Consider the following 72,089-nt stretch of genomic DNA (forward strand, 5'->3'; position numbering starts at 1 on the left):
GGCATTAATACTCGGATGAAAATTATTGTAGTAAGAGAATTCGGCTAAAGGCAAATACTTTTCTCAAGTAAATTTGAAATCGATAAAGCAAACTCATATTATGGTTTCCAAGGTTTGAATCGTATGTCTGCTTGGTCTGTCAGTTTGTGGATGACACGCAGTACTTATGTCTAAACGTGGTCCCGAGACTTTTTGTAAGGCACTCCGAAATCTAGAAGTGAAACGAGGATCTCGATCCGAAACGAGGTACATTTCTTTAAGGTATATTTGAACAAGCTTGTTAGGACCTGAAAACGTTTGTTGGAACAAGTTTCTGTTTCTCAAGAATTTCGCGCCGCGGAAGATTTATCGGTTTTCGAAAACGTTCGTTAGAGCAAGTTCCTTATCGGTTTCTGAAAACATTCGTTAGGACTATTCACCCTCGTGGCGAATACTAGTATAATGTGAAGAGTCTCTCTCTCCATTGAAATTAGATAAAAGATTTCCTTATACGGAAGTACGAGTGTGATGCGAGAGAAATTTTCGCCTCGATGTGAGCATATCAAGCATATTGTAGCTCGTCGATAAAACTGTGCGAAAACGAGATAGCATACACGTATGACATATGTTTGAAGTTCAAAGAATTGTTCGTTTATTCAGAAACATAGATATGGTTCGACAATAATCGAAGATGTGTCCCTGGTATGATTGTTATCAGTATTCTCGGAGTTTTCGGATGTACAACAAGAAAAATGAAGTCATGTACATGGCACATGGTGGTGATTAGGTTGATCGAGTCCAATCACCATCACGAGTCATTAGAACTTTGGTATGACTTACCGTAATATAACCACGTTGATCGAGTGTCGTTATATTACGCTAACTCATACCTCCATTCCCACATCACTCCATAGATTCAAGTTCGTGTAATCGTGAAAATTTAAAATGAACAAAGTGTAACGACGTCTCTAACGTGACTAATATTGAATCGAAAGAATTTGTGCAACTTTAAAGAAGCGTTCCCCGAGGGAAGTGTATAAATGATTGTTCACGTCAATGCGGTTCAAGTCAAACAATAATGCATTTATGTACTAAAAGAGAAATGCATCATGATAACGAATAGTACGCAACCGTAGTGATAAGTAGTGACGACGATACTCACCTAGAATAGTGATGGTAGTAACACGAAATAGTAGATAGTAAGAAAACACCGGTGGGAAACCGATAATAAGTTGAAACGGTGGCGAATAACAATCCGGGAGACAGAGTTCCCGAACAAGTGTGACTAATGAAGTCGTCGTCATCCATACGCGTATGAATCATGAATTTACGTGTGTTACCAGAAAGTGGTAGAATACGAGTTCGTATGATGAGAGTTTGGTACCATTAAGAAGTTTGCCTAAGAATGATTTAAGTATAATGCACATGTAGCCAAGTAAGTGCTATCTATAGCAAATGTATGTCATAATGCAATGGTTAACTATCTGGTTGTAGTCTAGATTCACTAATGCGTCCTAACAACTCTGTCAGACACACTAATGTATATCCTAGTTCCCTACAACCAACGCTCTGATACCATCTGTAGCGACCCGACAAAATCGTCATTGGCGGCGCCGCTAACTTAGGTCCCGTTACGTGGTCATAGTCCCTATATGAGACGTGTTTGACCAAAATTATGTCGCATTCATTTGAAACGTACAAGACTTACAAAGTTTAGTTTACCAAACGGTTCGACAAAAAGTTTAAGTTTACAAAAGTATAAACTATAAATGAAATAACTTGCGACATAATTAGTTGAAAATCACAGTTGCTATAAATAGCGTAAGTATGTAAACAATATGTTTGAATCCAAAGGTGCTATCACTAGCGTATGCATGTATGCTTGACTCCAAGCAAGTAATCAAAGTGTACGTGGAAGCATGTATCAAATAGCCATGTATGAACCTGAGAAACATATAGAAAACTGTCAACGAAAAACGTTGGTGAAATCATAGGTGTTTGTAAACGTTCTTTTTGAACCACAAAATTTTGTATTTCCATAACGTTGATTATCTAAATCGTTTGCATTCCAAAAATTTGTTCGCGAGCACCCAATTATCAAGACTTAACATATCCTTCCATAGAACCCCATCACAATAGTGTTAGCATACACTGTTTCTCAAAAATATATTTCATCCGTAGAAGGTAGCGAACCGTCCGAAATGAGGGTTTGTCAAACCCGTATGGCCACACAATATAAGTTCTCGCTTACACCCTGCAAGTGTAACTAATGATAATTGAATTGAGGATTTTTGATCTAACTCTTTGTAGAATGTTTGTTTTCCTTGTACTTGTGTTCAAAGTATAAAAGTAAGTAGTACAAAATGTAACAAAGTATATGTTTCTCAGCCCACAATTTAAAAGTATAAAAAGTTGTTGAAAATGTGGGACTATGATCTCACCTCGAGTGCACCAGTATAAAGGTACTTCACAAAGTAAACGTGTGCATGAAAGTTGCTTAGCCTTGACCTAAACAAGTAAGTTGTATCAATTAACCTGTTATGACACATGGTTGGGTGAAATGTGTTCAATTAGTCATATGGCTCGTTACGACTCGATTATATAGCATGTGAATCACGTTGTCAAGTTTCATGCAAGAATCAAGTATAAAATAAGATTAGAACGATTGCACAAGTGTTTTGTTATGTTTAACTAAAAGTCAAACTTGGTCAAAGTCAACGAAAAGTCAACGGGGTCGGGTCGGGTCCCGAACTATTTTCCTGAGCTTAGAAGTCATGTATAAGCATGTTGGCCAAGTTTCATATTGATCGGGGGTGCGTAGCATACTTAGAATTAAGCGAAATTTGACATTTTTGGGCAGTCTGCCTCAGATGCGCCGCATCTGAGGCAGATGTGCCGCATCTGCATCTGTAACAGCCAGTTCTGGGCAGTTTAACACTTAGACGATTTCAACTTCAAACGATCATAACTTTTGACTCGTTAACATTCAAAACACGTATCTTATATCGTTGGAAAGGTAATTTAAAGAGAAATACAACTAAACACATTTCATCAATCAATTCCATCATTAACAACAAAGGAAACCTCAATAAATGATCATTAAACGTTCAAAATCAACGTTTCAAGTTCATAAAACGCATTTCTTGACTCGGGAATCCAATTCACACATATGATATGCCGTTTTGAAGGTATTGAAACATACATTACAAATAATCACTAACTAATAACATTTCATGGTATTTCAAACCATCAAAAGTTCATTTTAGAGTTCATCAAACTCTAATCAAAATCATGAATTCAACCATTTTGTAAATGAAGCTTTTCTACATCAACCTACACATCAAAATGAAGCTAATGATGCTAGTAACACATTTAATACATGAACTTTAACATTTAAACAACATTTAATCACTCACAATTCAAGATTAAGAAAACCCATTTCAAATGTTCAAACTAGTTACTCAAAACAACAAATCGAGCAAGTAAATCATATATTCATGCTAGACACGAGTCATAGACACTAACTAACACCATTTCAAGTATATAAAACAAATTTAGAGAAATCTAGTGTTTTAGAAATGTTACCCAAATGTGATGAAATTGGTACCAAAATGTAGAGGATGAAGAGAGGATCACGAATATGTAATTTGTTTTGATGTTTGCTTCTTGATTCGGATTTGGATGATGAATTAAGGATTTGGGTTTAAAGAGTGTTCTTGAGCTAGAGAGGAAAAAGATGAGGGAGGTGATGAAAATGAATGAATGGTGGAAAGTGGGTTGACTAGTTGACCTAGTCAACTAGTTTGCCCACTTGGCAACTTCGGTCCCTCGAGTTTAAAGCGGGTGCGGGAATTAACCAAATTAGTATTTTAAAAACGCTCGAGTAAACTAGTGATGTTATAATTAAATAACAGAAATATTAAGAACGTTAGTCAACGAAAAATACTATTTTAAATAACGAAAGGTATTATTTAAAAAAGAAAGACGGTGTTAAAAATAAATTTAAAGGGAAAATGCGGGATGTTACATATAAAGACCTTTGTAACTTGATTGAGTACATTTCTTTGGGTTTTGTATTGGTTGCTTCTGATACCTTAAATCCTTCAGGTATCTTCATATATATATCACTATCAAGTGATCCATATAGATAAGCAGTCACAACATCCATGAGATGAATTTCTAAATTTTTAGAATCTGTCAGGCTGATTAAGTATCTAGAAGTAATTGCATCCATAACAGAGAATAAGTTTCCTCATAATCAATTCCTGATCTTTGAGAAAAACCTTGAGCTACAAGTCTAGCTTTATACCTTGTAACTTCATTTTTCTCATTTCTTTTTCGCACAAAAACCCATCTATATCCTACAGGTTTCACATCTTTAGGTGTGATAATGATAGATCCGAAAACTTTTCTTTTATTGAGCGATTCATATTCAGTACGTATTGCTCCTTTTCAATGATCCCAATCATGTCTATTTTGACATTCCATGACAGATTTTGATTCTGGATCATCATCATCATTCATGATGTCATATGCAACATTATATGAAAATATCTCATCAAGATTTTTCATTTCATTTCGGTTCCATATGATTTTTGAATGTGCATAATTGATTGAAAATTCCATATTGACATCATCAATCTCCTCTGCAGAAGGAGTATTGATTTGTGGTTCTTCTTGAACACTTTCTTTTACCTCATTATTAGCTGATTTTTTTTCGAGGTTTTTTATCTTTGGAACCAATTGGTCTCCCACGTTTCTGACGTGGCAAAGACTCAAGAGTGACATTATTGCTAGCTTTTGGAATTTCAATTCGAGCTGGAGCATTTGCTGCTGGTATATATGATTTAGTCACTCTTTTTGTATCTGTAAATGCATCAGGCAATTTATTCGCAAGTTCTTGCATATGCATTATTTTTTGAACTTTGGTCTCGCATTCTTTTGTGCGAGGATCAAGATACATTAATTGAGGTTCACACCATAAAACATCATTTTCTTTATTTTTTATTTCTCCCCCTAATCTAGGGAACAATGTTTAATTAAAGTGACAATCAGCAAAACGTGTTGTAAAAACATCACCCGTCATGGGTTCAATATATCCTATGATTGAAGATGTTTCGTATCCAACATATATTCTCATCCTTCTTTGAGGACCCATTTTAGTGCGTTGTGGTGGTGCGATAGGAACATAAACCGCATAACCAAATGTTCTAAGGTGGGAAATATTTGGTTGATAGCTAAAAGAAAGTTGCAAGAGAGAATATGTATGACTTGCACTTAGTTTAATACGAATCAATGATGCAGTATGCAAAATTGCATGACCCCATATAGATACTGGGAGTTTTGTTCTCATTATCAATGGTCTAGCTATTAACTGCAATAGTTTAATTAGTGATTCGGCTAAACCATTTTGTGTATGCACATGGGCAACATGATGTTTAACAACAATCCCAATAGACATGCAAAAATCATCAAATGCTTGAGATGTAAACTCACCAGCATTATCCAGTCTCACCCTTTTAATAGTATAATAAAAAAAATGTGCTCTCAATTTAATAATTTAAGCAAGAAATTTTGCAAATGCCACATTTCGACTTGATAATAGACAAACATGAGACTATCTACTAGATGCATCTATTAGGACCATGAAATATCTAAATGGTCTACATGGTGGATGAATTGGTCCATATATATCACCTTGAATTCTTTCAAGAAAAATTGGTGATTCTTTTTCAACCTTAAGAGGTGATGATCTTATTATCAATTTTTCAAGTGAACATGATGTACATGGGATAAGTGCATCATGAGGGATCTTTTGATCTGTCAATGAATGTCCATGTGTATTTTGAATTATTCTTTTCATCATTGTTGATCCTGGGTGGCCTAATCTTTCATGCAACAGATTGATCATTACAGGATCACATGCCTTTTCATTAACTACCATGTATGCTTCTGGTACATTTATATATGTATAATGTAAACCAGAACTAAGTCTTGGTAGTTTTTCAATCACATGCTTCTTGTCAGTGATACTTAAATATTTATCATTTTCTGTAGTCACTGACTGATAATCATATCCATTTGTCAGAGAAGCTTAACAAATTTCTCTTTGACATGGGAGAAAATAAGGTATTTTTTATCAAAAAATTTGTACCATTTGGTAACATGAATTTTGCCTTTCCTATTCCTTTTATTAAATCCACAGGACCCGATATAGTATGTACCATTTCTTCTGTTGCTTTAAAATTAGTGAAATATTTTTTAGATTTGAGTATAGTGTGTGTGGTTGATGATGCTAAAAACGAACATATATCTAATAGCATTATCCCTCAAGGAAGACAAGCTTTTAGTTGCAATTGTTCTATCTACAAGTAATATTCGTTTAAATAATAAAAGGTGAAGATAAAAGACAGATTCAACGAATTGAAGATGCAAACGACCAAAAAGCTCAAAAGTACAAAGTACAATCAAAGTGGTTCAAATTATTGATGAGAAACGTCTTAAAATTACAAGAGTACAAGATGCGAAATGCAAAGTACAAGATATTAAATTATACGCAAGGACGTTCGAAAAACCGGAACCGGGGCCAGAGTCAACTCTCAACGCTCGACGCAACGGACTAAAAATTATGAGTCAACTATGCACAAGAATATAATATAATATTTAAATAATTATATAAATTATTTATATATTATATTATATATTATAAACGTCAGCAAACAAGAAAACAAAGGAGTGTGAGCTGATACCTACCTCCATGCGATCGCATGGCCTGTAGGCTTATTTTCCATGCGATCGCATGGCCCGGAAATCCAGGCCACATGCTATAAATTCGTGTGTTTTGGCTCAGTTTTTATCATATATCCATCCATCTCTCTATCTATCATACGTAAATATATGTATATATTAATTATAATTTTAATTTTAATTTTAATTCTAATAATAAGGGTATGTTAGCGAATGTTGTAAGGGTATAAGTCGAAATTCTGTCCGTGTAAAGCTACGCTATTTTTAATCACTGTAAGTTATGGTTAATGTTATTTTTATTTTAATGTCTCGTAGCTAAGTTATTATTATGCTTATTTAATGCCGAAGTAATCGTGATGTTGGGCTAAATATTAAAATTGGGTAATTGGGCTTTGTACCATAATTGGGGTTTGGATAAAAGAACGACACTTGTAGAAAGTAGACTATGGGCTATTAATGGGCTTTATATTAACTAAACGAAATCTCGTTAATTTAATATAGACTTATAATTTGACTTATTTATATATAACTACATACGCTTGATTGGGTACGGTGGGCGGGATATCTATAAATACCAATAATTGTTCATTTTACCGGACACGGAACTGGATTAATAGTTAATAGACTTGTTGAAACAGGGGTGGATTACATTCAAGGATAATTGGTGTAATTGTTAACAAAGTAGTAAAACCTTGGTTTACACGCAGTCGATAACCTGGTGTATTCATTAAACAAAATATTAAGACCTTGTTACAATTCGAATCCCCAATTAGTTGGAATATTTGACTTCGGAAATAAGAATAATTTGACGAAGACTTCCGCATTTTATGATTATGACTGATGGACTATTATGGACAAATCCGTATGGACATATCGAATAATCCAGGACAAAGGACAATTAATCCATGGGAATAAACTAAAAACAACACGTCAAACATCATGATTACGGAAGTTTAAATAAGCATAATTCCTTTATTTCATATTTAATTTCCTTTATTTAATATTTAATTGCACTTTTAATTATCGCACTTTTATTTATTGTCATTATATTTAATTGCACTTTTAATTATCGTACTCTTTAATTGTCGTACTTTTTATTTATTGCATTTTTATTTATCGCAATTTCATTATCGCTATTTACTTTACGCTTTAAATTAAGTTATATTTATTTTTAATATTTTACATTAGGTTTTAACTGCGACTAAAGTTTTAAAATCGACAAACCGGTCATTAAACGGTAAAAACCCCCTTTTATAATAACAATACTACTTATATATATTTTTTTATTTTTACAATTATAAGTAAAAAAATATAGCGTTAAACTTGGCTAAGTCTCCCTGTGGAACGAATCGGACTTACTAAAAACTACACTACTATACGATTAGGTACACTGCATATAAGTGTTGTAGCAAGGTTTAAGTATATCCACTCTATAAATAAATAAATCACTTATGTAAAATTGTATCGTATTTAATAGTATTTCCTTGTAAAAATTAATAACTATTTTATACACCACCTCGCACACATCAAGTATTTTTGGCGCCGCTGCCGGGGACATTGCTTAAACGCCGGAAGCGAAACGCTATATATATAAAAAAAAAATTTATTAATTTTTAGTTTACTTTTATAAAAATACCCTTTTGTAAAAATACTTTTTAAATATTCAAAAATATAAAAAGAAAAAAAAATAATATATATATTTAAGAGTTTGTTAAATATATAAGTTTTATAAAGTTTCTTTATTTTTATTTTAGTTTGTAAAAATATAAGTTTTATATAAATATTTTTTATTTAAACAGAAAAACAGGAAAAAAAATATAAAAACACTCTTGGCCTGTTACTGTAGCAGTCCATACCCTGGCCGGAAACCCTAGCTCATGTGACCGCATGAGCCCGAAGGCAAAAATTCATGCGATCGCATGAAGTACTCTGACACGCCACAGTTTGACTTTCCACAGCATTAATTACGAAGTATTTATTATTATTATTATTCTAAACCCTAATTAGGGTTAGTTAATTAAATAATTAATTTAGTTTTTGTTTTAGTTTTTAGTTTTAATTTGTATTTTAAGTATTAATTAGATTTAATAAATTATAAAATTAATAGTTTTATTAATAAATAATAAAAAAATAATATTTTTATAAAAATTGTACTTCTTACAACTTTAAGTATATTTTTATATTTTGTATCTTTTTATTCATTTTAGCGTAATATTTGTATTTTTCGCTCGTAATTAGATCTAAATCATAGTTTTTACCATAGTTATTTTTATTTCTAGATTTTTAGGCTTTGCCGTAAAATTCCTTAAGTGCTTTTTCTTTAGACTAAGATTTAGGTGCTTTAGAAATTTGCGACGCCGTTTTATATATTTTAGTACCTTTTTAAGTTATTGCCATTTGGGATATAGTTTTTCTTTTAAGCTTTAATATTTTTAAACGTAACTTTTAATTCTTAGTTTTTAGTTCCTTTTTAAGTTTCGACGCACTACTTTCTTTTTATTTTTCGACCTTTTATTTTTCGACGCGCAATCTTTTTCTTTCTTATTTCTCGACGCTCTAGTTTATAGGACATAGAATTTTTTTTTTCTATTTCTTCTCTAAAATTTCAAAACGAAAAATTATTTTAAGTGGTTAAATTGATAGACATCCATTTTCTGGTTCGTAGTAATAGTTGGATTTGTACGTGGACCGGGTTATTGGAGCCAAACTGTACTCAATTATATTGAGACCAAATGAATCCTGCCTCTCTGCTGCATCTTTTGGCTATTCGAAACGTGGGCAAAATCAGAAAAGTCTATTAAATTGATAACTTAAATAATTTTTATCTTTTATAACTAATAGGATATTCAGTGAATGCACCGAGCAAAACGTTCACCATCTTTTGTACGTTCACTACCTGTAACTCGATCAAGACATCTATGAAATATTGTCGCCGTTGATTTTTCTTTAGAATCGTCATCCAGTCGACAAAGTACTCCAATTCAAATTTCTGATAATCCATTTTTTGAGCCCGACCTCACAATTGAGAATCCGGAGAATATTCAAGGACAATTCATAGATCCTGAACCATTAATCTTTCCTCCGGAACCACCAATCATTCAAACGGAGATTGTCGAGGAACCTACCATTAAATCAGAATCCTCTAGTGATTCAGATTCAACAAATTCAATCATGGAAAATCTGGAACCTCTAAGTATGGAAGACAGAATGAGAGCTAAACGCACTGGCCAAGGTCACGCAATTACTCAACCTGACATTAATGCGCCAGATTATGAAATCAAAGGACAAATCCTACACATGGTAACTAATCAATGCCAATTTAGTGGTGCGCCGAAGAAAGATCCAAACGAACATCTTCGTATCTTTAATAGGATCTGTACACTATTTAAAATCCGAGAAGTGGAGGATAAACAGATACATCTCATGTTATTTCCCTGGACTTTGAAGAGAGAAGCCAAAGATTGGTTAGAATCGTTACCTGAAGGGGCGATTGATACATGGGACGTTTTAGTTGAAAATTTTCTTAAACAATTCTTTCCGGCATCTAAAGCCGTGAGACTTCAAGGAGAAATTGTTACGTTCACACAAAAGCCAAATGAAACTCTATATGAGGCGTGGACAAGATTTGGAAAGTTATTAAGAGGATGTCCACAACATGGTTTAGACACCTGTCAAATAGTACAAATATTCTACCAAGGATGCTACATCACAACAAGAAAAGACATCGATATAGCAGCTGGTGGTTCCATTATGAAGAAAACCGCAACTGACGCTTACAAAATTATTGATAACACTGGTTCCCACTCACATGAGTGGCACCAAGAAAAAGATATCGTTAGATCATCTAAAGCAGCTAGAGCCGATTCTAGCCATGACTTAGATTCCATTTCCGCAAAAATAGATGCTGTCGAGAGACGATTGGAAAAGATGACTAAAGATATCCACTCAATAAGAATTAGTTGTGAGCAGTGTGGAGGACCACATTTAACAAAAGATTGTCTCAGTATTGAACTAACAATAGAACAAAGAGAGAGTGTTTCATACATAAACCAAAGGCCTGGAAATAATTATCAGAATAATTATCAACCGCCAAGACCAATCTACAATCAAAATCAGAACTATAACCGAAATGTTCCATACAACAACCAACAAGGTCCTAGCAATCAACAAGTATCCAACAATACGTACAATCAGCAAAGACCTATTTTTCCAATTAAACTACAACAAACCGATGATAAAAAGCCAAATTTATAAGATATGATGTCAAAGCTAGTTGAATCTCAAACGCAGTTTTTCACATCTCAGAAACAAACCAATGAACAAAATGCTCAAGCATTTAGAAATCAACAAGCTTCGATTCAAAATTTAGAACAAGAAGTAAGCAACCTAGCAAGGTTGATAGGTGAAAGAAAACCGAGAAGTCTACCTAGTGATACAAATGCTAACCCCCGGAATGAAACAGCTAAAGCCATTACCACAAGAAGTTGTATTACACTTAAATCACCTGAAATACCTGTAATTTCTGATGAAGCTATTCCTACTCCACAAGAACCACAATCTGAGCAAGATAAGGGAAAAGAACCGGTAGTTGAAAAGGTTAATGAAGATAACACGGTTAAGGCTAAACCTTATGTTAAACCATACCAACCACCACTTCCTTACCTAAGTAAAATGAGAAAAGAGAGACTTGAAGCCAAGCAATCCAAATTCTTGGATATGTTTAATCAAATAAATGTAAATCTTCCTTTCATTGATGTGATTTCAGGAATGCCTAGATATGCTAAATTCTTGAAAGATTTAATCACAAATAGAAAGAAAATGGAAGAACTCTTGGCTGTTACTATGAATGCTAATTGTTCTGCAGTGTTGTTGAATAAGATACCAGAAAAATTATCAGATCCAGGAAGTTTCACAATTCCCTGTTTTCTGGGTAGTCTTAGTTCAATACAAGCATTGGCAGACTTAGGTGCTAGTATAAATTTAATGCCGTATTCACTATACGCTAAACTAGACCTTGGAGAATTGAAACCAACACGAATAAGTATACAACTAGCCGATCGATCAGTAAAATATCCTAGAGGGATAATGGAGAACATGCTAGTTAAAGTTGGTACTTTAGTATTTCCAGTAGATTTTGTTATTCTGGACATGGAAGAAGATTCTCGAGTTCATCTCATATTAGGAAGACCATTCTTAAACACGGCCAAAGCAATAATAGACGTGTTTGGTAAGAAACTGACCCTAAGTATAGAGGACGAGAGTGTTACCTTTTCAGTTGATAGAGCAATGCAACAACCGCAATCTGCAGATGATACATGTTATTATATTCAAACTATAGATTCACATGCAGAATTGTTAGACGAATTTCCAGAATTACAAGGAACGAGAGAATGTTCTTTAGGAGAAGGAACTGAACCAATTGATGAAACTGAATTGTTAGCTACACTTATGGCTAATGGATATGAACCAACAACAGAAGAAATTCAATGAAAAGACCCGTCCTAATCCATCCGAACGAAGTCCATATCGATTATAAACGATTCACAACAGTTGATTACATCGCGAGGTACTTGACCTCTATATGATACATTTTACAAACATTGCATTCATTTTTGAAAAGACAATCTTTCATTACATCTAAAGTTGACGACATGCATACCATTTCATAATATATCTTACTATAATTGACTTAATAATAATCTTGATGAACTCAACGACTCGAATGCAACATCTTTTGAAATATGTCATGAATGACTCCAAGTAATATCTCTAAAATGAGCAAATGCACAGCGAAAGATTTCTTTCGTACCTGAGAATAAACATGCTTTAAAGTGTCAACCAAAAGGTTGGTGAGTTCATTAGTTTAACATAAATAATCATTTTCATCATTTTAATAGACCACAAGATTTTCATTTCTCATAAATATACGTCCCATGCATAGAGACAAAAATAATCATTCGTATGGATTGAACACCTGGTAACCGACATTAACTAGATGCATATAAGAATATCCCCTATCATTCCGGGATCCTCCTTCGGACATGATATAAATTTCGAAGTACTAAAGCATCCGGTACTTTGGATGGGGTTCGTTAGGCCCAATAGATCTATCTTTAGGATTCGCGTCAATTAGGGTGTCTGTTCCCTAATTCTTAGATTACCAGACTAAAAGGGGGCATATTCGGTTTAATAATTCAACCATAGAATGTAGTTTCGATCACTTGTGTCTATTTCGTAAAGCATTTATAAAAATTGCGCATGTATTCTCAGCCCAAAAATATAAAGGGTAAAAAGGCAAATGAAACTCACGCATATAAATATTATAAAATAGTTAATAAAGCATTTGCATGTATTCTCAACCCAAAAACGTAAAGAGTAAAAAGGGCAAATGAAACTCACCTAATGTATTTTGTAGTAAAAATACATATGACGACAATGAACAAGTATAGGGTTGGCCTTGGATTCACGAACCTATATCATTTGTATATTTATTAATATTCATAGTTGTAATTGAACACACACACACACACACACACACACACACACACATATATATATATATATATATATATATATATATATATATATATATATATATATATATATATATATATATATATATATATATATATATATATATATATATATATATATATATGTTTTAAATGTTCATTATGTATATATATATATATATATATATATATATATATATATATATATATATATATATAAATATTAAATTTTGTTATGTTATATGTGTTAAATATATATATTTATGTATGTATTTAATTTGTTTATCAAAACAGTAGTTCTAATTATGCAAGGTTAATATTAGTAAAAATAATGATAATAACATTAGTAATATACTTATGTTAACAATAACTCTATTAATAATAATAATAATGATATTAATAATAATACTTGTAAAAATATTAATTTTACTGTTAACGATAGTTATGATATTGATTTTTAATAATTACATAATAATAATACACGTGATAATATAAATAATAATACATATATTAATATTACAATTCTATTATTTATAAAAAGATATTAATACTAATATTTACGAAAAATAATAATAATTTGTATTATTTTCATAATGATAATAATCGTAATCATAATTTTGATACTAATACTAAAATGGTAAAAATTATATTTTTAGTAATACTTATAATAATATTATGATAATATTAATAATATTACTACATAATAATAATACCGGGAATGATTGTAATATTAGTAATAAATATACTTAGTAATGATAATAATATAACTTATAATGATAATCATGATATTACTAATAATGAATAGCATAATAATAATAATAATAATAATAATAATAATAATAATAATAATAATAATAATAATAATAATAATAATAACAATAATAATAATACTAATAATAATGATCATAATAGTTATAACTTTGTTACAATACTAATTATAATACTTATGATAATTATAATTCTAGTTGTATTAACAATAACTAATAATAACACTAATAATATTAACAGCAACAATAATAATAATAATGAAAATGATAATAATAATAATAATTCTATATTTATAATACTCTCAAAATTATACTTATAATCATGATACTCATTAATATTCAAATAATAATAACAATAATTATAATAACAATAATAATAATAATAATAATAATAATAATAATAATAATAATAATAATAATAATAATAATAATAATAATAATAATAATAATAATAAATGATAAATAATAATAAGTGTTATACCCTTAGAAGCTTTGTCTAAAAAAATGCCCTAGACCGGGCTCGAACCCCCCGACCTCCCGCTTACACTCATCGCCCCATAACCATTTACCTGTAACCGTTTTTCTGAAATAAACCCCCCTCCAATCATATATAACTCGTTATCATCTCTGTCCCTAATCATCTTCTTCTTTATCTAAACTCGATCCTTAATCAAATTACTCATAATACAAAGGTTTATATTCTTCAAAATAATCAGAAATATCATTATTAAGAAATTGTATCATTTGAAAAACAAAAAAAAATAAAAATTAAAACTGAAAATGCCTGCTACTGTGGCTCGTCGCTGTTTACTAAAAAAAAAAATTTGATTTTTGCTTTTGATCGCGTTTTAGATATTTGTTATAACACAAACTTGGTTTCAATTACTTCGTAAAAGCTTTATAAAACCTTAATTGGAACAGAAACATTAAATTAACATCGAATTTTATGAAGAACATAAAGTTTGACTTTGAAAAAAATAAACTTTGACTCTTGAATTGAAGCTTGATAGGAAGATTTGGAATACAAAATTTTACAGAAAGATTGTTTTGAAGCTTCCTAACGAAACTGCATTTATAAATCTTGAGGTTAAATTTGAATTTGAATTATGGTTAAAAAGTTGAAGCGTACAAAGATGTTCTTCCTGTCTTTGAATTTCTGAGTTTTAATCCCCTTATAAATCACGTATATGGCAGTACATATATAATATTGCAATCGCGTACATGAAATAGTAATATGATGTGATCAGAAATTGTTTGCTTGTGATATGGAGTTGTCACACTTCAATCAGAGAAGAAAGAAAGTAGAAAAAAAATAAAAAGCAGATAATAATGAATCACAGATTTGTACGATTTGTTTCCTACTGAATTATTTCTATATGATTCTAATTTATAAATATTATATGTTATTAATAAAAAAATACTGATAATTAAATAACAAACTTACTAATAATAATATTTACAACAATAACATCAATAATAATAATATCAATAAAAATAATACTACTAATAGGAATATTGATAATAATTCAATTGATTGTTTTTAGTAATAATAATAATAATATTAATAACACTAATAATAATACTACTATTTATATTAATGATTAATGATAATAATAATTATAAAGATAATAATGATAATATATCAAATTATATGTATCAATTATATATTAAGAATAATAACGCTAGTAATAATGCTTATAAAAATATTAATATTATTAATGACGATAGTAATATCAATAATAATATAATAAGTTTTTCATATCATATTATATATATATTACTGCCACATATTTAATTATGTTTTAAGTTTTCCTTCATAATATCCTATCACATAATAGTTTATTGATCTATTTTAGTTTATAATATAATTATTTACATGTATAGTTTCTTATATATAAATATTTCTATTTACGATTAAAGGTTCGTGAATCGTCGGAAATAGTCAAAGGGGGTAATTGATTACATGAATATAATTCCAAAGTTTTTGAGACCCAATATTACAGACTTGGCTTATCGTGTCGAAATCATATAAGGATTAAGTTTAAATTTGGTTGGAAATTTCCGGGTCGTCACATTCAAATGCTAAAAGAAGAAGACATATATCGATATAAATCATCGATAGAAGAACCACCGACATTAGAGTTAAAGCCACTTCCAAACCATTTGGAATATGCTTATTTACATGGTGAATCTGAATTACCTGTAATAATATCGTCTTCTCTTACTGAAAATGAAAAATCTCAACTCATTACTGTGCTAAAAGCTCATAAACCAGCTATTGCATGGAAAATTCATGATATTAAAGGAATAAGTTCTTCGTATTGCACACATAAAATCCTTATGGAAGAAAGTCATAAAACGTATGTGCAATGCCAACGAAGACTAAATCCTAATATGCAAGATGTTGTTAAGAAAGAAATTATTAAACTGTTAGATGCAGGTTTAATTTATCCAATTTCTGATAGTCCATGGGTAAGCCCAGTTCAATCGTGCCAAAGAAAGGTGGCATGAGTGTTATCACAAATGAGAAAAATGAGCTTATTCCTACTAGGACTGTAACAGGATGGCGTGTTTGTATTGATTATAGAAAATTAAATGACGCCACCAGAAAAGATCACTTTCCCTTACCTTTCATTGATCAAATGTTGGAAAGATTAGCCGGAAATAGTTACTATTGTTTTCTTGATGGTTTCTCCGGATACTTTCAAATTCCAATAGCACCCTAAGATCAAGAGAAAACCACGTTCACGTGCCCTTATGGTACTTTTGCTTATAAACGCATGCCATTTGGACTTTGCAACGCCCCTGCAACCTTTCAAAGGTGCATGATGGCAATTTTTCACGACATGATAGAAGAATGCATGGAAGTTTTCATGGATGACTTTTCAGTCTTCGGTGATACATTTGAATCATGTCTAGTTAATCTTGAACGAATGCTTATTAGATGCGAACAATCAAATCTAGTACTTAATTGAGAGAAATGCCATTTCATGGTTAAAGAAAGCATCGTTCTTGGTCATAAAATCTCAAAGGAAGGAATTGAAGTGGATAGAGCTAAAGTAGATGTAATTGCTAAACTTCCACATCCCACCAATGTTAGAGGAGTTAGGAGTTTTCTAGGGTATGCCGGTTTTTACCGACGTTTCATAAAAGATTTTTCTAAAATTGCCACTCCTATGAATAAACTCCTAGAAAAGGATGCTCCATTCATCTTTTCAGATGAATGCATCAAATCTTTTAATATTCTTAAAGAAAAACTCACTAATGCGCCGATCATGATAACTCCAAATTGGAATCTACCATTTGAACTTATGTGCGATGCAAGTGATTTTTCAATGGGAGACGTTTTAGGACAAAGGATTGAAAAACGATTTCAACCTATTTATTATGCTAGTAAGACGTTACAAGGAGCATAAAAAAAGTACACAACTACTGAAAAAGAACTCCTTGCTATTGTCTTTGCTTTTGACATATTTCGATCATATCTCGTTCTAGCTAAAACGGTGGTCTATACCGACCATTCTGCTCTTAGATACCTATTTTCGAAACAAGATGCTAAACCAAGATTAATCTGTTGGATCTTACTCTTATAAGAGTTCGATATTGAAATCCAAGATAAAAAGGGAGCATAAAATCTCGCCGCTGATCATCTTTCTCGTCTTGAAAATCCAGAATTAGAAGTTCTAAATGAATCGGCCATACAAGACAACTTTCCTGATGAATATCTATTGAAGATAGATTATAATGAAATTCCATGGTTTGCAGACTATGCAAACTACTTAGTATGTGGATTCCTTGAAAAAGGATTATCATACCAAAAATGAAAGAAATTCTTTAGTGATATAAAACATTATTTCTGGGAAGATCCACATTTGTTTAAAAGTTGTCCCGATGGAATAATACACCGATGTGTATTCGGAGATGAAGCCAGTCAAATATTAAACCATTGTCACACAAGACCAACAGGAGGGCATTATGGGCCTCAACTAACAGCAAGAAAAGTTTACGATGCTGAATTCTATTGGCCTACAATTTTCAAAGACGCACACCTTCTTTGCAAATCCTGTGATGCTTGTTAAAGGGCCGGAAAAATAAGTCAACGTGATGAAATGCCAAAAAATGTCATTCAAGTATGTGAAGTATTTGACATTTGGGGTATTGACTTTATGGGTCCATTTCCAAAATCTCATAATAATCTATAAATTCTCGTTGCCATTGATTATGTATCTAAATGGGCGGAAGCACAAGCTCTCCCAACTAACGATGCACGAGTTGTAGTCAACTTTTTAAAACGTCTTTTTGCAAGGTTCGGAACACCGAAAGCTTTAATAAGTGATCGGGGTACTCATTTTTGTAATAATCAACTTGAGAAAGTTCTCAAAAGATATGGAGTAACTCATAAAATCTCCACTGCTTATCATCCACAAACAAGTGGACAAGTTGAAAATACCAACCGAGCATTAAAACGTATTCTAGAGAAAACCGTAGGATCAAATTCGAAGGAATGGTTCATGAAAATGGAGGATGCACTCTAGGCTTTTAGAACAGCCTACAAAACTCCAATTGGAACCACACCTTTTAAACTCGTTTACGGAAAAGCATGTCATCTTCCAGTAGAAATTGAACACAAAGCATTTTGGGCTTTGAAGACATGTAATCTTGATTTACATGAAGCCGGACGTCTACGATTAAGTCAACTAAACGAATTAGAAGAATTAAGACATGAAGCATACGAAAATTCGTTAATCTATAAAGAAAGAACGAAGAAATGGCATGATAAAAGAATCAGAAGTTCAAAAGAATTTAAAGAAGGAGATAGAGTTCTTCTTTTCAATTCACGATTCAAGCTATTTCCTGGAAAATTGAAATCAAGATGGTCTGGACCATTTATAGTCAAACGAGTTTTCCCGTACGGAACAGTAGAATTAATAAATTTAAATGGGATTGAATTTAAAGTTAATGGCCACAGAGTTAAACATTACATACATGATCCGATGGAAGTTGACAACGAAGTTAATCACAATTTCAACACCACGGCTAACTAAGTGTGGGGAGAATCAAGTCTTTTAAGGATAATATGTATTTCTGTTAAAGTTAGATATTCTGTTTTCGTGTAGTTCTCGATAATGGAATCCGAGTGGTCTTTCCCTAGCAGACCCTAAAGAACTAGTCTTCTCCCGCCATTCTGAATTTTTATTTTTTTTAGGTTTTACAAGATGAAGACTTCCTGTGAACTAAACCATGGTCTAATGCTACACGATTTGATCACTAAACTTAATAATGACACCCTTCCAAGTGAATTGGTATCATTAATCAGAGGTAAATTGGACGGAGTAAGAAAAGAATCCAGGAACGAAAATAATAAGTTACAGTTTGGTAAAGGAAAATCAAAATCCGCAGCGAAAAGAAGAGCTCGACACCTTGAAAGATGTCACAAATGCGGAAAATGGTCACACGAAGGAAAATGATCGACAAATCAGACATATTCCAATACCAAGTTCGTTACTTTGTGCATAGAAGTACCGTTCATATGTTTCAAAGAAAAAACATTGAATGCTCGAGGTTACGCCTATGTAGCTATGGAAAACCAATTAGTCCGACTATCTTATGAGTGGGCTAAAGCAGGTCACTGAGAATTCTATTTCACAGGTAAGTATGTACAGTTTTTATTTATTTTTTTTTTATTTTGCTTTTAACCTTTTGATAATAAACGCTAAATTGTTCGCTATAAAGTATTAAATTGATACTCAATAAAATTAGGTTTTGCGACCGAAATTATTAATATCATACAAAAATTTATTACATCACTGCGAAATTTACCGTTTATTCATAAGGTATAAATATCTTTAATCAATCAATCCAAAATATTTTAAAAATTCTTCAGGAGTAAAACTAGGTAATATAGCTAAAATTACTTTACCGAAAAGAGGGGCGTATATTTTTGATAATATTTGATTGATTAAAGTGGGATAAAAGACCAAAAAGATTTTTAATTTTATTTTTACTTTATTTTTAAAATTAATATTAAAATTATTATTATAAAATTTTTAAAATCAATATATATTTAAGTTTGTAAATATTTGAAAAAGTTAATATTTTTAATATAAGTTTGTATGTATAAAAACAAAAATTTAATATAAGTTTAGTGTGAATTTTTAATCTTAATAATATGAATTTTTTTAATTTTATGCATTTTAAATTTAAGTTTGGTGTGAATTTAAAAACAAAAATTTACTTTATTTCGCTAAGTTAAAAATATGATTTTTAAAATTCGTCGTAAGTTGAAGACTAGGTCATTGAATCGAAATTGCTTTACCCAAGGGAGGGACGAGAACTTTTATTATCATTATTTTTAATCTTACCGAATTAAGGTTTACCAAAAACATTAAAAAACCCAAAAATCTTTACTTTTAAAAACCGCGCTTTGAATTGACAAATTTTAAAATTTTGTCGAGGGACGGACTAGGACATCGTTCCGAAACGCCCTCATTCTAAAAAGAAATAAATTTTTAAAATTTAATTCAATTATATGTTTTATTAAGTATAAGGTTTTCATAAAAAAAAAAAGCTAAAAGTACTGTACCCGGGACCCCATGCGATCGCATGAGATTTGACCTTTCAGTCCATGCGATCGCATGGAGCTGAAATTCTGGCAAGAACAAAAGCTCGAGCAGTTCTGATCTTCACCACAACACACACACAATACACGAAAACTCTCCCAAAACCCTCTCAAATTTCATCATTTTTTTCACCAAAATTCACCAAATTTCTTGCTACAATCCGCTCTAAACATGAAATTGTTCATAAGTTTATCAAGAAAGGTAACAATTACATCCTTAAACCTCTTTAAATTTGATTTTTAGTGTTCTTGAGCTATATTTTTCCTAATTTAATTTTGTTAGTTTCTAGTGTAATTAGAGTTAAATTGTTAGTATTTTATGCATGTATAACCTAGATTGATACTATTTAACATGATTTGAAGCCAAAAACTTCAAAAATTTTAGGAATCTAGGGTTTGTGTTCTTGAGCAATTTGGAGCTTTTTAATATAAACAGTTTATGGCCGATTTTTTTCATTAATTATTGCTAAATTAAGTAGTGTAACATGTTTAGGTAGCTAAATGATCCAAACTTTGATCCTAAATATGATTTTTGAAGATTAAAGTGGACTTTTTAGGTATAAAATTCATGAACTTGATTAATTTGATATAATTGCCATTCGAGACTTGTTTAATTGTTAGTAATGGATGTTTTAACATGTTATTTGAGTTAAATGCTTATGAACTTTGTATACATTTTCATATATGCTTATTTGAAAAAGTGTAAGATTGTAAAAATTGTGAAAATATGTATAAGTTTAATTTTGATTGAACATGTTAATTTAATTGTTTCAAGTTGTCATTTCACTAACACTAATGCATATTTAGATGCACAAATTTTATATTTAATGTGTTTTGCAGAGATTTACAGATACTGATGGTGCAACATCATCATCCAGGCAACCTGCTCCAGAACCTGAACCTGAAATAAAATATGAATCTAAACAAGAACCACAACAATAGGTTGATCAACACGTACCTTATTATGATCCGCTACGATTTGTTGATGCCTTCACAGTATTTCCGATGCATCCACCAGTAGAATACCCAACGATTCCTGAACACACGTTGCATCCTAATCTGAGATTCGATGGAAGCTAGAGAGATTACCCGACATATCAAAGTAATAAATTCAAATTAGTAACGAAAGATGTAGAGGTGCCTAGGGTAATTGATTGGAATCCTTTGGAAACGGTACATCTAGCTGACCGTGTTAGACTGCTACTGATTGGGAACCTTTGGAAACGGTAATTGATTGGAATCCTTTGGAAATGGCAGTTCTTCTTTTACCAATTGGGAACGTCTATTCACCATTCGTAGACCTGTATATAAGGAATGGTGTGTCGAGCTTATGAGTACTATAGCATTAAATGCAGATGTAGATAGGTTAGATGATAGAAGTTTTCTTAGATTTATACTTGGCCGTAGGATGTACAGTATGTCCATGCTGGACATGGCCAGGGCTTTGCAGATATATACGCCCGCTGAATTACTACTACCCGATTGTATTAATTTAATTTATCGTGGTGAAAGGGTAGATAGGAATTTTGATGCGAACGCCGTCTGGAGGCGTATGTCAGATTATAATGTTTTTGGGCGGGCAGGAACACATGCCTACTTACATATTAACAGAGCTGAGCTTCGTATAATTCATAGATTTTTGGCTAACTCGATTACACAGAGAGGTCACAACAAGGAAAAATTGACCTTACATGATTTATTTGACCTAAAGTGTATTCGAGACCCAAGAGGCTTTGTTAATATCCCTTACTGTGTTGGTTTTTATTTATCTAAAATGGTGGAAGGAATACAGGAAGGGGGGATAATTGGAGGAGGTATTTTTGTTACTCTCATTGGAGAGTATTTAGGTGTAGATAGGGACCAAGGGGGTCTACTTTTGGTATGTAGAGAACAGGTTGAGCCTTTAGGTTTGAGGGTTTATGCGGGTGCTAAGGTATTAAAGAGTAGACGCAATCAGGCAGTACCCTATGAAGGTAGTCATCCTCAGGTAGAGAGAGGTTCAGATGAGGAAATGGAGGAAGCGGATGACATTAGGGATGTCATTCGGGAGGCTATGACTGATGTCTACCAGCATATAGATGAGGTAGATATGACAAACGCGGAGAGATTTCATCGGATGGCGTAGTGGCAAGCCCGGAATGATTACGAGCATTCCAGGCAACGACAGCATGATAGATGGGACTATCATCAGCGTCAGATTATGAGCCGGCAGTCACCTCAGGATCACTACGTTCCAACCTGACCCGCTTACTATCCTCCACACCAGCCCGAGATGAGACCACCATATACTCTCTACGACCCTAACCAGGCCTACCAGTACACCTATCACCAACCATGGAACCCGGACGATGACATGAACTGGAACCCCTATCCAGATTGATTTAGTTCCGTTGGTGATTTTTATGATTTTTTATCTTTTTATTATTTTTATTTATGTTTAAACATATGATATTGTGATACATTAATGTAGTATTTAATATTTTTATTATTTGGTACTAATATTTCATATTTGATTTGAAAGTGGGATTTTAAGTCCCATTTCAAATTACCATGCATGTTTATATTTGTATGTATGTATATTGTCAATTGTACACAACAGGGTAAAACAGCGCATTTTCAAAGACTGGCATTAAGTTCAGCAAAAGCTACTGATTTTGACGAAAAAATGAAAAACAAATGTGATGTAACAACAAGACAGAATGAACAAATGATGTGCACCATTTATCATTCAACAAACAAACGCCAATATGTTTGAAAACTTTGGTAAAATTTAATCATTTTTCTACGCTAATCTCCCTCAATAATTTAAATTGTTACTGATTTCTTGCAAATGAGGGCATTGCAAGATCTTAAGTGTGGGAAGGGGTTAAATTCTTTCAGATTTTTAATATTTTTGACTTATACACTTGGTTACCATTAAAAATACTAGTAACGCAGTAGTTGTATTAGAATCTAGTGCTCTCTGATAATAAAGAACAGCCCTAGTCTTATATACTGACTACCCAATTCTAGTAAAATTTTCAAAATTTTCAATTAAAGGAATTCAAAATCATGTTTATACATATTTATGAACGATAAAACTAGGTGTTAATACCGAAATTATTGTTACCTCAGAAAGGACATAAATTGAGAAACAAACCAAAATGTTAGAATTCATTTAAAATAGAATAGAGGACAATAAAAAGGAAAATAAAAGCCAAGTGTGGGAAAAATTACCTAGTTTTTTAAAACATATATCACATATTTTGTACAAAGATACTTTTGTTTTGGACAAAATTAACCATTTTACCCGATTTATTGTAATACTTTTGAAAGAAAGATGGATCTACACGATGAATCAATTCCATCATTAAAAGGAAGTAAAGTCTTCCGAAAAAGAAACGCGCTTCTTGATTTAGGTCATGAAGTTGTCGTCACCAGCTGTAGGTTGACGAAAAATCTAGAAAAGTCATCACTAAAATTAGCAGGAAATCCACGGACCTCAGCATCAAACAGGGTCGCCAAGTGGTCAGACTTATCCTAACCATGAGAGGATCTGTCTCGTAAAATGGGGAGGGCGCCGTGCAAATTAGCTTGATAAGACTAATGAATCAGACCCCCAGAAAGGATAATCTCCTTAAAGATTAAAAATCAGCTTTTAAGCCTGATATTACTCAATCCTTGGGATTGACTTTAAAGATTGAGAATTACAAACTCATGGAATTCGATGATATCTAAACTCGAGCTTGAACGAGAAAATATTTTGATCAAAATTACAAACCGATTTATTTTCTGAAAACCCATTTTCAATGCGTTCATTACCATTGAATGTAAAATCCTAGGAATTCACCTGGAATTCATTAGGTCACCTGAACCAAATCGGGTGTCAACCGTAAGAACGGTGATTGCATAGCATGGTCGAAGACAGGACCTTGTGCCAGACTAAAAAATTATAGGGTGAGCTTTACTATTGCTCCTACAAAGGATAGAAATTGCATCCGACACGTTATAGACCATAATTAAAAGCATGTCAGGGGACATTGCCTTAACAGTTGCTTGTTTAACGCTTTCCTTTACAACCGGACGGTAGTTTACTGAAAGGTAATATACGGAGCAAGTATACTGGACGTGTTGCTTTCCTAATACAAGGTTAGCAAGTGGGTGACACAAAACCGCAAGTTTTAAGCTAAAATTTTTAAATCTGAAACCCACCAAACCCACAAAAACATTTTGCAACACCGGTGAAGGGTTATTCCGGAAAACTTATCTAGGGTAAAAGCTAGATTTAATTTTCAAAAGATCAAATGTTTTCATAAAGATCCAATTTCCTTAATGGATCTAAATTTTCATAGTCATGTGGGACTGTAAACCACATCGTTACTACCATTGTTCATACCGCCGTATAGAAATCACTGATGTACAAAGTGTGAAGAATAAAGAAGTGATTCTAGTATTTTTATTTCAAGACTATATTGCTTGAGGACAAGCAACGCTCAAGTGTGGGAATATTTGATAATGCTAAAAATGAACATATATTTAATAGCATTATCCCTCAAGAAAGACAAGCTTTTAGTTGCAATTGTTCTATTTACAAGTAATATTCGTTTAAATAATAAAAGGTGAAGACAAAAGACAGATTCGACGAATTGAAGACACAAATGACCAAAAAGCTCAAAAGTACAAAGTACAATCAAAGTGGTTCAAATTATGGATGAGAAACGTCTCAAAATTACAAGAGTACAAGATGAAATGCAAAGTACAAGATATTAAATTATACGCAAGGACGTTCGAAAAACTGAAACCGGGACCAGAGTCAACTCTCAACGCTCGACGCAACGGAATAAAAATTATGAGTCAACTATGCACAAGAATATAATATAATATTTAAATAATTATATAAATTATTTATATATTATATTATATATTATAAACGTCGGCAAACAAGAAAACAAAGGAGTGTGACCTGATACCTACCTCCATGCGATTGCATGGTCTGTAGGCTTATTTTCCATACGATCGCATGGCCCTGAAATCCAGGCCACATGCTATAAATTCGCGTGTTTTGGCTCAGTTTTTATCATATATCCATCCATCTCTCTATCTATCATACGTATATATATTAATTTTAATTTTAATTTTAATTTTAATTCTAATAATAAGGGTATGTTAGTGAATGTTGTAAGGGTATAAGTATTAATTCTGTCCGTGTAACGCTACGCTATTTTTAATCACTGTAAGTTATGGTTAATGTTATTTTTAATTTAATGTCTCGTAGCTAAGTTATTATTATGCTTATTTAATGCCGAAGTAATCGTGATGTTGGGCTAAATATTAAAATTGGGTAATTGGGCTTTGTACCATAATTGGGGTTTGAATAAAAGAACGACGCTTGTAGAAATTAGACTATGGGCTATTAATGGGCTTTATATTAACTAAACGACACCTCGTTAATTTAATATATAGACTTATAATTTGACGTATTTATATATAATCACATACGCTTGACTGGGTACAATGGGCGGGATATCTATAAATACCAATAATTGTTCATTTTACCGGACACGGAACTGGATTAATAGTTAATAGACTTGTTGAAACAGGGGTTGATTACATTCAAGGATAATTGGTGTAATTGTTAACAAAGTAGTAAAACCTTGGTTTACACGCAGTCGATAACCTGGTGTATTCATTAAACAAAATATTAAGACCTTGTTATAATTCGAATCCCCAATTAGTTGGAATATTTGACTTCAGGAATAAGAATAATTTGACGAAGACTTCCGCATTTTATGATTATGACTGATGGACTATTATGGACAAATCCGCATGGACATATCGAATAATCCAGGATAAAGGACAATTAACCCATGGGAATAAACTAAAAACAACACTTCAAACATCATGATTATGGAAGTTTAAATAAGCATAATTCCTTTATTTCATATTTAATTTCCTTTATTTAATATTTAATTGCACTTTTAATTATCGCACTTTTATTTATTGTCATTATATTTAATTGCACTTTTAATTATTGTACTCTTTAATTGTCGTACTTTTTATTTATCGCAATTTTATTTATCGCAATTTCATTATCGTTATTTACTTTATGCTTTAAATTAAGTTATATTTATTTTTAATATTTTACATTAGGTTTTAACTGCGACTAAAGTTTTAAAATCGACAAACCGGTCATTAAACGGTAAAAACCCCCTTTTATAATAACCATACTACTTATATATATTTTTTGTATTTTTACAATTATATGTAAAAAAATATAGCATTAAACTTGGCTAAGTCTCCCTGTGGAACGAACCGGACTTACTAAAAACTACACTATCGTACAATTAGGTACACTGCCTATAAGTGTTGTAGCAAGGTTTAAGTATATCCACTCTATAAATAAATAAATCACTTGTGTAAAATTTTATCGTATTTAATAGTATTTCCTTGTAAAAATTAATAACTATTTTATACACCACCTCGCACACATCAGTGGTACCACTGTCTGCATTACAAAGATCCCCACCATTTGACTGATTTTGCACTCCAATAGTGTACATCATGAACTTCAAAATATGAGAAACAAATAATGAGTACATAATTCATCAATATATTACATTCAAAATATGTTATAAATGAAAGTACATAATAAGGAAACATATAGTAAAGTAGATATGGTATAGATCGTAAATATACATCCATTTATTTGATATGGACATATAATAGAAAATTTATTCATTAAAGTAGTCACTTGTTGGCTCAGTGATTTTTGTATCAAGGTCATCCACAAGGTTTGCCTCTTTTCCTTTTTCCTTTTTCCTTTAGGGATTCTTGATATTGATTAACAGAATATTGATTTGTTCGACAGTTTTTAGACCAATGGCTAATTTTACCACATCGATAACAAGAATCTTCAATATTCTTTGAAGAGCTTCCTTCAACATTATGATTTGTGGGATTGTATGGTGGTTGAAATTTATAATTTTGTGAATTATTATTTCTTTGTTCACGACCACGACCACTGTAACCATTACGACCACGACCACCACCACGACCATTACCATAAGGGTGATTTCGAACATAGTTATGATTTTTTTTATTGTTATGGTAATTTCCATGATGATGGTTTTGGCCAATATGACCACGACCTCGCCCACGTCCTCGTCCAGGTGCATTTCTTTTTTATTATTATTATTGTTAATAGCATTAGCTTCAGGGAATGCTAGCGCACCCATAGGACGAGATTCTTGATTCTTCATCAGTAATTCTTTATTCACTTCTGCAACTAAGAGATAAGTTTGAAGTTTGAAAAAAGTTTTGTAATTCTGCAATCTCAAATTTTCTTGTATAGTTATGTTTGCAGAACACATTGTGGAGAAAGTTTTCTCCATCATATCAGCATCACTTATTTCTTGGCCACAGAATTGAAGCTTTGAACGGATCTTGAACATGACCGAGTCGTATTCACTTACCTTTTTAAAGTCTTGGAACCTTAGATTCTCCATTCTTCCCTCGCAGATGGGAGTAATATTTCCTTTTGATTATCGAATCTACTCTTGATACTTTCCCATAAAACATGTGGATCTTTGATAGTGAGATACATATGTTTTAAGGTGATATCAATATGTTTGAGAATAAAAGCAATTGATTTTAATTTATCTTGATCAGAACAAGTATTGTTTTCTTTTAAAGTTTCTAGAATATCCAATGATCCAAGATTTATTTCTACGTCCATGACCCATGATGTGTAGTTAGTTCCCGATACATCTAGGGCATCAAACTCAAGCTTTGATAAGTTTGACATTTTCTATTTTTAGAAAGATGAACAACATAAATCATAATCATAATCAATTTCTAACAACATGAAATTAGAATCATTTTAAATTCATAAGTAGCAAACAACAGAATAATGGTATGATTAAAAATAATAAAACCACAAGGGCGGGATAGAATATAGGTTTACCCGGTGGTATATTAGATACAATGATGATAGTTAGTATGACTGATGTGAAGCGAGGTGTATATAAAATAGTTATTATTTTACTAGGAAATACTATTAAATACGATACAATTTTACACAAGATATTTATTTATTTATAGAATGGAGATACTTAAACCTTGCTACAACACTTATAGGCAGTGTACCTAATCGTACAGTAGTGTAGTTTTTAGTAAGTCCGGTTCGTTCCACAGGGAAATCTTTAAACAAAGCTCAACGCTATATTAGTTTACTTTTATAAAAATACAAATATATATATAAGTAATATTATTATTATAAAGGGGGGTTTTTACCGTTTAATGACCGGTTTGTCGATTTTAAAACTTTAGTCGCAGTTAAAACCTAATGTAAAATATAAAATAAATACAAGACTTAAATTAAAGCGTAAAGTAAATAACGATAATGAAATTGCGAATAATAAAAGTGCGATAAAATAAAATTGCGATAATTAAAAAGTACGATAATTAAAAGTGCGATGAAATAACAATAAATAAAAGTGCGATAATTAGAAGTGCAATTAAATATAAAATAAAGGAAATTAAATATGAAATAAAAGAATTATGCTTATTTAAACTTCCGTAATCATGATGTTTGACGTGTTGATTTTAGTTTTATGCCCATGGGTTAATTGTCCTTTGTCCTGGATTATTCAATATGTCCGTCTGGTTTTTGTCCATAACAGTCCATCAGTCATAAATATAAATTGCAAGTGTCCTTGTCAAATTATTATTATACCCGAAGTTAAATATTCCAACTAATTGGGGATTCGAATTGTAACAAGGTTTTAATACTTTGTTTAATGAATACACCAGGTTATCGACTGCGTGTAAACCAAGGTTTTACTACTTTGTTAACAATTACACCAATTACCCTTGAATGTAATTTCACTCCTGTTTTAATTATTCTAGTGGCTATTAATTCATTCCCGTGTCCGGTTAAATGAACGATTATTCATACATATAAATACCCCGCCCATCGTGTCCGATTGAGTGTATATGGTAATTTATAGGGACGCCCAATTGTAAATCTTTATATTAACATTAACAAACTTTCATTTAGTTAAACAAATATAAAGCCCATTAATAGCCCATAGTCTAATTTCCACAAGTGTCGTTCTTTTGTCCAAACCCCAATTATGGTACAAAGCCCAATTACCCAATTTTAGTAATTAGCCCAACATCATGATTACTTCGTTTTAAATAAGCATAATAATAACTTAGCTACGAGACATTAATGTAAAAAGGTTGAACATAACTTACAATGATTAAAAATAGCGTAGCGTTACACGGACAGAATTTCGACTTACACCCTTACAACATTCGCTAACATACCCTTATTATTAGGATTTAAAATTAAAATTAAAATTAAAATATAAATTATATATATATATTACGTATATATTGAGAGAGAGATGAAAATAAGTTATGAAATTTGATCAGAATTCGGTTGGCTTTATAGCCAGAGTTGAAAATTGGGGCTCCGCGACTCGCGGAAAAAAACCCCTTCAAACTCCGCGAGTCGCGGAGGATGTATTTACAGCTCACACCCTTGGAGTTTCTTGTTGCCGACGGTTTTATATATATAAATATAATATATATATAATTAATATAATTAATTATATATTATATTATATTTATATACATAGTTAACTTGTAATTTTTAGTCCGTTGCGTCGAGCGTTAAGAGTTGACTCTGGTCCCGGTTCCGGATTTTCGAACGTCCTTGCGTACAATTTTATATTTTGTACTTTGCGTTTTGAATCTTGTACTCTTGTAATTTCGAGACGTTTCTTATCAATAATTGGAACCTTTTTTATTGTCTTTTGTACTTTTGAGCTTTTTGGTCGTTTGCGTCTTCAATTCGTCGAATCTGTCTTTTGTCTTCACCTTTTATTATTTAAACGAATATCACTTGTAAATAGAACAATTGCAACTAAAAGCTTGTCTTTCTTGAGGAATAATGCTATGAAATATATGTTCGTTTTTAGCATTATCAAATATTCCCACACTTGAGCGTTGCTTGTCCTCAAGCAATATTGTCTTGAAATACTAGAATCACTTCTTTATTCTTCACACTTTGTACATCAGTGATTTCTATACGGCGGTATAAACAATGGTAGTAACGATGTGGTTTACAGTCCCACATGACTATAAAAATTTAGATCCATTAAGGAAATTGGATCTTTATGAAAACATTTGATCTTTTGAAAATTAAATCTAGTTTTTACCCTAGATAAGTTTTCCGGAATAACCCTTTACCGGTGTTTGCAAAGTATTTTTGTGGGTTTGGTGGGTTTAAGATTTGAAAATTTTAGCTCAAAACTTGCGGTTTTGTGTCACCCATTTGCTAACCTTGTATTTGGAAAGCAACACGTCCAGTTTACTTGTCCCGTATATTACCTTTCGGTAAACTACCGTCCGGTTGTAAAGGAAAGCGTTGAACAAGCAACTGTTAAGGCAATGTCCCGTGACATGCTTTTGATTATGGTCTATAACGTGTCGGACGCAATTACTATCCTTGGTAGGAGCAATAGTAAAGCTCACCCTTATAATTTGTCGGTTTGACACAAGGTCCTGTATTTGACCATGCTATGCAACCACCGTTCTTACGGTTGACACCCGATTTAGTTCAGGTGACCTAATGAATTCCAGGTGAATTCCTAGGATTTTACGTTCAATGGTAATGATCGCATTGAAAATAGGTTTTCAGAAAACAAATCGGCTTGTAGTTTTGATCAAAATATTTTCTCGTTCAAGCTCGAGTTTAGATATCATCGAATTCCATGAGTTTGTAATTCTCAATCTTTAAGGTCAATCTCAAGGATTGAGTAATATCAGGCTTAAAAGCTGATTTTTAATCTTTAAGGAGATTATCCTTTCTGGGGATCTGATTCATTAGTCTTATCAAGCTAATTTGCACGGTGCCTCCCCATTGTACGAGATAAATCCTTCTCATGGTTAGGATAAATCTGACCACTTGGCGACCCTGTTTAATGCTGAGGTCCGTGGATTTCCTGCTGATTTTAGTGATGACTTTTCTAGATTTTTCGTCAACCTACAGCTGGTCTGGACGACAACTTCATGACCTAAATCAAGAAGCGCGTTTCTTTTTCGGAAGACTTTACTTCCTTTTAATGATGGAATTGATTCATCGTGTAGATCCATCTTTTCTTTTCTTTCATCGGGTAAAACAGTTTAGTCCAAAGCAAAAGTATTTTCAGTTATTTGTTACAGATATATGTGACATATGTTTAAAATAACTTGGTAAATTTTCCCACACTTGGCTTTTATTTTCCTTTTTATCGTCCTCTATTCCATTTTAAATGAATTTTAACATTTTAGTTTGTTTCTCAATTTATGTCCTTTCCGAGGTAACAATAATTTCGGTGTTAAAACCTAGTTTTATCGTTCATAAATATGTATAAACATGATTTTGAATTCATTTAATTGAAAATTTTGAAAAATTTTACTAGAATTGGGTAGTCAGTATATAAGACTAGGGCTGTTCTTTTTTATCAGAGAGCACTAGATTCTAATACAACTACTGCTTTACTAGTATTTTTAATGGTAACCAAGTGTTTAATATAAAAATTTTAAAATCCGAAAGAATTTAATCCCTTCTCACACTTAAGATCTTGCAATGCCCTCATTTGCAAGAAATCAGTAACAATTTAAATTATTGAGGTTGATTTGTGTGAAAATGATTAAATTTTTACCAAAGTTTCCAAATATATTGGCGTTTGTTTGCTGAATGATAAATGGTGCACATCATTTGTTCATTCAGTCTTGTTGTTATTTCACATATATTTTGCATCTTGTCGTCAAAATTAGTTGCTTTTACTGAACTTAATGCCAGTCTTTGAAAATGCGTTGTTTTACCCTGTTGTGTACATAAGATAAACTGCAAACATATATACATATTTTTGAAGTTTGGTATATTACCCCACATTCAAAAATTATTAAAATCTAAGAATAAAAGTTAGATAATTATAAAAATGATTACAATATTAACAAAAATATTAAATGTATCAATAATTACAAATTACAAAATAAAAAAAAATAAGTAAACTAAGGATGATATTGGTACCAATAGGGGTTCCAGGCATAACCATAAGTGCTATAGAATGCTTCGGCAGGGTCATACGTAGGATATGGTGGCTGCATCTCTATCGACCAAGGAGGGAAGACGGGTTTCGGTGTAGGAATATAGTTTCTACCTATATGTTGGCAATGCGCTATGATCTGGTTCTGATGAACTTGCCAATCTTCAAATGCTCTCTGTCTAGCATTTTCGTATTCCTGAGAAGCTATAAACCTATGCATTTCTTGCATCTCATTCCCCCCTCCTACATTACCTTGTTCCTGGTTTCTCTCCACCTGTGGATGTCTACCATGGTATCGTACTGCGGCGTTATTTCGCCGCTTCAAAACTTTCGCACCATGGTATACATTTAAACCTATAGTGTCGCGGGGTTCCGGCTCTTCTAGTAATAATCCCCCCCGACTTATATCCACACCGAGATATTCACCAATCAAAGTAATAAAAATACCACCTCCTATTATGCTATGTGGTCGCATCCCCCGAACCATAGCTGATAAATAATAACCCACACAATATGGTATACTTACAGCGCTCTGTGGGTCTCGAATACACATATGGTAAAACACATCTTGTTCATTTACCTTTTCTTTGTTTTTACCCCTTTGTGTAATCGAATTAGCTAAAAACCTATGTATTACTCTTAATTCGGCTCTATCTATATCCAAATAAGAGTAGTTTCCCCCTTTGAAACGGTGATGGCTTGTCATTTGACTCCACACACAGTGTGTATCAAAATTCTCATCTATCTTTCTACCGTTTAGTATCAATCCTCTACAATCGGCAGACGCTAACTCCTCAGGCGTATATATACGTAAAGCCTGAGCCATGTCCAGTAAAGACATGTGGCGCATCGAACCGCCTAACAAAAATCTAATAAAAGAACGATCGGTTAAACTAGCTACCCGATCATTCAACTCTATACTACATAACAACTCTTCACACCATACTTTATATACAGGTCTGCGTATGGTGAATAAACATATCCAGTCATTAAAAGAAGAATTACCATACCTCTGTACAAGTAATTCCCTAATTGGCCCGGCCAATTCTACAGCTTCTAAGGGTCCCCATTCTATGACCCTCGGTACCTCAACAACCTTGGAATGAAGAGTATGCAAACCCCGTTGATATTTTGGATAATCTATCCAAAGTCTGTCAAATCGCAGGTTCGGGTGCAACTCTTCCAAATGCATATCGGAAAAGGTCATGACTGGATGAGGTACATCCTGCTTGTAGTAGTTATCTACCTCCTGTTGTTCCAAATTCTCAGCAGGAGCATGGCGGGCTTGGGATGAAGATTCACCCCTTTCATTCTGCAAAACACATCAAACACAAATTTTGTGCATCCAAATATGCATTAGTGTTAGCAAAATCATCAATCAAAATAATTACAATGACATTATCAATTTATATCAAACTTAAGCTTATTTTCACATTTTTATCAAATCTACACTTTTTCTAATAAGCATATACGAAAATTTTCGCCAAGTTCATAAGCATTCAACTCAAATAACATGTCAAAATAATCATTACTAGCAATTAAACAAGTCTCAAATGGCATTATCTTTCAAAAATCAAGTTCATGAATTTTGGACTTGAAAAAGTCCACTTTAATTCTCAAAATCATGTTTAGGCTCAAAGTTTGGATCATTTAACTACCTAGACATGTTACACTACTCAATTTAGCAACAATTCATGACAAAAATCGGCCATAACCTGTTTATATCAAAAAGCCCCAAATTGCTCAAGAACACAAACCCTAGATTATTCAAAATTTGAAGTTTAAGGCTTCTAATCATGTTAAACAGCATCAATCTAGGTTATACAAGCATAATACATAAACAATTTAAGTCTAATTACACTAAAAAGTATCAAAATCAAATTGGGGAAAAAATAGCTCAAGAACACCAAATTTCGAATTAAATGGTGTTTAGGTGTAGAAATTTACCGTTTTTCTTGAGAAATTCTTAGATAGCATCCTTCTTAACATGATTTTAGCAAAAAATTTGGTGATTAACGGTTAAAATTGTGATTTTTGGGGTTGGTTTTCGGGTTTTTTCGCAGTGTTTTTGCAGTATTTTTCGAGTTGTTTTTGTTTTGGGGAGTAAACTGATCTGTTCAGCTCTTTATTTTTTTTTCCGGTTTTTAGTCTCTCCGCGAGTCGCGGAGGTTTTGTACTTCAAACTCCGCGAGTCGCGGAGTTTGGTATTTTTTTTTTTTTTTTTTTATAATCTTTAACTTATTAAAACAATTTAGTAATTAATTTTAAAATTTTGTTTCCCTTGTTATTTAGGACGAGGTCGTTTCGGATCGATGTCCTAGTCCGTCCTTCGACAAAATTTTAAAATTTGTCTTTTTGTAGCGATTGTTTTAAAAGCTAAGATTTTTGGGGTTTTTTCAATGTTTTTGGCATACTTTAAATCAATAAGATTAAAAATAATGATAATAAAAGTTCTCGTCCCTCCCTCGGGTAAAGCAATTTCGGTTCAAAGACCTAGTCTTCAACTTACAACGAATTTTAAAAATCATATTCTTAACTTAATGAGATAAAGTAAATTTTTGTTTTTAAATTCACACAACATAAATATAAAATTCAAAATTAATATTAAAAATTCACACCAAACTCAAAATTTAAAATGCATAAAATTAAAAATTAATATTTTAAAAATTAAAAATTCACACCAAACTTAATTTAAAAATTTATAAATTCATATCAAACTTATATTAATTTTTCAAATATCTACAATTTTAAATATATTGTTTTTACAGAGTTTACAATATTAATTTAAGATTTAAATATTAATTTTAAAAATATGGTAAAAATAAAATTAAAAATCTTTTTGTCTTTTTATCCCACTTTAATCAATCAAATATTATCAAAAATATGCGCCCCTCTTTTCGGTAAAGTAATTTCGGTTCCAAGACCTAATTTAACTCATGACGAATTTTTGAAATATTTTGGGTTGATTGATTAAAGATATTTATACCTTAAGAATAAACGTTAAATTTCGCAGTGATGTAATAAATTTTTGAATGATATCAATAATTTCGGTCGCCAAACCTAATTTTATTCAATACCAATTTAATACTTTTTAGCGAACAAATTAGCGTTTATTATCAAAAGGTTAAAAATAAAAATAAAAACTGTACAGACATACCTGTGAAATAGATTTCTTAGTTATATGATCTATTATATTCATAAGATAGTCGGTTTAATTGGTTTTCCATTGCTACATAGGCGTAACCTCGAGCATTCAGTGTCTTTTCTTCTAAACATATGAACGGTCCGTCTCTGCATAAAGTAACAAATTCGGTATTTGAATAGGTTTGATTATTTGAACATTTACCTCCATGTGACCATTTTCCGCATTTATGACATCGTTCTAGGTGTCGTGCTCTTCTTTTCGCTGCGGATTTTGATTTTCCTTTACCAAATTGTAACTTATTATCTTCGCATCTGGATCCTTTTCTAACTCCGTCCATTCTTTCTCTGATTACTGATACTATTTCACTCGGTAGTATGTCATTATTACGTTTAGTGATCAAAGCGTGTAGCATTAGACCATGGTTTAGTTCACAGGCAGTCTTCATTTCGTAAAAACCTAAAAAAAATAAAAATTCAGAATGGGGGGAGAAGACTAGTTCTTTAGGGTCTGCTAGGGAAAGACCATACGTGTTCCATTTTCGAGAACTACACGAAAACAGACAATCTAACTCTAACAGAAATACATATTATCCTTTAAAGACTTGGTTCTCCCCACACTTAGTTAGCTGTGGTGTCGAAATTGTGATTAACTTCGTTGTCGACTTCCATCGGACCATGTATGTAATTTTTAACTCTGTGACCATTAACTTTAAATTCAATCCCATTTGAATTTATCAATTCTATCGTTCCGTATGGGAAAACTCTTTTGACTATGAATGGTCCAGACCATCTTGATTTCAATTTTCCAGGAAATAGCTTGAATCGTGAATTGAAAAGAAGAACTCTGTCTCCTTCTTTAAATTCTTTTGAACTTCTGATTCTTTTATCATGCCATTTCTTCGTTCTTTCTTTATAGATTAACGAATTTTCGTATGCTTCATGTCTTAATTCTTCTAATTCGTTTAGTTGACTTAATCGTAGACGTCCGGCTTCATGTAAATCAAGATTACATGTCTTCAAAGCCCAAAATGCTTTGTGTTCAATTTCTACTGGAAGATGACATGCTTTTCCATAAACAAGTCTAAAAGGTGTGGTTCCAATTGGAGTTTTGTAGGCTGTTCTAAAAGCCCAGAGTGCATCCTCCAATTTAATGGACCATTCCTTCGGATTTGATCCTACGGTTTTCTCTAGAATACGTTTTAAAGCTCGGTTGGTATTTTCAACTTGTCCACTTGTTTGTGGATGATATGCGGTGGAGATTTTATGAGTTACTCCATATCTTTTAAGAACTTTCTCAAGTTGATTATTACAGAAATGAGTACCCCGATCACTTATTAAAGCTTTCGGTGTTCCAAACCTTGCAAAAAGACGTTTTAAATAGTTGACTACAACTCGTGCATCGTTAGTTGGGAGAGCTTGTGCTTCCGCCCATTTAGATACATAATCAATGGCTACGAGTATATATAGATTATTATGAGATTTTGGAAATGGTCCCATAAAGTCAATACCCCAAATGTCAAATACTTCACATACTTGGATGACATTTTGTGGCATTTCATCACGTTGACTTATTTTTCCGGTCCTTTGACATGCATCACAGGATTTGCAAAGAAGGTGTGCGTCTTTGTAAATTGTAGGCCAATAGAATCCAGCTTCATAAACTTTTCTTGCTGTTAGTTGAGGCCCATAATGCCCTCCTGTTGGTCCTGTGTGATAATGGTTTAATATTTTACTGGCTTCATCTCCGAATACACATCGGCGTATTATTCCATCGGGACAACTTTTAAACAGATGTGGATCTTCCCAGAAATAGTGATTTATATCACTGAAGAATTTCTTTCGTCTTTGGTACGATAATCCTTTTTCAAGGAATCCACAAACTAAGTAGTTTGCATAGTCTGCAAACCATGGGATTTCTTTATAATCTATCTTCAATAGATATTCATCAGGAAAGTTGTCTTGTATGGCCGATTCATTCAGAACTTCTAATTCGGGATTTTCAAGACGAGAAAGATGATCAGCGGCGAGATTTTCTGCTCCCTTTTTATCTCGGATTTCAATATCAAACTCTTGTAAGAGTAAGATCCAACGGATTAATCTTGGTTTAGCATCTTGTTTTGAAAATAGGTATCTAAGAGCAGAATGGTCGGTATAGACCACCGTTTTTGCTAGAACGAGATATGATCGAAATTTGTCAAAAGCAAAGACAATAGCAAGGAGTTCTTTTTCAGTAGTTGTATAGTTCGTTTGTGCTCCTTGTAATGTCTTACTAGCATAATATATAGGTTGAAATCGTTTTTCAATCCTTTGTCCTAAAACGGCTCCCATTGCAAAATCACTTGCATCGCACATTAGTTCAAATGGTAGATTCCAATTTGGTGTTATCATGATCGGTGCATTAGTGAGTTTCTCTTTAAGAATATTAAAAGATTTGATACATTCATCTGAAAAGATAAATGGCGCATCCTTTTCTAGGAGTTTATTCATAGGAGTGGCAATTTTAGAAAAATCTTTTATGAAACGTCGGTAAAAACCGGCATGCCCTAGAAAACTCCTAACTCCTCTAACATTTGTGGGATGTGGAAGTTTAGCAATTACATCTACTTTAGTTCTATCCACTTCAATCCCTTCTTTTGAAATTTTATGTCCAAGAACGATGCCTTCTTTAACCATGAAATGGCATTTCTCCCAATTAAGTACTAGATTTGATTTTTCGCATCTAATTAGCATTCGTTCCAGATTAACTAGACATGATTTAAATGTATCACCGAAGACTGAAAAGTCATCCATGAATACTTCCATGCATTCTTCTATCATGTCATGAAAAATCGCCATCATACACCTTTGAAAGGTTGCAGGGGCGTTGCAAAGTCCAAATGGCATGCGTTTGTAAGCAAAAGTACCATAAGGGCACGTGAATGTGGTTTTCTCTTGATCTTCGGGTGCTATTGGAATTTGAAAATATCCGGAAAATCCATCTAGAAAACAATAGTAACTATTTCCGGCTAATCTTTCCAACATTTGATCTATGAAAGGTAAGGGAAAGTGATCTTTTCTGGTGGCGTCATTTAATTTTCTATAATCAATACATACACGCCATCCTGTTACAGTCCTAGTAGGAATAAGCTCATTTTTCTCATTTGTGATGACAGTCATGCCACCCTTCTTAGGCACGCATTGAACTGGGCTTACCCATGGACTATCAGAAATTGGATATATCAAACCTGCATCTAGCAGTTTAATAATCTCTTTCTTAACTACATCTTGCATATTAGGATTTAGTCTTCGTTGGCGTTGCACATACGTTTTATGACCTTCTTCCATAAGGATTTTATGTGTGCAATACGAAGGACTTATTCCTTTAATATCATGAATCTTCCATGCAATGGCTGGTTTATGAGCTTTCAACACAGAAATGAGTTGTGATTTCTCATTTTCAGTAAGAGAAGACGATATTATTACAGGTAATTCAGATTCACCATGTAAATAAGCATATTCCAAATGGTTTGGAAGTGGCTTTAACTCTAATTTCGGAGGTTCTTCTATCGATGATTTATATCGATATCTGTCTTCTTCTTTTAGCATTTGAATTTCTTCTGTTGTTGGTTCATATCCATTAGCTATAAGTGTAGCTAACATTTCAGCTTCATCAATTGGTTCATTACCTTCTCCTAAAGAACATTCTCCTGTTCCTTGTAATTCTGGAAATTCTTCTAACAATTCTGCATGTGCATCTATAGTTTGAATATAATAACATGTATCATCTGCAGATTGCGGTTGTTGCATTGCTCTATCAACTGAAAAGGTAACACTCTCATCCTCTATACTTAGGGTCAGTTTCTTACCGAACACGTCTATCATTGCTTTAGCCGTGTTTAAGAATGGTCTTCCTAATATGAGAGGAACTTGAGAATCTTCTTCCATGTCCAAAACAACAAAATCTACTGGAAATACTAAAGTACCAACTTTAACTAGCATGTTCTCCATTATCCCTCTAGGATATTTTATTGATCTATCGGCTAGTTGTATGCTTATTCTGGTTGGTTTCAATTCTCCAAGGTCTAGTTTAGCGTATAGTGAATACGGCATTAGATTTATACTAGCACCTAAGTCTGCCAATGCTTCTATTGAACTAAGACTACCCAGAAAACATGGAATTGTGAAACTTCCTGGATCAGATAGTTTTTCTGGTATCTTATTCAACAGCACTGCTGAACAATTAGCATTCATAGTAACAGCCGAAAGTTCTTCCATTTTCTTTCTATTCGTGATTAGATCTTTCAAGAATTTAGCATATCTTGGCATTCCTGAAATCACATCAATGAAAGGAAGATTTACATTTATCTGTTTAAACATATCCAAGAATTTGGATTGCTCGGCTTCAAGTTTTTCTTTCTTCATTTTACTCGGGTAAGGAAGTGGTGGTTGGTATGGTTTAACATAAGGTTTATCCTTAACTGTGTTATTTTCATTAACCTTTTCAACTACCGGTTCTTTTTCCTTATCTTGATCAGGTTGTGGTTCTTGTGGAGTAGGAATAGTTTCATCAGAAGTTACAGGTATTTCAGGTGATTTAAGTGTTGTACCACTTCTTGTGGTAATAGCTTTAGCTGTTTCATTCCTGGGGTTAGCATTTGTATCACTAGGTAAGCTTCCCGGTTTTCTTTCACCTATTAACCTTGCTAGGTTACTTACTTCTTGTTCCAGATTTTGAATAGAAGCTTGTTGATTTCTAAATGCTTGAGCATTTTGTTCATTGGTTTGTTTTTGAGATGTGAAAAACTGCGTTTGAGTTTCAACTAGCTTTGTCATCATATCTTCTAAATTCGGCTTTTTATCATCGGTTTGTTGTGGTGGTTTGTTTTGAAAATTTGGTCTTTGCTGATTGTAAGTATTATTGGATACTTGTTGATTGCTAGGACCTTGTTGGTTATTGTATGGAATATTTCGGTTATAGTTCTGATTTTGATTGTAAATAGGTCTTGGCGGTTGATAATTATTCTGATAATTATTTCCAGGCCTTTGGTTTATGTATGAAATATTCTCTCTTTGTTCCATTGTTAATTCAATGCTGAGACAATCTTTTGTCAAATGTGGTCCTCCACACTGCTCACAACTAATTCGTATTGAGTGAATATCCTTAGTCATCTTTTCCATTCGTCTCTCGAAAGCATCTATCTTTGCCGAAATGGAATCTAAGTCATGGCTAGAATCGGCTCTAGCTGCTTTAGATGATCTAATGATGTCTTTTTCTTGGTGCCACTCATGTGAGTGGGAAGCTGTGTTATCAATAATTTTGTAAGCATCAGTTTCGGTTTTCTTCATAATAGAACCACCAGCTGCTATATCTATGTCTTTTCTTGTAGTGATGTCGCATCCTTGGTAGAATATTTGTACTATTTGACAGGTGTCTAAACCATGTTGCGGACATCCTCTTAACAACTTTCCATATCTTGTCCACGCCTCATATAGAGTTTCATTTGGTTTCTGTGTGAACGTAACAATTTCTGCTTGAAGTCTTACGGCTTTAGATGCAGGAAAGAATTGTTTAAGAAATTTGTCAATTAAAACGTCCCATGTATCAATCGCCCCTTCAGGTAACGATTCCAACCAATCTTTGGCTTCTCCCTTTAAAGTCCAGGGAAATAACATGAGATATATCTGTTCATCCTCCACTTCTCGGATTTTAAATAGTGTGCAGATCCTATTAAAGGTACGCAGTTGTTCATTTGGATCTTCCTTCGGCGCACCACTAAATTGGCATTGATTAGTCACCATGTGTAGAATTTGTCCTTTGATTTCATAATCTGGCGCATTAATGTCTGGATGAGTAATTGCGTGACCTTGGCCAGTGCGTTTAGCTCTCATTCGGTCTTCCATACTTAAAGGTTCCAGATTCTCCATAATTGAATTTGTTGAATCGGTATCACTAGATGATTCTGATTTAATGGTTCGTTCCTCAACAATCTCTGTTTGAATGATTGGTGGTTCCGGAGGAAAGTTTAATGGTTCAGGATCTACGAACCGTTCCTGAATATTCTCTGGATTCTCAATTGTGAAGTTGGGTTCAAAAAATGGATTATCGGAAATTTGAACTGAAGTACTTGGTCGACTGGATGACGATTCTAAAGAAAAATCAACGGCGGTTATATTTGTTAAACGATGTCTTGATCGAGTTACAGGTGGTGAACGTACAAAAGGTGGTGAACGTCTTGCTCGGTGCATTCACTGAATATCCTATTAGTTTTTTTAAAAAAAGAAAGAAAAATTATAATAAGTTATCCAATCAATAGACTTTTCTGATTTTGCCCACGTTTCGAATAGCCAAAAGATGCAGCAGAGGGGCAGGATTCGTTTGGTCTCAATATAATTGAGGACTGTTTGGCTCCAATAACCCGGTCCACGTACAAATCCAACTATTACTACGAACCAGAAAATTTTGATGTCTATCAATTTAACCACTTAAAATAAATTTTCGTTATTTTAAGAAATTTAGATAAGAAGTAGAAAAAAAAAAATTCTAAGTCCTAAAAACTAGAATGGCGAGAAATAAGAGAGAAAAAGATTGCGCGTCGAAAAAGGTCGAAAAATAAAAAAAAAAATTGGTTGAAAAATAAAAGGTGACGGAAAAATAAAAGAAACTTATAAAAACTTAAAAATACTTTGACTAACCTAACCTTATTACTACAACTAACTTAAAATTATAATCGCAAATTGAAATTACTAATTGGAATGATAATTGGTACATAGTAAAAGGTCTAAAAATATTAAAGCTTACAGGAAAAACTAAATCCCAAATGGAAATAACTTAAAAAGAAATTAAAACTTAGAAAGTCGTCGCAAAATTCTAAAGTACCTAAATCTTAGTCTAAAGAAAAAGCACTTAAGGAATTCTACGGCAAAGCCTAAAAATCTAGGAGTAAAAATAACTATAGCAAAAACTAAGTTTAAAATTAAATATGAGCTAAAAAAAATACAAATTTTACGCTACAATGATTAAAAAGGTACAAAATATAAAAATATACAAAAAGTTGTAAAAAGTACAATTTTTATAAAAATATTATTTTTTATATTATTTATTTAATAAAACTATTAATAAAACTAATTAAAACAAAATACATAAATTAAGTAAAAAGTAAAAATAAAACTAAAACTAATAATAATAATAATAATAATAATTAGGTTAAATAATAATTATAATTAATTAAATCCCGTAATTAATGCAGAATTAGGGCTTCTGTGCGCGTGTCAGATGGTCTCCGCGAGTCGCGGCAATTAAAGAAGAAAACCCCGCGAGTCGCGGGGTTCAGAATTTCAGCTGACAGATTTATCTTTTTACGCGTTTTTCTTTATTTATTTTTTTATTTTATGTTTTCTGTTTTTTAAATAAATAAAAGATTTTAAAATAAAACTTATATTTTTATAAACTAAAATAGAAATAAAGAAACTTATAAAACTTAAATATTTAACAAAATCTTAAAAATACTTATATTTTTGTTTTTCTTTTTTTTTTTCTATATTTTTCGAATATTTAAAACGTATTTTTACAAAACGAATTTTAATAAAAGTAGACAAAAAATCTTTTTTTTTTCTTATTAGCGTTGCGCTTCCGGCTTTTAAGATAGTTCCCCGGCAGCGGCGCCAAAAATACTTGATGTGAAGCGAGGTGTATATAAAATAGTTATTATTTTACTAGGAAATACTATTAAATACGATACAATTTTACACAAGATATTTATTTATTTATAGAATGGAGATACTTAAACCTTGCTACAACACTTATAGGCAGTGTACCTAATCGTACAGTAGTGTAGTTTTTAGTAAGTCCGGTTCGTTCCACAGGGAAATCTTTAAACAAAGCTCAACGCTATATTAGTTTACTTTTATAAAAATACAAATATATATATAAGTAATATTATTATTATAAAGGGGGGTTTTTACCGTTTAATGACCGGTTTGTCGATTTTAAAACTTTAGTCGCAGTTAAAACCTAATGTAAAATATAAAATAAATACAAGACTTAAATTAAAGCGTAAAGTAAATAACGATAATGAAATTGCGAATAATAAAAGTGCGATAAAATAAAATTGCGATAATTAAAAAGTACGATAATTAAAAGTGCGATTAAATAACAATAAATAAAAGTGCGATAATTAGAAGTGCAATTAAATATAAAATAAAGGAAATTAAATATGAAATAAAAGAATTATGCTTATTTAAACTTCCGTAATCATGATGTTTGACGTGTTGATTTTAGTTTTATGCCCATGGGTTAATTGTCCTTTGTCCTGGATTATTCAATATGTCCGTCTGGTTTTTGTCCATAACAGTCCATCAGTCATAAATATAAATTGCAAGTGTCCTTGTCAAATTATTATTATACCCGAAGTTAAATATTCCAACTAATTGGGGATTCGAATTGTAACAAGGTTTTAATACTTTGTTTAATGAATACACCAGGTTATCGACTGCGTGTAAACCAAGGTTTTACTACTTTGTTAACAATTACACCAATTACCCTTGAATGTAATTTCACTCCTGTTTTAATTATTCTAGTGGCTATTAATTCATTCCCGTGTCCGGTTAAATGAACGATTATTCATACATATAAATACCCCGCCCATCGTGTCCGATTGAGTGTATATGGTAATTTATAGGGACGCCCAATTGTAAATCTTTATATTAACATTAACAAACTTTCATTTAGTTAAACAAATATAAAGCCCATTAATAGCCCATAGTCTAATTTCCACAAGTGTCGTTCTTTTGTCCAAACCCCAATTATGGTACAAAGCCCAATTACCCAATTTTAGTAATTAGCCCAACATCATGATTACTTCGTTTTAAATAAGCATAATAATAACTTAGCTACGAGACATTAATGTAAAAAGGTTGAACATAACTTACAATGATTAAAAATAGCGTAGCGTTACACGGACAGAATTTCGACTTACACCCTTACAACATTCGCTAACATACCCTTATTATTAGGATTTAAAATTAAAATTAAAATTAAAATATAAATTATATATATATATATTACGTATATATTGAGAGAGAGATGAAAATAAGATATGAAATTTGATCAGAATTCGGTTGGCTTTATAGCCAGAGTTGAAAATTGGGGCTCCGCGACTCGCGGAAAAAAACCCCTTCAAACTCCGCGAGTCGCGGAGGATGTATTTACAGCTCACACCCTTGGAGTTTCTTGCTGCCGACGGTTTTATATATATAAATATAATATATATATAATTAATATAATTAATTATATATTATATTATATTTATATACATAGTTAACTTGTAATTTTTAGTCCGTTGCGTCGAGCGTTAAGAGTTGACTCTGGTCCCGGTTCCGGATTTTCGAACGTCCTTGCGTACAATTTTATATTTTGTACTTTGCGTTTTGAATCTTGTACTCTTGTAATTTCGAGACGTTTCTTATCAATAATTGGAACCTTTTTGATTGTCTTTTGTACTTTTGAGCTTTTTGGTCGTTTGCGTCTTCAATTCGTCGAATCTGTCTTTTGTCTTCACCTTTTATTATTTAAACGAATATCACTTGTAAATAGAACAATTGCAACTAAAAGCTTGTCTTTCTTGAGGAATAATGCTATGAAATATATGTTCGTTTTTAGCATTATCAATGACCAATACAATAGAAAAAATCATCCTTGTGTGAATCATCTTTACAAAAACTTTTTGAGAGTGGTAATCTGAGAAAATGAAGATTGATTTGTGAAAATGTGAAAACGGAGATGTTTATTTTATATTTGAAAAATATAGTCGTTGTAATGTCGTCAGCTGACGTTAACAACCGTTATGTATATATGACCGTTGTAACGTCATTAGTTGACGTTAACGACTGTTATGTATGTAACGACCCGACTTTTTCGACTTATATTTTTGTGCTCTATACTTTCACGAATCTGCGTATATGTGCGTACTGAGCTAGTTTATGTTCTGGGATCTTATTTCATGATAATTACTTTCGTTAATACCTTACAGTGTGTTATTAAGTGCTTAATCACTTAACTTGATCCCCGAATGCGTTTACGGCCGTTAGTGTCAATTGTCGTTTAAAACGAGCTATGTACTTTGTACACATTAAACTTTTATCATAATTGGAATATTATGACTACGTAATACTAATTGTAATTTTCTAATTACAATTACTTGGCTTATTGGGTGCTTAATTACGCTTAGTATTTTACTAATGCACACTAGTTAGTCTTAAAGGATTTTCTACCTTAATGGACTTAAGCCCACCCTACTTTAGCTATTGGACTCTTAAGTTAGACCAATTTAAATGGATTTATGACCCATTAAGATGTTGGACAAAAATCCATTAAGATGAGCCAACATACTAGCATTTTTGTAAACCATTACTACATATGTTGCATGGGATCCCAACAACAAGCACCACCTTTAGACCACCACCATGCAAAAAGCAAAAAGTTGTCCCCCTTGTCCCCCCCTAGCCTACAATTTTGGAGACACAAAGCACCACCTCTACCACTATAAATACAAGCCTTATTCTTTCATTTCACACTTCATTTCATTCTCATTTACACACACTTGCTCTCTAATTTTCTCTCTAGTCTTTCTCACACTAAAATTGTAAGTTTTTGAATTTTCTTCTTCTTCTCTTTTTCTTCTTAACCACGACATCATCATCATCATCATCAAAGGATCAAGCTTTTTAGCTTTTTGATCTTGTTACATCTTGTAGATTCAAACTTTGATTTGAAATCTTCAAGAACATGAAAGATTCAAGCTTTTTAGCTTTGGATCTTCATTACTTTGTTGGATCTAAGTTTTGAAGCTTAAGATCACTTTATTTTGTTAAAAGATCAAAACATGTGTTTATGATCTTCATGTAACTTGTAGATCTAGCTTTTTGCTTTGAGGATCTTCAAGAACATTAAAGATCCAAGCTTTCTAGCTTAGGGTTTCATTATTTTGTTTAGATCTAAGCTTTTTAAGTTTATGATCTCATTACTTTTACTAGATCTTAGCTTTCTAGCTTATGGTCTCATTAATCTTGTAAAGATCCAAGCTTTCTAGCTTAGGGTTTCTTAACACTTGAAATCTAAGTTATTATTGTAGATCTAACTTACTTGGAACCTTTTTATAATTTTTATGGTGATAAAAATCAATTCTTCATCATCTCATATGATGAAGATGCATAAACTTGTATCAAAAGGACAAAGGTTGAAGCTTTATTGTGATTATACAATAAAGAGACAACCTTGATGTTCAAAACTTGTAGAAAGTTAGCTTTTACTTTTAGTTGTTTGTTGATAATTAAAACTTGGTTATAATGATGCTAAAACATCAAGGAGTTGTACACTTGAGGCTTATACGTATCAAGGATTAGAACCGTGATAAGCATCAAGTACCAAGAAACCACCGGAGCACTTGTTTCTGTTTTTCGGGGTCTGATCAGACTCCAGGGACTTCTGGAAAGTTGATTTTCATATAGTTCGGTTTGAGTAGATGACTTTTCTTTTACGACTCACCTAAATCCGATATACGGTTTAGGATTTATAGCCTTTCGAAAATCACTACGCCTTCGTAACAACGTGCTGAAATTTCTGACCTACTCTTGCTTGAACCTTCGCCACGGTCAAACAACATCGAGTTAGGATTTGAAAATTGGATAGAGGTAAGAGGACTCACAAACGGAGCCTTGCCCACTGGCTGTGCATCATTTCAGTTTGTATAGATGTCGTAGAAGCTGTTCGAAATCAGCCCTTTGTTTCGATCTCTATTCTTGTTGAAAACTTACTTTATCTTTTATGAATGATGATGATGATGATGATACTTAAGACTTAACTTATTTACTTTTAAACTTTTGGGGAATAATTTACTGACTTAGTAACCATAGACTTAGGTTGACGACCTTTTGAATCGACCAACTTACTTGTTTGGACCGACTTACTACTTGCTTACATTTTCGTATCGATTTTACCGCACATTCGCTGTGAGTTATAGCTCCCTTTTACTTTAACAATTTTTGGGACTAAGAATACACGCGCTTTTTATGTTTTACATACTAGACACGAGTACTTAAATTTTATATATGTGTGGGTGATATAACGGCACAAACATTCCCCTTAGCTCAGTGACGTTTAACTATTGGTTTTTGAATCGGTAGACGCGAATCTTAGATATGGATCCATAGGGTTTGACATCCCCACTCGGGCTAGTCGTTCTAGAATTTAACTGGTGTCTAATACTTCGAGAACATACGCACTCGCCAAGTGTACTTTTAGGGGGTGATATTTATATTACTTTGTTAAGTTAGTTACCGGGTGCCCACGGATAAGCATATACTTTATCATACAGATTTTAGATACTGTTTTGAATACGAAATCTCATGGTCTACATTACATCGCTATTTACAATCATACTATAGCTCACCAACATTCGTGTTGACTTTTTAAAGTATGTATTTCTCAGGTGCTTAGACGTTGTTGCTGCCGCTGTTAGACTTGCTGTTATAGTCTTGGTGTTATAGACTTGCTGTTACAAACTCGCTGTGTTAGACTTCCGCTGCATTGTTTAGAGATGTCTCAATTTTGGAACTTTTACTTTGCATTCACAACTTATGTTACATTTGAACAATGGTTATGTAATGACCTTTGTGTCATGTACTTATGTTAATGCTTTCTATTCGTAGAAGCATGTTATCCTTGTAAAACATTTGACGTTGGTAAAGACGTCATCTTTTGTAAAACATTCGACGTTGGTAAAGACGTCATCTTTTGTAAAACATTTGACGTTGGTAAAGACGTCATCTTTTGTAAAACATTCGACTTTGGTAAAGACGTCATCTTTTGTAAAACATTTGACGTTGGTAAAAACGTTACCTTTTCATGAATGCAAAACTTGTTTTAAAACAGCATATAGTGTTGTAACCGTGTAATGGACCCGTTGTTGATGATCCGTACACGTTGATTTTTGTACAGGGCGTCACATTTGGTATCAGAGCATTGGTTGTAGGGAATTAGGTTGCATTAGTGTGTCTTGACCTAGTCGAGTAGGATTCACTAATAGGACTAATCTACAACTTGTTCGTTTACTTGTTTCTGCGAAACTGCTGCATGCTACTGTTATATATTACTGCATGTTACTGCTTATTACTACTGCATGCTACTGGTTACCTGATACTACTGCATGACACTACTATCTACTACAGTTTTGTGTACTGCAATAGACAACCTAGGTTATTGTTGATGCTGTTTCTTGCTACATGTCTGCTATTCGCTGTACCGACTTGGAAATTTATCTTTCCTAGTTCAGATGTTTTTCTGAACCCTTTTCCCACTCGTCTAACCCTAAGAACTAGTAATGTAATCCACCTGTTACTATCGTTCCACCATTCTAGAGATCGAAACATTACTTCACGCAATCTAGGAAGAGTACCCCTCGGATTACACGCCCACTAAAGTTGATCCACGGAGGAGGAGATATGTGAGGACTTGTCGGAGTAACCACACCTCATCCCACCCCCCGAGCTCACCCTAATTAGCCACGTACAATGTATGAACATTAGAAGGTTGTTCAGTTTTTGAAAGTTGACCCGTATTTCGTACGCTTTCATGACCGTCATTTATCTCTTTCATCCTTTACCACTACTCGACGATCTACCGACACTTCTGGACTTAGGTCCCTAACACTCTTAGGCATTAGAGAAGTCGGGAAGGCATCTCTTTTCACAAGGTCAGGGTGTCTTCTACTGATGCTCAGCCAAACCCAAGGACTTGGGAGTCGCCTCAAGACATATTGTATTATTACATGCTACACGTACAACTCGACACGAGACCCAAATTGAATTTCTAGAAAGGAACCTAACGACGTTACCTGAACCCGAACATTTTGAAGAAATTTAGGGACATTTAGGCATTGATGCATGACCTACGGAACCTACGCACCCACACCGAGAAGCTGTGAGATTAATTATGTAGATTTTGTTTTGAGATAGCATAGATAAAGCATCATTAGATGAAATTGAGTAGAACTTGAAGTGATCACGTTACATTGACCATATGAAGTGATATTGGAATGAACGTACGATTTAGTACAATATAATAACACCCGGCCAGCGTGATTATATTGAAGTAAATCATGCAGAAGTTCCAATGTTACTAGATAAGGAATATGAAGTGATTCATAGAAAATTTTGGTAGAAACCACTTGAGTATACGCATTATGGTCTGTTAAAGGTAGGGAAAGAATAACCACGTAGCCCAGATACTGTACAAGAAGGGCCTTGATTGCAGAATTGATAACCTAAAAATTTGTTATAGATATAGACACCCTTGACACTTAAGGAAAAAGTTCTCAAATAGGAAAAACTTTGGACTTACTTGCGGTAGAGCAATCGTTATCTCAGCTATGGAGACTCGCATGGATCCTGATTTTAGTTAGGGTACATTTCGTCACAACGTTTTATTGTCTCGAAGTTGTTTAATACTAGAGCAATAGAAACCTTATATCTAAGAACCTTAGTGTTATGACTAATAAGCTATTAACAACCATGAGAGTTAAGTATTCTATAGGACAAGCTAATGGTAAACTGGCAGAGATAGAGGAATAATTTAAGGTAGTACCTTAAAATTAACAGGTGGGTTATTTGGAGATGATCTCATGTCAACAAAACTTGGAAGTTTTAAAGTAGTAGTTGGAAAGGATTAGTTACATACGCACAAGCAGATGTTATTTGAGAGGATTGATAAAAAAATTTCACGATAGTATAATAGGATTTGGTTGGAATGAACCTTAAGATTAACCTAACATCCATCAATTTGGGTAGGTTGATGTAATGGTTGGAATGAACTATAGGATTAACCTAATACTCATCAAGTTAGGAAGCTTTGATGAAATAGTTGAAACGGACTGGCTTTCAAGGATGAAAGCGAAAGTTATTTATAGTGAGAAGATTATTCGTATACCTCACGAGAATGATGAGCCATTAATAGTTTACGGGGAGAGAAGTAGCCCGAAGCTAAACCTTATTAGTTGCATGTAGGCACAACAGGTCGTTTTTCTATTTTGGCACATGTGAAGAAATTGGAGACTGGGGAGAATATTGCTCAAGAACGCTCGAACATTCTAGCCTCTCGATTCGAGGTTAAAGAGACCGGACTCCGATATTTCGCCGAAAGAATTTGAGTATCTAGTTGTGAGGATTTAAGAGGCCTTATTCTAGACGAGACCCATAAGTCACGGTGTTCGATTCATCCCGGAGCTGGTAAGATGTACCACGATCTCAAGGAACATTATTGGTGGCCGAACCTTAAAAAGGACATTACTACTTATGTTGGGAAGTGTCTGACTTGTTCCAAGGTCAAAGCCGAACACCAAAAGCCATCTGGGTTACTTCAACAACCCGAAATCCCACAATGGAAATGGGAAGGAATAACAATGGATTTCATCACGAAGCTACCAAAAATGGTAGGCGGTTATGACACTATCTTGGTTATCGTTGACCGTCTCACCAATACTGCTCACTTTCTAGCCATGAAGGAAACCGATACAATGGACAAACTTGCACAACGATACATAAAGGAAATTGTACCCCGTCACTTCAGCAATTCAAATTTTATATTAAAGACTACCCAAGAATCTTATTTGATACTCATTCTTACGCGACTCTAAATCCTAACTTATTCCGAGAGATTTCTTATTTGATGATAATCACACCATCATCCTTCTTACTTCGATATTAGTCATACCAGTTCAATATTTTCCAAAATCAATGGGTGGTTAATTCTCATCCTCATACTCTCCCATTCGTATCTCACTTATAAGCAACAGCTTCACACTTAAGCATTTTTGGTCGAAGGACTTATGTCCTACTAATATTCATCAACCACATTTAAATTCAATACTTTTTATTACCTCATGACATTGTTGCTCAAATATCACCCGAAATTTTCAAAAATCTTTTACTCGATCCTCATCAATCTTTTTTTTCCAACTTGTAACCTCCGAAATATGAAAATTTTGTTTGCCAAAATTTTACACACACTATTTTACTGTGCGATCCTCTCGAAGTTTTATAAAAATAAATTTATTTTATTGCCATTCGTACAAATTTTAGAAATCATATATGTTATATATAATAAAGTAAATAATTACTTATTTTTTACTAGTACATATGAAATTTTACTTTTACTTTTACGAATCAATTCTTTTATTCAAAGGATATTTTACTTAGAATAGTACATGTTGTACGTAACTCTAGTTTACTAAGAACTTCGTTTCTTTTCTTACATTGTCACCTTAAATGATTTCTATAAAATTTTCGTTGCTCGTTATATAAAATTTCTCGTGTTATTCGTATCCAAGTCATCATGAAGACTTTACAATCGTCGAAATCAAGAGATTCATGTGTGTGTGTATGTATGATAAAGGCACTTACTGCCACATCATGCAGAGCCTTTGGGCATCCATTAACACTTAAACCATTCAAAACTATCGCGTTACCCCAAGGATCTTATTTGTCACACCTGTTAGAACGATGCTCTTTCTTACATAACTCTAAGTCCTGACTTATTCCAGGGAATTCTCATTTAGTGATATTAACACCACCAGTATTCAGACTTCAATATTAGTCATAACCTGTTTGGCATTTTGCAACGTTAAGAAGCGATTAACTTCTCGTCCTCATGCTCTATCCTTCATACCTCACTTTTTAGGAACGGATTCACACGTGAATATTTTTGGCCCAAAGACTTATGTCCTGATAATTATCAAAACTACATTTAATTCATTAGTTTTCATTACCTAGTGACATGTCACCCGATGATTCAAAGATTTTTCACTCGATCTTTTTCAACTCGTAACCTTTGAAATACGAAAAACTATGTTGTCAAAATTTTTACACGTTGTTTATTTGTGCGGTCCTCACGAGATTTATGGACAAATGAAAGTAATAAAAAATTTCTATCACTTATGCGATTTATAAAATCATATATGTATGTATATACTTAAGTTAATAAATCTACCCTTACTTATTTTGGTTAGTACATACTAAGTTATACCTTCAAATTATTTAAAAATCGCTCCTTTATTGAATTGTTTAACTTAAGTCAAATAATTTTATACAAGATGGTACACGTTGTACATACTTCTAAATTTACTAAGAACTTCGTTCCGTTTATGTTGTCACATCAAATATTTAAAGGTTTTTTAAAACTTTCTTGGTTGATTTTATTAAAGGTTTTCATATTAGTCTACACCATGTATGGATCACACTTCTTCTCGTCCTCCGTGTAGGGATGAAGCTTACCATAAAGATCTTTGTTAAAAACTCTTGAGCCACTTTGGATGGCAGTTTTATAAAATTAGTTAGGAAGTCTTTGCGCTCATAAAATGTTCCTTTTAAGGTTAGACATGACGAAAACGCGGGACGATAAATCAGTTTTCTGAGGTACACTCAGTGGTCCCTCTATTGTAGGAAAGGCACTAGGTGGGTTTCTACTCTCAATATTTCACGGCTAATCGCAACACCCTCGTAAACATCATCTCTATGAATCAGTATGTTGAGGTGCAAGAAATCATTTTTGAGATTCTTTTCACTTGGAGTAAACCATTCGTTATGACCAAGGGTTCACGTATCTTCTCATCCGCACACCCCCTTAAGTATAAGGATAAATTCAGATCAACTCGCTTCTTGTACGAAGAGTTCACTCTAGTTCAAAGAACACACCTTTCGTGTGATTTTCTTTCGGAAATGTAATGTAAAATACTTTAAAAATCTATGAATCTTATTATCCTCTTGGAAGTGACTGCTTAAAACATCTATAACACTGATGTAGTTACTCTATATATTTCTTCCTTCATTGGTTGCAACTATATGTTGTTCTAGTCGATGTTAACCCTAACTTCAGCATGTAACTGAAAGCATATAGTTACATTATGGAACGGTGCTTTCATTCCATCTCAGGATAAGTTCACATGCAGTGTGTTAAACTGGGTGATATCTTTCATTGTTCGTTCAGAACGACCTGAAGACACTATAAATAATGGCTTGCATTGCATGTAAGTCTGATTAGTCAATTTCAGTTAAAATTTCAATTCATTTATTCAAACGTTTCTTAAAAATTGGGTTCTTTATGCTTACGGTCTCCTTCCGAAAGTAAGGGGTTAGTAAAATCCGTGACTAACACTATCCAGACATCAAATCTTGTGATCACCATGTTTTCCATTCTACCAGTTAGCTTTGTATTGTGATATAAGTGCTCAATGTTTTAGATGAGTTGGTAACATTCATGATGCATTTCATGCATCCAGCTTACTGAAGATGCCTGTAAGGCTAAAAACATCATCTTTCCTTTTGTGGGTATATATATTCAGATAACATATTCATGTTAACAAGAAACAAAATCAATTTGTTGATCTTAAGGTCAAGAGACTTAATTAATAGCATATACCTATTCTTACTTTTATACGCCCAAGTACCTTTCAAGGTAAATAGCTCACTTCTGAGCCCACGAGTCTCTCGAAACTTTGATACGCTCCTTCTTCTTCAAATTCGGTACCGTTGTTAGTAACTCCTCAAAATTTTGAGACGAAATTTTCTTTAACGGGTGGGTAATATAACGACCCAACTTTTTCGACTTATATTTTTGTGCTCTATACTTTCACGAATCTATGTATATGTACGTACTGAGCTAGTTTATGTTCTGGGATCTTATTTCATGATAATTACTTTCGTTAATACCTTACAGCGTGTTATTAAGTGCTTAATCACTTAACTTGATCCCCGAATGCATTTACGACCGTTAGTGTCACTTGTCGTTTATAACGAGCTATGTACTTTGTACACGTTAAACTTTTGTCATAATTGGAATATTATGACTATGTAATACTAATTGTTATTTTCTAATGACAATTACTTGGCTTATTCGTTGCTTAATTACGCTTAGTGTTTTACTAATGCACACTGGTTAGTCTTAAAGGATTTTCTACCTTAATGGACTTAAGCCCACCCAACTCTAGCTATTGGACTCTTAAGTTAGCCCAATTTAAATAGATTTATGACCCATTAAGATGTACAAAGCCCAATTACCCCATCTTTAATATTTAGCCCAACATCATGATTACTTCGATTTAAATAAGCATAATAATAACTTAGCTACGAGACATTAATTTAAAAAGGTTGAACATAACTTACAATGAGTATTAATATTCTAGCGTTACACGGACAGAATTTCGACTTACAAACTTACAACATTCGCTAACATAACCTTATTATTATTAATCTTAAATTAAAATTAAAATTATAAATTATAAATATAAATTTATATATATATATTTGTGAGAGAGAGATTAGAAAAAGATGTATCATTCGTCCGAAAAACTGCGAAATTTATAGATTTGGCCAGAGTTTGGGAGCCATGCGATCGCATAGCTTTCCCTTGTAATTCCCATGCGATCGCATGGACAGGCTGTCCAGCTCTGAATGGTTCCAAAACGTGGGCTGCTGCGTATTATTTAATATTTATAATATAATATATATAATTATATATATATATTATATTATATTCAAGTGCATCGTTGACTTGTCATTTTAGCTCCGTTGCGTCGCGCGTTGAGAGTTGACTCTGGTCCCGGTTCCGGATTTTCAAACGTCCTTTCGTACTATTTAATATCTTGTACTTTGCGTTTTGCGGCTCGTACTCTTGTAACTTTTAGACGTTTCTTATCAATAAATTGAACTGCTTTGATTGTACTTTGTACTTTTTAGCTTTTTGGTCGTTTGCGTCTTCAAATCATCGAATCTGTCTTTTGTCACCTTTTATTATTTAAATGAATATCACTTGTAAATAGAACAATTGCAACTAAAAGCTTGTCTTTCTTGAGGGATAATGCTATGAAATATATGTTCGTTTTTAGCATTATCAAATATTCCTACACTTGAGCGTTGCTTGTCCTCAAGCAATATAGAACTTGAATATAACTTTACTAGAATCACTTCTTTATTCTTCACACTTTGTACATCAGTGATTTTAATACGGCGGTATGAACAATGGTAGTAACGATGTGGTTTACAGTCCCACATGACTATAAAAATTTAGATCCTTTAGGAAATTGGATCTTTATGAAAACATTTGATCTTTTGAAAATTCAATCTAGCTTTTACCCTAGATAAGTTTTTCGGAATAACCCTTCACCGGTGTTTGCAAATTGTTTTTGTGGGTTTTGTGGGTTTCAGATTTGAAAATTTTAGCTCAAAACTTATGGTTATGTGTCACCCACTTGCTTACCTTGTATTAGGAAAGCAACACGTCCAGTTTACTTGCTCCGTATATTACCTTTCGGTAAACTACCGTCCGGTTGTAAAGGAAAGCGTTGAACAAGCAATTGTTGAGGCAATGTTCCGTGACATGCTTTTGATTATGGTCTATAACGTGTCGGATGCAATTACTATCCTTTGTAGGAGCAATAGTAAAGATCACCCTATAGTTTTTCGGTCTGGCACAAGGTCCTGTCTTTGACCATGCTATGCAACCACCGTTTTTGCGGTTGACACCCGATTTGGTTCAGGTGACCTAATGAATTCCAGGTGAATTCCTAGGATTTTACGTTCAATGGTAATGAACGCATTGAAAATGAGTTTTCATAAAATAAATCGGTTTGTAATTTTGATCAAAATATTTTCTCGTTCAAGCTCGAGTTTAGATATCATCGATTTTCATGAGTTTGTAATTCTCAATCTTTAAGGTCAATCTCAAGGATTGAGTAATATCAGGCTTAAAAGCTGATTTTTGATCTTTAAGGAGATTATCCTTTCTGAGGATCTGATTCATTAGTCTTATAAGCTAATTTGCACGGTGCCCCCCATTGTATGAGACAGATCCTCTCATGGTTAGGATAAGTCTGACCACTTGGCGACCCTGTTTGATGCTGAGGTCCGTGGATTTCTAGCTGATTTTTGAGAAAACTTTTCAAGGTTTTTCGTAGACTCTACAACTGGCCTGGACGACAATTTCCTGTCCTAAATCAAGAAGCGCGTGTATTTTTCTCTCGGAAGACTTTACTTCCTTTTAAATCAAGTGGCACATTTCTTTCAAATATATTATAAGAAATCAGGTAAAAATGATAAAATTGTCCAAAACAAAATTATATGTTCTAAATAACTTGTTAATTTTTCCCACACTTGGCTTTTATTTTCCTTTCTTTGCCTTTTTATTTTCTTCTATTCTATTTTAAATGAATTCAAGCGTTTTGAGTTGTTTCTCAATTTATGTCATTTCCGAGGTAACAATAATTTCGGTGTTAACACCTAGTTTTATCGTTCATAAATATGTATAAACATAATTTTGAGTTCATTTAGTTGAAAATTTTGAAAATTTTACTAGAATTGGGTAGTCAGTATATAAGACTAGGGCTGTTCTTTATTATCAGAGAGCACTAGATTCTAATACAACTACTGCGTTACTAGTATTTTTAATGGTAACCAAGTGTTTAAATTTAAAATTTTAAAAATTCAAAAGAATTTAACCCCTTCCCACACTTAAGATCTTGCAATGCCCTCATATGCAAGAAATCAGTACAATTTAAATTATTGAGGGTGATTAGCGTAGAAAAATGATTAAATTTTACCAAAGTTTCCAAACATATTGGCGTTTGTTTGTTGAATGATAAATGGTGCACATCATTTGTTCATTCCGTCTTGTTGTTACATCACATTTGTTTTTCGTTTTGTCGTCAAAATTAGTAGCTTTTGCTGAACTTAATGCCAGTCTTTGAAAGTTCGCTATTTTACCCTGTTGTGTACAATTGACAATATACATACATACAAATAATAACATGAATGGTAATTTGAAATAGGACTTAACATCCCACTTTCAAATTATAAATACGAAATATTAGTAACAAAATAAAAAAATGATAAAAATTACATAAAAGTATCACAATATTATATGTTTTAAACATAAGTAAATAAAAATAATAAAAGATAAAAATCACCAACTGGAACTGTATCAATCTGGATAGGGGTTCCAGTTCATGTCATCGGTCGGGTTCCACGGTTGATTATAGGTGTGCTGATAGGCTTGGTTGGGGTCGTAGAGAGTAAATGGTGGTCGCATATTGGGCTGGTGTGGCGGATAGTAAGCAGGTCAGGTCGGTACGTAGTTATTTGGTACCTGAGGTGATAGCTGGCTCATGATCTGATGCTGATGATAGTGCCATCTATCATGCTATCGTTGCCTGGAATGCTCGTACACATTCTCGACGTCCCACTGCTCGTACTGACTATGTCTAGCCTCGTTTGTCATTTCTACCTCATCTATACACTGGTAAACGTCAGTAACAGCCTCGTTTGTCATTTCTACCTCGTTTGTCATCTCTACCTGTGGATGAGGACCCTGATATGGTACTGCCTGATTGCATCTGCTCTTTAATACCTTTGCACCTTGATAGACCCGCAATCCTAAAGTCTCATCATGTTCCCTACATACCATCAGTGGACCCCCTTGATCCCTATCTACGCCTAAATACTCTCCAATGAGAGTAACAAAAATACCTCCTCCTATTATTCCCCCGTCCTGTATTCCTTCCACCATTTTGGACAGATAAAAACCAACACGGTAGGGGATATTAACAAAGCTTCTAGTGTTTCGAATACACTTAAGGTAAAATAAATAGTGTAAGGTCATTTTCTCCTTGTTGTTACCTCTTTGTGTAATCAAATTAGCTAAAAATCTATGTATAATACGAAGCTCTGATTTGTTAATATCTAAATAGGACTGTCTTCCTCCCCGCGAAAAAACATTATAATTTGACATACGCCTCCAGACGGCGTGCGCGTCAAAATTCCTATCTACCCTCTCACCATGATAAATCAAATTTGTACAATCATAGTAGTAATTCGGAGGGAGTGTAAATCTGTAAACCCCTGGCCATGTCCAGCATGGACATCCTGTACATCCTACGGCCAAGTAAAAAATCTAAGAAAACTCTTATCGTCTAACCTATCTACATCCTTATTAAAAGCTATAGAACTCATAAGCTCAACACACCACTCTTTATATACAGGCCTACGAGTGGTAAATAAACGTTCCCAATCGGGAAAATAAGAGCTGCCATACCTTTGGATTAGATGCTGCCTAACTGGGTTAGCTAGGTGGACCCTTTCCAAAGGCTCCCAATCGATTACCCTCGGTACTTCTACATTTTATGTTACCAGTTTAAATTTGTTACTTTGGTACGTCGGGTAATCTCTCCAACTTCTATCAATCCTTAAATTGGGATGCAACTATTCTTCATGAATTGTTGGGTGTTCTACTATAAGGTAAGCGGGAAATACTACGTATGTAATAAAAAATTTTGGATCCGGCTCATAGTATGGTACATGTTGATCATCATGTTGTTGTTGTTCTTTTTGTTGTTCCTGTTCAGGTTCTGGTTCATATTTTGGCTCATATTGCATTTCTGGCTGTGGTTCGTTTTCAGGTTGTCTGGATGATGATGCACCGCCAGATTCGGTATATTTCTGCAACACATATTAAACACAAAATTTGTGCATCCAAATATGCATTAGTGTTAGCAAAATAACAACTTGAATCAATTACAATGACATGTTTAATCCATATTAAACTCATGCTCATTTTCATATTTTTATCAATTCTACACTTTTTCAATTAAGCATATATGAACATGTTTACAAAGTTTATAAGCATTCTACTCAAATAACATGTCAAAATAATTATTACTAGCAATTCAACAAGTTTCAAATGGCATTTATATCAAATTAATGAAGTTCATGAATTTTAGACTTAAAAAGTCCACTTTAATTCTCAAAAATCATGTTTAGGATCAAAGTTTGGATCATTTAGCTACCTAAACATGTTACACTACTTAATTTAGCAATAATTCATGACAAAAATCGGCCATAACCTGTTTATATCAAAAAGTCCCAAATTGCTCAAGAACGCAAACCCTAGATTTCTAAAAATTTTGAAGTTTTTGGCTTCAAATCATGTTAAATAGCATCAATCTAGGTTATACATGCATAATATACTAACAATTTAACTCTAATTACACTAGAAATTAACAAAATCAAATTAGGACAAATATTTGTAATTATCACAAAAATTAGGAATTTTATGAGTTTAGGGGTGAAATTTTTATCTTTTTGCTTCCCCATCTGAGAAAAGGCATGATTAGAGCGGATTATTGCAAGTAATTTAGTTGAATTTGGTTGAAAAATGATGATTTTAGGTGAATTTGCGTGTGTGTGCTCGTGTTTAAGTGTGTGTGATAGTGAGAAGGCAGAACAGGTCAATGAACTTTTGTATCTATCCAGTTTATCAGGGCCATGCGATCGCATGGTTTTGCAGTTCAAACCCATGCGATCGCATGGGGTTCAGGTATTTTTTTTTATATATATATATAAAGCCTTTAACTTATGAAACAAATAATTAAATTATTTAAAATTTTGTTTCTTTTAGAATGAGGGCGTTTCGGATCTTAGTCCTAGTTCGTCACTCGACAAAATTTTAAAAATTTGTCTTTTTAAAGCGTTGTTTTAAAAGCAAAGATTTTTGGGTTTTTTTAAAATGTTTTTGGCATACTTTAAATCAATAAGATTAAAAATAATGATAATAAAATTTCTCGTCCCTCCCTTGGGTAAAGCAATTTCGGTTCAACGACCTAGTCTTCAACTCACGACGAATTTTAAATATCAAATTTTTAACTTAATGAAATAAAGTAAATTTTTGTTTTTAAAGTCACACCAAACGTAAATTTAAAATTCATAAAATTAAAAATTCAAATTAATATTATTAATATTTTTATACGTTAATTTTACAAACTTATATTAAAAATATTAATTTTTAAAATATTTAAAAACTTAAATATATTGATTTTAAAAATTTACTATATTAATTTAAAAACAAGGTAAAAATTAAAATGAAATTTTTTTTTGGTCTTTTATCCCACTTTAATCAATCAAATATTATCAAAAATATACGCCCCTCTCTTGGGTAAAGTAATTTAGGCTATTTTACCTAGTTTTACTCCTGAAGAATTTCTGAAATATTTTAGATTGATTGATTAAAGATATTTATACCTTAAGAATAAACGGTAAATTTCGCAGTGATGTAATAAATTTTTGTATGATATCAATAATTTCGGTTTCGCATACCTAATTTTATTGAATATCAATTTAATACTTTATAGCGAACGATTCAGCGTTTATTATCAAAAGGTTAAAAGCAATAAATAAAGATAAATAAAAATTGTACATACTTACATGTGAGAAAGAATTCTCAGAGACCTGCTTTAGCCGACTCATATGAGAGTCGTGTGATTTGGTTCTCCATAGCTACATAAGCGTAACCTCGATTCTTCAATAACTTTTCTTCTAAACATATGAACGGTCCTTCTCTGCATAGAGTAACAAATTCGGTACTTAAATATGTTTGATTGTTCGAACATTTACCTTCATGTGACCATTTTCCGCATTTATGACATCTTTTAAGGTGTCGTGCTCTTCTTTTTGTTGCAGATTTTGATTTTCCTTTACCAAAATGTGTCTTATGATGATCTTTCCTGAGTTCTTTCCTTACTTCATCCATTTTGCCTCTTATGAATGATACCAGTTCACTCGGGAAGATGTTATTATTACGTTTAGTAATCATAGCGTGTAGTAGTAAACCATGGTTCAGATCAAAGGAATTTTTCATCTCGTAAAACCTAAAAGAAATAAAAATTTAGAATGGAGGGAGAAGACTAGTTCTTTAGGGTCTGCTAGAGAAAGACCATTTGGATTCCATTCTCGGAAACTACACGAAAACAGAATATCTAATTCTAACAGAAATACATATTACCCTTAAAAGATTCGAACCTTCCCACACTTAGTTAGCTGTGGTGTCAAAATTGTGATTAACTTCATCTTCAACTTCCATTTGATTATCTATTTAATGTTTAACTCTGTGACCATTAACTTTAAATTCAATCCCATTTGAATTTATTAATTCTATTATTCCGTATGGAAAAACTCTTTTGACTATGAATGGTCCAGACCATCTTGATTTCAATTTTCCAGGAAATAGCTTGAATCGTGAATTGAAAAGAAGAACTCGGTCTCCTTCTTTAAATTCTTTTGAACTTCTGATTCTTTTATCATGCCATTTCTTCGTTCTTTCTTTATAGATTAACGAATTTGCATATGCTTCATGTCTTAATTCTTCTAATTCATTTAGTTGGCTTAATCGTAGACGTCCGGCTTCATGCAAATCAAGATTACATGTCTTCAAAGCCCAAAATGCTTTGTGCTCAATTTCTACTGGAAGGTGACATGCTTTTTCGTAAACGAGTCTAAAAGGTGTGGTTCCAATTGGAGTTTTGTAGGCTGTTCTAAAAGCCCAGAGTGCATCCTCCAATTTCATGGACCATTCCTTCGGATTTGATCCTACGATTTTCTCTAGAATACGTTTTAATGCTCGGTTGGTATTTTCAACTTGTCCACTTGTTTGTGGATGATAAGCGGTTGAGATTTTATGAGTTACTCCATATCTTTTGAGAACTTTCTCAAGTTGATTATTACAAAAATGAGTACCCCGATCACTTATTAAAGCTTTCGGTGTTCCGAACCTAGCAAAAAGACGTTTTAAAGAGTTGACTATAACTCGCGCATCGTTAGTTGGGAGAGCTTGTGCTTCTGCCCATTTAGATACATAATCAATGGCAACGAGAATGTAGAGATTATTATGAGATTTTGAAAATGGACCCATAAAGTCAATACCCCAAACGTCAAATACTTCACATACTTGAATGATATTTTGTGGCATTTCATTACGTTGACTTATTTTTCTGGCCCTTTGACAAGCATCACAGGATTTACAAAGAAGGTGTGCGTCTTTGAAAATTGTAGGCCAATAGAATCCAGCGTCATAGACTTTTCTTGCTGTGAGTTGAGGCCCATAATGCCCTCCTGTTGATCCTGTGTGACAATGGTTTAAGATTTGACTGACTTCATCCCCGAACACACATCGGCGTATTATTCCATCGGGACAACTTTTAAACAAATGTGGATCTTCCCAGAAATAGTGTTTTATATCACTAAAGAATTTCTTTCGTTTTTGGTACGACAACCCTTTTTCAAGGAATCCACATACTAAGTAGTTTGCATAGTCTGCAAACCATGAAATTTCATTATAATCGATTTTCAAAAGATATTCATCAGGAAAGTTATCTTGTATAGCCGATTCATTTAGAACTTCTAATTCAGGATTTTCAAGACGAGAAAGATGATCAGCTGCGAGATTTTCTGCTCCCTTTTTATCTCGGATTTCAATATCGAATTCTTGTAAGAGTAAGATCCAACGGATTAATCGTGGTTTGGCATCTTGTTTCGAAAATAGGTATCTAAGAGCAGAATGGTCGGTATAGACCACCGTTTTATCTAGAACGAGATATGAACGAAATTTGTCAAAAGCAAAGACAATAGCAAGGAGTTCTTTTTCGGTAGTTGTGTAATTTGTTTGTGCTCCTTATAACGTCTTACTAGCGTAATAGATAGGTTGAAATCATTTTTCAATCCTTTGTCCTAAAACGGCTCCCATTGCAAAATCACTTGCATCGCACATGAGTTCAAATGGTAGATTCCAATTTGGAGTTATCATGATCGGCGCATTTGTGAGTTTTTCTTTAAGGATATTAAAAGATTTGATGCATTCATCTAAAAAGATGAATGGAGTATCCTTTTCTAGGAGTTTATTCATAGGAGTTGCAATTTTAGAAAAATCTTTTATGAAACGTCGGTAAAAATCGGTATGCCCTAGAAAACTCCTAACTCCTCTAACATTGGTGGGATGTGGAAGTTTAGCAATTACATCTACTTTAGCTCTAACCACTTCAACTCCTTCCTTTGAAATTTTATGACCAAGAACGATGCCTTCTTTAACCATGAAATGACATTTCTCCCAATTAATTACTAGATTTGATTGTTCGCATCTAATAAGCATTCGTTCAAGATTAACTAGACATGATTCTAATGTATCACCGAAGATTGAAAATTCATCCATGAATACTTCCATGCATTCTTCTATCATGTCATTAGACATTGCCTTAACAGTTTCTTGTTCATCGCTTTCCTTTACAACCGGACGGTAGTTTGCCGAAAGGTAATATACGGAACAGGTAAACTGGATGTGTGCTTTCCGATACAGTGATAGTAGTAGATTACATGAACCTAAAAGTTTTAGCCAAAATATTGATCCACAAAAATATTTTGCAACACCGATGGTGGGTCAAATCAGAAAACTTATCTAGGGTAAAAGCTAGATTGAATTTTCAAAAGATCAAATGTTTTCATAAAGATCCGATTTCCTTAAAGGATCTAAATTTTCATAGTCATATGGGACTGTAAACCACATCGTTACTATCATTGTTCATACCGCCGTATTGAAATCACTGATGTACAAAGTGTGAAGAATAAAGAAGTGATTCTGGTAAAGTTATATTCAAGTTCTATATTACTTGAGGACAAGCAACGCTCAAGTGTGGGAATATTTGATAATGCTAAAAACGAACATATATTTCATAGCATTATCCTTCAAGAAAGACAAGCTTTTAGTTGCAATTGTTCTAATTTCAAGTAATTATCGTTTAAATAATAAAAGGTGAAGACAAAAGACAGATTCGACGATTTGAAGATGCAAATGACCAAAAAGCTAAAAAGTACAAAGTACTATTCAAGTGGTTCAATTTATTGATGAGAAACGTCTCAAAATTACAAAAGTACAAGACGCAAAACGCAAAGTACAAGATATTAAATTATACGAAAAGGAGTTCGAAAATCCGGAACCGAGACATGAACCAACTTTCAACGCTCGACGCAACGGAGCTAAAATTACAAGTCAACTATGCACAAGAATATAATATAATATTTAAATAATTCATAATAAGAATAATAATAAATAATAAAAAGTTGTTAATTGAGCATAGTTAAAGGGTCATAAGTGAAAATTTCAAATCAATAATTCTCAACGAGATATTATTGATTCAACTTTAAATGGTAGCCAGCTAACATTTCACCTACAACAGTATCAATCATTTGCCTATAAAAGCAAGGCACGGAGTAATGAAGAAACTACACCTTTTTCTTTTCCTTTCTCATATCATATACGATATATATATATATATATATATATATATATATATATATATATATATATTTATATTTTATAACTATAATTTTAATTTAAGTTTAATAATAATTGGGTTATTGTAAGAATGTTTTACGGGGTTTTAAATCGAAACTCTATCCGTGTAACGCTATGCTATAAATAATCATTGTAAGTTATGTTTATCCTTTTTAAATTAATGTCTCGTAACTAAGTTATTATTATGCTTATTTAAGCCGAAGTAATCGTGATGTTGGGCTAAATATTAAGATTGGGTAATTGGGCTTTGGACCATAATTGGGGTTTGAACAAAAGACCGACACTTGTGGAAATTAGACTATGGGCTATTAATGGGGTTTATATTTGTTTAACTGAATGATAGTTCATTAATTTAATATAAAGATTTACAATTTGACGTATCTATAAATAACCACATACACTCGATCGGATACGATGGGCGGGATATTTATAAGTACTAATAATTGTTCATTTGACCGGACACGTGGATGGATTAATAGTCAATGGACTCATTAAAACAGGGGTGGATTACATACAAGGAAAATTGGTGTAATTGTTAACAAAGTATTAAAACCTTGTTACAGTTTACGTCCTCAATTAGTTGGAATATTTGACTTCGGGTATAAGGGTAATTTGACGAGGATACTCGCACTTTATAATTATGGCCGATGGACTGTTATGGACAAAAACCTGATAGACGTATCGAATAATCCAGGACAAAGGACAATTAACCCATGGTAATAAATTAAAATCAAAACGTCAAACATCATGATTACGGAAGTTTAAATAAGCATAATTCCTTTATTTTATATCTTATTGCACTTTTAACTATAGTACTTTTTAATTATCGCAATTTTATTTACTGTCATTTTATTTATCGCACTTTTATTTATCGCAATTTTATTTATCGTCATTTACTTTACGTTTTAAATTAAGTTATATTTATTTTTAATATTTTACATTAGGTTTTAATTGCGACTTAAGACATAAAATCGACAAACCGGTCATTAAACGGTAAATCCCCCCAAAGTTACCTATAATTACTATATATTACTAAATCTAGTTTAACTACTTAATTAACTAATTTGACCTAGTAAGACACCCAATAATAGTGTCCACGGATCGACCTCCCGGACTTTACCTTAGCTATATTATTACACGATAGGTATACTTGCCTTTTGTGTTTTAGTTTAATTTAGGTGATTTCCTGTAGTAAATAAATATAAAACTGATAGCCGTTTCATACACACCCTCTAGAACACATCAAGTTTTTGGCGCCGCTGCCGGGGACACTTTTTGTGTCTTCACGGGGTATTTAAGTTTTTTTTTTAGTTTTTGACTGATTAAAGATATATTAATTTAAATATAATAATTTAATAAATATAATAATATAATAATATTAAAATAAAATATAATAATATAATAATAAATTTGAATCAAATTTGAATTTTAAAAAGTCGTATTTATTAAATACTTCAGGGGTATATTATGTAACTTATAATTAATAATTTCTATCATGTCGCTTTCATGTGAATAGTAAATTAATTAATTTCGTTTCATTTACTATTCAATGAATAGTAAATGAAATAAAAAAAATAATTAAATAGTTTTTGCTTTTCTACTTTTTTTTAAGTTAAAAAAAATTAAAATTAAATTAAATTCGAAAAATCAAAAAAAAAATTTTAAAAATAATAATAAAAAAATCTCGTTTTTTTTTAAAATAAAAATAAAATAAAAAAATATTTAAAAAAAATATTTTTTAAAAAAAAATTAAAATGTAAAAAAAAATAATAATAATTTAAAAAAAATAAAAAAAATTATTAATTTCGTGTAAAAAAAAATTTAAGTTTTATTACTTTTAGATTTTTAGACTCTAATCACAACTTTTAGTATTAAGTTTAGTTTTGCCATAGTTATTTTTATACTTTTAGATTTTTAGGCTTTGCCGTAAAATCCCTTAAGTGCTTTTTCTTTAGACTAAGATTTAGGTGCCTTAAAATTTTGCGATGTCGTGTTAAAATTTTAGTATCCTTTTAAGTAATTATCGTTTTTCGGTTAGAATCCCTTTTTAATTTTCGACGCGCTACAATTTTCTTATTTTTCGACCTTTTATTTTTCGACATTTTTCGACGCGCTCTTTTTCTTTCTTATTTCTCGACGCTCTAGTTTTTAGGACATAGATTTTTATTTCAAAATTTCGACGAAAAATTGTTTTAAGTGGTTAAATTGATAGACATCCAAAATTTTCTGGTTCGTAGTAATAGTTGGATTTGTTAGTGGCGAGTTGTGGGCTTCCGATTTAAAGGGTCCTGGCTACCTGCTGCATCTATTGGCTATTCGAAACGTGGGCAAAATCAGAAAAGTCTATTAATTTGATAACTTATATAATTTTTATCTTTTATAACTAATAGGATATTCAGTGAATGCACCGAGCAAAACGTTCACCACCTGTAACTCGATCAAGACATCTAGCCAATATTGTCGCCGTTGATTTTTCTTTAGAATCGTCATCCAGTCGACCAAGTACTCTAATTCAAATTTTCGATAATCCATTTTTTGAACCCGACCTCACAATTGAGAATCCGGAGGATATTCAGGGACAATTCAGAGATCCTGAACCACTAATCATTCCTCCTGAACCACAAATCACTCATCCAGAGATTGTCGAGGAAGAAACCATTAAATCAGAATCCCTTAGTGATTCAGATTCAACAAATTCAATCATGGAAAATCTGAAACCTCTAAGTATGGAAGACCGAATGAGAGCTAAACACACGGGCCAAGGTCACGCCATTATTAAGCCAGATATTAATGCGTTAGATTATGAAATCAAAGGACAAATCCTACACATGGTAACTAATCAATGCCAATATAGTGGTACGCCAAAAGAAGATCCAAACGAACATCTTCGAACCTTTAATAGGATCTGTACTCTATTTAAAATCAGAGAAGTGGAGGATGAACAAATCTATCTCATGTTATTTCCCTGGACTTTAAAGGGAGAAGCCAAAGATTGGTTAGAATCGTTACCTGAAGGGACGATTGATACATGGGACGTTTTGGTTGAAAAATTTCTTAAACAATTCTTTCCACCATCTAAAGTCGTGAGACTTCAATAGAGAAATTGTTACGTTCGCGCAAAAGCCAAATGAAACATTATATGAGGCGTGGACAAGATTTGGAAAGTTGTTGAGAGGATGTCCTCAACACGGTTTAGATACTTATCAAATAGTACAAATATTCTACCAAGGTGTCGACGTTGCTACACGAAAAGACATCGACATAACAGCTGGTGGTTCCATTATGAAGAAAACCGCAACTGAAGCTTACAAAATCATTGATAACACAGCCTCTCACTCGCATGAGTGGCACCAGGAAAAAGATATTTTTCGTTCATCTAAAGTGGCTAGAGCCGATTCTAGCCATGACTTTGATTCCATTTCTGCAAAAATAGATGCTTTCGAGAGACGAATGGAAAAGATGAATAAAGATATTCACGCAATACGAATCAGTTGTGAGCAATGCGGTGGACCACACTTAACGAAAGGTTGTCACATTGAGCAAACGATGGAACAACGTGAGAATGTTTCCTACATGAACCAAAGGCCGGGAAATAATTATCAAAATAATTATCAACCGCCAAGGCTAAACTTCAATCGAAATCAAAACATTCTTTACAATCCAAATGGACCCAACAATAACTCGTATAACCAACAAGGTCCGAATGACCAACCAACTCAAAACAACGCTTTTAATCAACAAAGACCTAGCTTATATAAACAACCACAACAAACCGAAGAGAAAAAGTCAAATCTAGAAGAAATGATGGCAAAGCTAATGGAATCTCAAACACAATTTATTACATCTCAAACCCAAACGAATGAGAGATTTGATCAGTCATTTAGAACTCAACAAGCTTTCATTTTGAATCTAGAAAAACAAGTAGGTACTCTTGCTAGATTGATGAGTGAAACTGAAGTAAATCCTCGGAATGAAAATGTTAACATGGTTTCAACGAATTCTGAAAAACCAACACCAGAAGATGGGAAGGTTTTAGATATGAGTAACGATGAAAAAGTTACACCACCACCACCACCACCACCACCCGAGTATGTAAAGCCAGTGGTGGCACCATACAGACCACCCATCCCGTTTCCAAGAAAATGAGTTGAGTATGAGGAAGTAATAGGTAATAAAGTTTGTGATACCTTTGGAAAGAAGAAGAATAATAAGAAAGTACAAGAAACTAAAATCGTAAAGATAAACCCGATAAAGACAGTTCCACCAAAACCTCCACCTAGGGTAGGTGATCCGGGTGAATTTATTGTTCCTTGTCTACTTAGTGATTGTGTCATGTATGATGCACTAGCAGATTTAGGTGCGAGTATAAGTGTTATGCCTCTTTCATTATATAAGAGATTAGGAGTAGGTGAGTTAAGTCCAACAGAGATGAGTGTCCGACTCTTTGATCAAACCATTAGGCACCCAGTTGGAATTGCTGACAACCTACCCGTTCAAGTGGGTAATTTAACCTTTTTAGTCGAATTCATTGTCATTGACATAGAAGAGGACTCAAACATTCCTCTAATTTTAGGTCGACCATTCTTAGTGTCCACCGGGGCGTTATTTGATGTAAGAAAGGGTAGAATGACACTTAGTGATGGTGAAAAATTGGTCACCTTTGTGAGTCGAAAGTCTAAATCTCCACCAACCAAAACCGTTGAGCCAACAAAAACGATTGATAAGAACCATATTGTTTTACCAACTCCAACGGTAGTGCTTAACAATAATAAAACGCCTAAGTGTGGGGAAGATGAAGTAAACCCTAATGATGACCTGATAACAAATAACCCCGTTGTTGATACGAAATTAAATGACCCCGTTATTAACAGTTCAATGAAGAAACTTATTAAACGGATTCGCGATGCTAGAACCAAGGGGAACTTTAAGTTATGTAACCGGTTAGTATCCAATCTATCGCCTAAAGAAAAGGCAAAACTAGTTGAATTTGTGGATATTACACAGGAATCCGACCAATGGCTTAAAGCAAAAGTCACAGATATGCAAGTTGATGATGGTCCAAAAGAAATTGACGATGAAGTTAATCACAATTTCAAAACCACAGCTACCTAAGTGTGGGGAGATCCAAACGTTCTAAGAAATAATGTTGTCTAGAGTTATTTGTTCTGTTCTCGTTTAGTTCCGAGAATGGAATCCGATTGGTCTTTTCCACTAGCAGACACTAAAGAACTAGTTTTCTCCCCCCCCCCAATTCTGAATTTATTTTTGTAGGTTTTGTATGAAATTAATATGCATTTTTAAATTTATGTTTTGTGTGAATTTAAAAATAAAAATTACTTTATTTCATTAAGTTTAAAAAATGATTTCTAAAATTCATCGTAAGTTAAAGACTAGGTCATGGAACCGAAATTGCTTTACCCGAGGGCAGGGCGAAAAATTTTGTTATCATTATTTTTAATTTTATTGATCTAAAGTATACCAAAAAAATTAAATAACCCAAAAATATTTGCTTTTAAAACAATCGCTTTAACGACAAATTTTAAATTTTGTCGAGGGACGGACTAGTTAAACATACCGAAACTACCTAAAGTAAAAGAAAACAAAATTTTAAAAAATTATTCATTTAAATTGTTTTAATAAATAAAGGTTTTATAAAAAAATAGTTATATATATATATATATATATATATATATATATATATATATATATATATTATATATATTATATATATGTTTGTAGTTTATCTTATGTACAAAACAGGGTAAAACAACGCATTTTCAAAGACTGACATTAAAGTTCAGCAAAAGCTACTAATTTTAACGACAAGACATAAAATATCAAATGTGATATAAAACAATATGTTTGCAAACTCGGTATTTTTAATCATTTTTCTACACTAATCACCCTCATGAATTTAAATTTTTACTGATTTCTTGCAAATGAGGGCATTGCATGATCTCAAGTGTGGGGAAGGGTTATAAATTCTCCCGGGTTTACACTTAGTTTAATTGCCAAATTTTATAAAAATTTGAAACAATTTTCAACTGAATGAATTCAAAATCATGTTTATACATATTTATGAACGATAAAACTAGGTGTTGATGCCGAAATTATTGTTACCTCGGAGAGAACATAAATGGAGAAACAACCCAAAACGTTAGAATTCATTTAAAATGGAATAGAGGAGAATAAAAAGGCAAAGAAAAAAAATAAATAAAAGCTAAGTGTGGGAAGAATTTACCAAGTTATTTAAAACACATATCACATATATTTGGTACAGATTATTACCGGTACTTTTGTTTTGAACGATTTTAATCAGTTTTACCTAATTTACTGTAATATATTTGAAAGAAAAGATGGATCTACATGATGAATCAATTCCATCATTAAAAGGAAGTAAAGTCTTCCGAAAAATACACGTGCTTCTTGATTTAGGTCAGGAAGTTGTCGTCCAGACCAGCTGTAGGTTGACGAAAAATCTAGAAATGTCATCTCTAAAATCAGCAGGAAATCCACGGACCTCGGCATCAAACAGGGTCACCATGTGGTCAGACTTATCCTAACCATGAGAGGATCTGTCTCGTAAAATGGGGAGGGCGCCGTGCAAATTAGCTTGATAAGACTAATGAATCAGACCCCCAGAAAGGATAATCTCCTTAAAGATTAAAAATCAGCATTTAAGCCTGATATTATTCAATCCTTGAGATTGACATTAAAGATTGAGAATTACAAACTCATGAAATTCGATGATATCTAAACTCGAGCTTGAACGAGAAAATATTTTGATAAAATTAAAACCGATTTGTTTTCTGAAAACCTATTTTCAATGCGTTCATTACCATTGAACGTAAAATCCTGAGAATTAAGTACCAGATTTGATTGTTCGCATCTAATAAGCATTCATTCAAGATTAACTAGACATGATTCAAATGTATCACCGAAGATTGAAAAGTCATCCATGAATACTTCCATGCATTCTTCTATCATGTCATTAGACATTGCCTTAACAGTTTCTTGTTCATCGCTTTCCTTTACAACCGGACGGTAGTT

This window comes from Rutidosis leptorrhynchoides, chromosome 7, assembly GCF_046630445.1.
Source record: "Rutidosis leptorrhynchoides isolate AG116_Rl617_1_P2 chromosome 7, CSIRO_AGI_Rlap_v1, whole genome shotgun sequence".
NCBI lineage: Eukaryota > Viridiplantae > Streptophyta > Magnoliopsida > Asterales > Asteraceae > Rutidosis > Rutidosis leptorrhynchoides.